General features: G+C 44.4%; 1 protein-coding gene across 1 annotated transcript; it reads right to left on the bottom strand.

Annotated features, from left to right (window-relative positions):
* Positions 1–2,698: 2,698 nt before the first annotated feature.
* On the bottom strand, positions 2,699–32,181 carry HRH3 (histamine receptor H3). Its single transcript, XM_040438338.1, has 3 exons — positions 31,938–32,181; positions 31,538–31,704; positions 2,699–4,098 (listed from the first exon to the last, which is right to left on the bottom strand). The coding sequence occupies exons 1-3, from the start codon at positions 32,179–32,181 to the stop codon at positions 3,199–3,201; spliced, it is 1,311 nt and encodes a 436-aa protein (XP_040294272.1). The 3' UTR covers positions 2,699–3,198.
* Positions 32,182–60,948: the final 28,767 nt, after the last annotated feature.

Below are 60,948 nucleotides of genomic sequence, written 5' to 3'. Positions count from 1 at the left end.
CTTATTATGAAATCTTTCTCATTAGGAGAAAACACATCAACTCCACCGAGCCCCCGGCCAAAGTGTGGAAGTGGCGTCCAGGATCCCCAAGGGCCAAGTCAAGTAATTGTAAGTTTTCATGTGAAATATGTTTGTTATACACATATAGCATACACTGTGCCACATAATATACAGTATACCTCTACACTGTGCCACACAATGTACAGTATACCTCTACACTGTGCCACATAATATACAGTATACCTCTACACTGTGCCACACAATGTACAGTATACCTCTACACTGTGTCACACAATGTACAGTATACCTCTACACTGTGCCACACAGTATACAGTATACCTCTACACTGTGCCACACAGTATACAGTCTACCTCTACACTGTGTAGTCTGTTCTATAAGCACCATTGTTTTGTGGCGGCGGACAGAAAAAAATCTGAAAGTGCCCCTCCCGAGACCAGGCTCTGGATCCGCCACTGAAGGGGATAGGACCAACCAGGGTTTGGCACCTTTCTCCAGGTATCCTATTGCCCCTTTTTTTGCTGCCACTGTGTTAGACAATGGGTCATTTCACATTATAAAAGAATCTGATAGTTCTGGCTAATATTCTCAATAGCGATGAAAAGCTAATGCAATTACTGACATTTTATTTAATCAGCAGAATCTACCGCTTCCCTGGAATTTGCAGATATAAAGGTTAGTCCCACTGGTCGATTTAGAAATCTCCTCACACTTCCAGGTGAACGCTGTAAAAGGTTCCTGGTGGGAAGCTACAGAGGGTGCAGAGGAGTCCCTTTTAGTATAAGAAAATATCCTTTATTGTATTAGAGACATTAAGCACAGAGACACAACACATGACGTCCAGATGTCAAACCCCCCCCCCTCCCCTTCAATCTGGGTTGTGCCTCCTAACATGCAGAGAAGACGGATATGACACTCACAACTTTCAATATGAAACACAACATGGTGAGTTGTCAGAGCCTGGTGCATTTTACTGGAAGCAGTGGGGCGTTTAGGTAGCCCATCCATGACGTGGTAAGATTGGTGTAGTAGGTGGATCTTAATAATTCTCAATGATGTCGACTTTTTTGTGTTCCTTCATCAAAGGCATTGAACTAAACAGTAGAAGGGTCTGTTAGAAGGTGCAGATGTTGGCTATGACTGACTACTATTGATGCAAAGTGTAAAGGGGCTCTCCATCTCCCATTCCATTCCAGAATAGGAAGACCCAAATCTTTTAGGCCTGCCATGTCCCCTTCTAGGAAAGGCATTTCTGGGCTCACTATTGTAATTTCCTAATATATCTTTATAGTGGTTGGAGTTTAGTTTACCTTAGGCCTCCTGCACACGACCGTATCCGTTTTATGGTCCGCAAATACTGATGCGGTCTACAAAATCCGGACCGTGGACCCATTGAAGTCAATGGGTCTGCAAAAAATAAACACAGACTGCATCCTCAGGTCATGACATGAGGCCTTATACAGAGCTCCAAATGCCCTGCATAGAAATACATTTAAATAGGACCTGTCTCAATTCCGGACATGTCTGTTGTAGCGATTGCTTGTATTCCCCATCATATAGCAATTGTGGATCATCCTTTTTTAGAACGTTGTGTTGTTCCGTTCTTCTGTTATTGCTCCTAGAAAATTATGAATAGATTGCCAACTGGATGTTACCAGGTAGGGTTGCCGCTGACAGTGCTGTGCAGGGACACAAGCCTTTAGCAAGGGAAATAGCAATCCCCAGCACAACACAGATTTATAAGAAAAGATGCTCCAGAATTGTTAAACTGGGTAATATGAGTATTTACTAAATTAGATTTGTCAGGAGTGGTGACAGGTCATCTTAGAAACACAACATGCTGGTTACTGCAGTCCCCACTAGGGGGGGCTAACTGCATACTGTTCATACATTGAATGCAATAATAACACATTATGCACAAAGTCGGATTGTTATCTTTTAACGTGGACCTCTCACCTCTCCTGACATGCCTGTTTCATTAATTACTTTCATTCCGCATATAACAATCCTGAAACATCTTTTGATATAACTCTACGTTGTGCCCTTCCTCTGCTATTTCTCCTAGAAGTTTAAAAAGTAATTGTCAGACGTCTGCAAAAAATGTACATCTGGGTGTTGGGCCCCTGCACAGTCCGACACTATACAATCAGTGCTGCCAGTGGCAGACTGCAGGGGCACACCCCCAACTCGAAACATCCAGCTGGACCATTATTCCATTTTGGAGACGTGGTTTGCTTGTCCTTCTTGTACTCACTGTAAATGCTTTACTCCATTTACTATGGTCTTTCTAGTCCAAAGACATAAGCTATCTATGGTGTTTGTACAGGCAAAGTAGACCGTGAGTACCATGTGAACAAGGCCCATATGAGTAGATTATGTGTACAGCTCTGCAGAATATGTTGGCACATTGTAAGTAACTAGTTTTTAAAGCAGTAGATGAAACCACTAGTACTATATCCATGAGTTGGAATGAAAAGGTATCTCCAAATGCATGCTCCTTATACCACGAGTGACACCACATGAAGCAACTTTGAAATGAGATGTTCCTCATAAGGAACAACACGTACTAAATGTGGCTTCCTCTTAAAGGGGTTTGTCTCAGGCATTTATCATGCAGACAGAGTTAATACAAGGCACTTACTAATGTATTGTGATTGTCCATATTGCCTCCTTTGCTGGCTGGTTTCATTTTTCCATCACATCATACACGGCTCTCTTTCAGGAGTTGCGACCATCCTTCAATCCAGCAGCGGTGGTCATGCTTGCGTAATATAGGGGGGGGGGGGGGGGAACAGCCTCCCTGGAACCATGGGAGCGCGCATAGGCACACATATGCAGAGTCTCCCATAACCCCTGGAATTGAGCAGTGTATAATTTGATGGAAAATAAATCTAGCCAGCAAAGGAGGCAATATGGACAATCACAATACATTAGTAAGTGCCTTGTATTAACTTTCTCTACTTTCTCTACTGATAAATGCCATTTGCGGAAGTCAGACAACCCCTTGATGATCTAATTGAATTGAATGGATTTTTGATTGTCTTTAAAAACCTTTGGTCAACCCCATATAGTCTACCAAGACCAACTTCATGAACTGCACAGCCTTGATTTTCTTCTTCTTCTCGTTCTTGTATTTCTCCGCAGCATGTACGAACCGACCTACTTTTATCCTGAGTTCCCTCACTTCCAGCAACGGTGGAATTTGCTACTCGGCTTGATTTTAAACTTTTGGGGACACAAAATCTTCTTAAATGCCCTTTTAAAGCTGTAATGACACAAAGGATACAAAATGGGGTTCACAGCTGAGTTTACCCACAGCAGCCAAAAAGAAGCTTCATACCAATACTCTGGAATACAGTGGCCCCTGCAGGCCGCTCTTATTATCATGAGTAAGGTGTAAGGCGCCCAGCATAGCCCAAATACACAGACAATGACAGCTAAAGACTTAGCAATTTTTTTGTCTCTCGACAACCGAAAACGTTGTGCAATTCCTTGAGAAACCATCCTCATACGTTTTTCCAAGGATGGAGTAGAACCAGATTCTGTAAAACTTCTTCTGCTACTTTTAGATTTTCCATGGACAGTCAATGAACTCCCGTTCAGAGAGGCTCTTTTGACTCCTTTGACCCTTTCCAAGATCTCAGCCTCAGCTGCCTTGATGGTGGCCTTGTCAACATCTCTAGCTTTCGACCCCTTATAGGCTGACTTCCAACATTTTAGAGAATTAGACATGACGGGTTCATCCATAACCTTTGGATTGTCAGTGATACTATGGCTGTGAGCCTCTTGCATAAGGTCCAGCCTTGTTCTTGTCCTCTTTTGAATATTTAGGTAGATACTGACATTGAAGAAAGTTACACTTATAAAAGGTGTGAAGAACTCTATGGTGGACGCAGTCATTAGGAAGTACCAGTTGTAAAAGAATTCAGCAAAGCATTCACCTTCAGGGATGATGGTCTTGCCTGCAATGTATTCCCACGTGATGATGGCTGGTCCATATAGTAGGAAGGCCAGGAGCCAGACCAAGGTCATCTTCATCACTGCATGCCGGCTGTTACCCTGCTGAGCCCTATAGCTAACCTAAACAGAAAGGACAAAGTATTAGCCAGGATCCAAAGATGAACAATGTATAATACTTTATCATGGTATTAAATGCAAAAAAAGCTCAGTTTTTAGTTCCTCCTTCCCGGGTTGCAGAATCTCTGCTCCAAAAATTTTGACTTTTTGCATTTTTACACTACCCTCTCAAGTGGGTGGGAGGAGGCAGGCCATGGGTGGGATCCCCATGGCCCAACTTATTTAACAACGTGTGCCAGAAAACATTAGACCTGATGTGCTGTCTGTCCACAGCCAGATTATGTTAATCTACATTGCTGAATTCTGCTTCCCCTAGTGGACACCTTTAAGACTGCTTTGTTCTTTTCTGTTCTGTCCTGAGGTCATGTGACACTGCAGGAAGTAGACTCTCTGTGATCAGGAAGCAGGTTGTTCTTTATTCCAGCAGCCATATTTCCTAGATTCACACTGTACTGTTGCATCCACATGCATCTATCCTTCATCCACGCCATCCAAGCATCGTTGGTATGTCAAACCTTATCATTTACTTATATCTGCAGTGTAGGATGCATATTTTGTTGTATACATGCATTATGTTAGAGCTTTATAGTTAGGTATTAGCTAATCTATGTTAGTAGATTCCTGTCACATGCTCCTAGATCTGTGTAGTTGCCATGATGCTATAGTTCTCTCATCTGCAGACGCATTTTATGTCAGATGCTCCATAGTGTATTCTTATGCATCACTGTTCTTTGATGTATGCGTTATTGTATTAATCCACACTCCTGCATTGCATGTATGGTCTGATACTATGCTTTGTCTGTATTCACAGTTTTACCTTCTTTTGATCATACACATTAAACAAGTTACCGGAACTTTAACAGTGTGGTGATTGAAGGGCGAGTAAACTACCTGTCGAATTATTCTTCACAATAAGGGGAACAGGACAGTAAAACAACGGCTTTAACGGAGACGGCCCTTGAATGCGATAGAGCAATGCAAGCATGATCAGCGCTTAATCTGTGTACAGCAGCACTACACAGCATCGCAGTGCAGCCACAGCTTCTACTTCAGAGGGACTGAAGTTACTGTCTCACACAGACCCACACCTAGCAACACAAAGATGTCTGAAGTTTCACAGAAGACCAGATCCAGAGTGTCACGCTCATCCAGACTCTCACATCGATCTCGTGCTTCTGAAGCAGCAGCGCTAGCCAGAGCCGAAGCAGAGGCCATGAAAGCACAAATAGTATTTGCAGAAGAAGAAGCAAAGATAAAGCAAGAAAAGGCACGTATAGAAGCTTCACTAGAAGTACTCAGTTTGAAAAAGTCAGCAGCTGCAGCAACTGCAAAAGCACAAGTATTAGAGGCTGCATTAGAAACGGATGATGACATAAGCGACAAACAAGACATCCAGCTTGACTTAAAGCAAGAAACTGCTATACAGCGTACTGAAGAATATGTGAGAGAACATTCACAGATACTCCATCAACCTGATCCAATCTCAGAAGATGGAAACAAGTACCCACACAGCAGCACACGCTTTCCACTTCAGACAAGTTCACAGCAGCAGAACGCCTCTTGTCAAGACCCTCCCTTCACTGCAGACCTATCATTTTATGCCCCTCCAATGAGAAACTCCAGCGGTCAGATCTTCAGGGAAGACCCTGCGATGGACAGCAAGCGACTTGACACTCCACACCACTGCATAGATCCACCTGACTGCTACAGCTATCCTATGCCTCCAGTGGAAAAAGGAACTTATACTTGCTCATCAGATGCAAGAATGATACCACCAGTTAATCGCTACCCAGACTCTCCAGCTCACAACCAAGTCACGTCGGATCTGGTAAGATATATGGCAAGACGAGAAATTATTTCAAAGGGACTTGTGCAGTTTGATGATCTGCCAGAAAACTATAGGGCTTGGCGGGCTTCATTCAGAAATGCTATAACAGATCTTAATCTCTCTTACAAAGAAGAAATAGATCTTCTGGTGAGATGGTTAGGCATTGAGTCATGCAAGCAAGTGAAACGCATACAAGCTGTACATGTGAATGACTCCAGAAAGGGTTTGCAGATGGCATGGCAGAGACTTGATGAGTGCTATGGGGCTCCTGAGATTATAGAGGACTGCCTGTGGAATAGAGTAGACAGCTTTGGGAAAATCTCCAGCAAAGACCATCCCAGGCTTAGAGAGTTAGGAGACCTGTTAATGGAACTGCAAGCTGCAAAGGAAGAAGGTGACTTTCCAGGTCTAGCCATTCTTGATACAGCTAGGGGTATAAGCAACATTGTTCAAAAATTGCCAATTTCCCTACAAGAGAGGTGGATGACTCAGGGCTCCAGATATAAAGAACTGCACCGGGTGTCTTTCCCACCATTCTCTTTCTTTGTGAGTTTTGTCACACAACAAGCAAAGATGCGTAATGATCCAGGGTTCATCCTGTCCCCTCAAAGCTCTGATGGTTGGAGACTAGAGAAACACCATCACAAGAATACTACTCATAGAACCTCTGTCTCAGTGCACAAGACTGAGACTTCTACAGGTACACCATCACAGAAAGAGCCTGCCCGTCCCAAGACTGCGGATCTTACCCAAGGTTGCCCCATTCATCGCAAGCCTCATCCTTTGTATGAATGTCGTAGCTTCAGGGTAAAACCTTTAACTGAAAGAAAGGCCTTCCTGAAGCAAAATAATGTTTGTTATCATTGTTGTGCATCTACTTCACATCTTGCAAAGGACTGTGATAAGACTATCTGTTGTACAGAATGCAATAGCAATAAGCATGTGTCCGCTATGCATCCTGGTCCCGCACCATGGACTGTGAAAGCTGAAACAGGGGTAGAGCATGGCGGGGAGGGACAGGAAAGTAGCTTATCAGCAGATGTGTCAGCTATGTGTACTGAAGTTTGTAGAGAAAATCTTCAGGGCAGGTCATGTTCAAAAATCTGCTTGGTCAATGTGTACCCTACAGGGCATAGGGAAAGAGCTACCAAAGTTTATGCAATCTTAGATGACCAGAGCAATAGATCTTTGGCAAGACCAGAGTTGTTTGAGCTTTTTGGGTCAAAAGGTCACCAATTGCCCTATTCTCTCAAGACATGTGCGGGAGTGATCAACACTACTGGGAGAATGGTACATGGCTTCCAGTTGGAATCCCTTGACAGACAAGTGTCCGTTCCACTACCCACGCTGATAGAATGTGATGAAATCCCAAATGTTCGATCAGAGATCCCTACCCCAGAGGTTGCACTTCATCATACACATCTGAGGCAAATAGCCACTCAGATACCTGAGCTTGATCCTAATGCCTCCATTCTCCTGTTGCTAGGCAGAGATATTATTAGGATCCACAAGGTCAGGGACCAGATTAATGGGCCAAACGACTCTCCTTACGCCCAAAGATTAGACCTAGGGTGGGTAATAGTGGGCAATGTATGTCTAGGTGGTGTCCACAGACCAGACACCGTGCATAGCCTCTATACCAACATCTTAGATAATAGCCGGGGATCGCTGTTCACACCTTGCCCAAACTTCTTTGCTGTGAAGGAAAGCTTCAATACCGGCATTCCCTTGACCCTGCAGGCCTCATCCATCTCGAATTCCTCTTGTATGGAAAACTGTCTTGGCCACAAAGCCTTTGAAATTACCAAAGAAGATGATAAAATGGCTCCTTCTCGCAGTGAGCTTGCTTTCCTGGAGATAATGAAGAGAGGCTTCTACAGGGACGAAGACAACAGCTGGGTTGCTCCGCTACCTTTTAAAACACACAGACAACGCCTTCCAAATAACAAGACACAGGTTTTGCACCGATTCAGGTCTCTTCAAAAATCCTTTAAACAGAAGCCCGACATGAAAAGACATTTCTTTGCTTTCATGGAGAAAGTGATACAGAATGGCCATTGTGAAGTAGCGCCACCCCTTGACATAAAAGAAGAATGCTGGTATCTACCTCTGTTCGGGGTGTATCACCCGAAGAAACCCTTGCAAATCAGAGTAGTCTTTGATTCAAGTGCCCAGTGTGGTGGGATATCCCTGAACGACATCCTTTTGAAGGGTCCAGACCTCAACAACAATCTCTTAGGAGTATTACTTCGCTTTCGAAAGGATGCTATTGCCTTTGTGGCCGACATTGGCCAAATGTTTCATTGTTTCCTGGTTAGACCTGAAGATAGGAACTTTTTAAGATTCTTCTGGCATAAGGATAATAACCCAGCAGAAGACATCATCGAATGGCGGATGAAAGTGCATATTTTTGGCAACAGCCCCTCACCAGCAGTAGCCATTTTTGGCCTAAAACTCGCAGCATACGAAAGAGAAAGACAGTTTGGTGCAGATGCAAGGGAATTTGTAGAAAGAGACTTTTATGTTGATGACGGACTAAAATCTGTGCCAACTGCAACACAAGCCATCAACCTATTGAAGAGAACAAGAGAGATGCTGGCATGTTCCAACCTTCACCTACATAAGCTAGCATCAAACAGCAGAGAAGTCATGATGGCCTTCCCTTCAGAAGATCGGGCAAGTGACTTAAGGGATCTTGATTTTAGTGCTGATGCATTACCCATTCAGAGAAGCCTTGGCATTAGCTGGGACCTCAAAAAAGATGTTTTGACATTCCAAGTATCACAAGAGAAAAGACCTTTCACTCGTCGGGGAGTCCTCTCTACCGTGAACAGTGTATATGATCCTCTAGGTATAGCTTCACCAGTCACCATTAGAGGAAAAGGTCTTCTTCGTAATCTCACTGCAGATGGTCAAGATTGGGATGCACCCCTACCTGAAGAGAAGAAACAGCAGTGGGAAGATTGGAGAGAATCCCTACAGAAGTTGAGACACGTTGAGGTATCCAGACCTTATGTATCAATTTCCTGCTCTAATGCTCAGTATAAAGAGCTCTGTGTATTCTCAGATGCCTCTGTCCAGGCAATAGCAGCAGTAGCCTACTTAAAGGTTGTTGATGCTCAAGGAGGAGCTCACATTGGGTTCGTCTTAGGAAAGGCAAAACTAACTCCACGGCCAGAACTCACGATCCCACGGCTGGAGCTTAGCGCAGCGGTCCTTGCTGTGGACATTGCGGAATTCATTACCACAGAAATTGACTTGAACATTGACACTGTTAGCTATTTCACTGATAGTAAAATCGTTCTGGGCTACATTTACAACGAGGAAAGAAGATTTTATGTGTTCGTCAGTAATCGTGTTCAGAGGATAAGAAGATGTTCAATCCCAAAGCAATGGCATTACGTGCCGACAAAGGATAACCCAGCAGATCTCGCCACCAGATCAGTATCAACAGCACATCTACAAGACTCAATGTGGCTTACAGGGCCAACATTCCTACTTCATTCAAATTCGCCAGCCGAAAAGACTGAGACTGAGGCCTTTGACCTCGTTGATCCAACGACTGATACAGACATCCGTCCTGAGGTGACAACATTAAGCACTGTATATAGAGAGAAGAGACTTGGATCTGAACGTTTTTGCAGATTCTCTACCTGGAATACTTTGACACGAGCTGTCGCACGTCTCATCCACATTACACAACTTTACAAGGTAAAGGCAGAAAAACATCCTGAAAACTGTAATGGTTGGCATCTCTGTACAGGACCGCATCTTATTGAGTTCCTCAAGAAAGCCAGAATAATCGTCCTCCAAAATGTGCAAGGAGAAACATTTCCTAGAGAGATCCTCTGTATTCAAGAGAAAAAGAGTATCCCCAATGACAGTTCGCTTAGAGCTTTAGATCCCTTCATAGATGTAGATGGGCTACTAAGAGTAGGTGGACGTCTACGCAATGTAGATCTTGGGCACGATGAGAAAAGCCCAGTCATTATCCCAGGTCGACACCACATTGCCACCCTCATAACACGTCACTACCATATCCAGTCACAGCACCAAGGACGACACATTACAGAAGGAGCTATTCGTACAGCGGGGTATTGGATTTTGGGAGCTAAGCGGAACGTTTCCAGTCTTATCTTCAAATGTGTTATTTGCCGGAAGCTCAGAAGGACCTGTGAAACACAGAAAATGGCAGACTTACCACCTGACAGACTTAGCACAGATCCTCCATTCACTCACATCGGCCTGGATGTATTTGGTCCTTGGTCGGTTTGCTCCAGACGTACCCGTGGAGGTAAAGCCAACAGCAAGAGGTGGGCAGTTCTTTTCACCTGTCTCAGCATCCGTGCCATCCACATAGAGATTGTAGAATCCATGGATGCCTCAAGTTTCATAAATGCCTTGAGAAGGTTCTTTGCTATTCGTGGCCCAGTCAAAACAATCAGATCAGACAGAGGAACGAACTTCGTAGGTGCTTGCCATGAACTCAAAATCTCCTCTAACCTCAATGATGAAAAGGTAGAGAGTTTTCTTTCAAGGCAAGAAGTATCTTGGATTTTTAACCCCCCTTTTGCTTCCCACATGGGAGGAGTGTGGGAAAGGATGATTGGAATCACCAAGAGGATACTAGACTCCATGTTTTTGCAACAACCTTCAAGGCTTACTCATGAGGTGCTAGTTACTTTGATGGCAGAAGTGACTGCTATTGTAAACTCAAGACCGTTGATACCAGTCTCAACAGATCCTGAAGATCCACAAATCCTTACTCCAGCAACCTTAATAACTCAAAAGATTGCACCTTATCCAGTGTTGTCCGAAACATTTGATAGTAAAGACCTCTACAAACGACAGTGGAGACAGGTCCAGAGCCTGGCTAAAGACTTTTGGCACAAATGGTACAAACAGTATTTGGCTACTCTTCAGGAACGAAAGAAGTGGCAGGCAGACAGGCCTAATGTTCAGCAGGGTGACATCGTGCTTCTGAAAAACCACCAAACCAAGCAGATTAAGTGGCCTATGGGTCGAGTGACAAAGACCTTCCCTCACGATGATGGTAGGGTCCGTAAGGTAGAGGTGAGAGTAAACACAGAAGGAAGTTCAGCTTTGTTCATTAGACCAGTAACAGAACTTGTCTTGCTCTTATCTCCTTCAGAGTAACTTTCGGTGGTCTGGTAAATTGTGGTATCTCTAACAGATACCAGGCGGGGAGTGTGCTGTCTGTCCACAGCCAGATTATGTTAATCTACATTGCTGAATTCTGCTTCCCCTAGTGGACACCTTTAAGACTGCTTTGTTCTTTTCTGTTCTGTCCTGAGGTCATGTGACACTGCAGGAAGTAGACTCTCTGTGATCAGGAAGCAGGTTGTTCTTTATTCCAGCAGCCATATTTCCTAGATTCACACTGTACTGTTGCATCCACATGCATCTATCCTTCATCCACGCCATCCAAGCATCGTTGGTATGTCAAACCTTATCATTTACTTATATCTGCAGTGTAGGATGCATATTTTGTTGTATACATGCATTATGTTAGAGCTTTATAGTTAGGTATTAGCTAATCTATGTTAGTAGATTCCTGTCACATGCTCCTAGATCTGTGTAGTTGCCATGATGCTATAGTTCTCTCATCTGCAGACGCATTTTATGTCAGATGCTCCATAGTGTATTCTTATGCATCACTGTTCTTTGATGTATGCGTTATTGTATTAATCCACACTCCTGCATTGCATGTATGGTCTGATACTATGCTTTGTCTGTATTCACAGTTTTACCTTCTTTTGATCATACACATTAAACAAGTTACCGGAACTTTAACAGTGTGGTGATTGAAGGGCGAGTAAACTACCTGTCGAATTATTCTTCACAATAAGGGGAACAGGACACCTGAAATCTGCCGGCTCCCTTGCCAGGGTAGATTTCTTTTTCCGGCTCACAGAACTCCCACCGATGCTTCAGAATTATTATCTTTTAATAACTCTGGATCATTATACGCCAGCGGGGTTTGCTATTAAGACTGGTGTTATAAATGCCAGTATTAACACTTCCGAGTGTACAACTGCGGTGGAGGAGGGGGTTTCATTCGGATTTTAGTGAAATAGCATAATGAAGGGGAGGGCGGGAACATCTCAGAGTGTACACGATTCTAGCAAAGCAACCCCTGAAACAACCATATAGGCTTATACACCCAGCTTTTTTTTTTTTAACAAACTGATATAACCGAGAAATTGTTCAACAGATTTTGACGACTCCGTTTTGCAACTCTTATTCATGAAATGAGATTCCCTGCTTGGATTCAGACACCATGATGGTGGAGTGACTGCTCACTGCCTGCAAGCTTATGTCACACCCGTGGAGGAACTTTGAGGTGCGGGTTTCAAAGCGAAATTGTGTGCAGATTTTTGTACATCTTTACGTTTCTGCGCCAAATCTGCACATGTTGCAGATTTTTTATACGGTTTTGCCCCAATCTCATCCAAGGGTGAAATCTGCACTAAAAATCAGCAGAGGCAATTGACATGTTGCGGATTCCGAAATCCACATGACAGGTCAATTTCCACGCGGCAATAAAAAGCAAAGTTTACATGAGATTTGTCAGACCTCATTCACTTTGCTGGTACTGTATTATGCGGTGGTTGTTCCACACGAAAATACTTGCAGAAAAACTGCATGCAATGTGTCCAGGTTCCCTTAAAAACATCGATGCAAATAGCATCATAGTGTAGCAGGCATTGCTGGAAAAGTGACCCTGTTAGAGAACCTGTTACCATGAAAAAACATTGCAAGCTACATGCACTAGGTTATAGAGCAGGAGGAGCTGAGCAGACTGATATATAGTTTTATGGGAAAAGATTCAGTAAAACTTGTAATTTATTCATTTAAATTCCTACTCTTTCTGAGCTTTGAAGTCCAGGAGTCGGTCCTATCAGTGATTGACAATCTTCCCTCTATGACAGTGTATACAGAGACAGCTGTCAATCACTGATAGCAAGAGCACCTTTCCCATTGCCGCATAGAAGATGAGCCACTATATTCCTCTTTGCCAAAATCACCCTATTATAGTCGAGCTCCCTTCTCTGTGTCAGTGTGGACATCTGGAATTATATAGAGGATCAACGTCAGAAAATGGAAATTTTTTCCTTTGAAGATCAAACAACCAATGCAGGAAAATTTTTAGATAGATCCGTGACGGAGGTATTTAGAGATCTTGAGACCTTACTAATTAAACAACTGAAACAAAGGTGGGAGATAAAATCACTCAATCGCCACCTAGAACAGGATATATTACCGGAGCTCTCTAAGACCCCAGCACATTTATTGTCAGTACAGTCTATAGCTCTTGAACAATTAATTATTAAAAGGAGGACACAAATTTTTAGAGAAAACAACTGTAAAAATTAACCAAATAAGGCCTCATGCACACGACCGTTGTTTTATTCGTGTCCGTCGAGCCGTTGTTCGTGATTTTCTGCGGACCCAATGATTTTCAATGGGTCCGTTGAAAACTCGGCTAATGCACTGTTTGCCATCCGCGTCCATGATCCGTGGTTCCAGTCCGTCCAAAAAATATAACCTGTCCTATTATTTCTGCGGAAAACGGTTCGCGGACCCATTCAAGTCAATGGGACCGCTAAAAAACACGGAGGCACACAAGATTGTCATCCGCGTCCGTTTTTTTCCTATCATTTGCATGGCAAACCTGTCTTAGACTTTTTTTACTTTCCTTTATGTCTGGTGGTCCTCCAAAAATAAAGGAAGACACACGGAAACGGATCACGGAACAACGGAACCCCATTTTGCGGAACGGAACACAACAACGGTCGTTTGCATGAGGCCTTAGGGAGATGATAGACAAATTCCCCAAAAAATGAAGAATGCACTAGTTGGCATAAGAGAATTTGCAAAAAAACTGGGAATAGTAGAACAGGAAATTATAGCTAAAAAAAAGTAAGAAAATTTGCAATCTTGTGAAAAATGGTACACAAATAGCACAAAAAGATGGAAAATATAAAGATCAGCCTGGTAATACCTGTACTCAAAAAGATAAGGATGAACAGGCACTAATACAATACAACATTTCAACAACAAGCAGATATGAAACACTGACAAATCCTCCTTTTTTAGACCAACCCCCCCCCCCCACACCACAGAATACGAACGAGATCAACACGACAACCATCACAAGAATTAAGACATCACCAGTCCCCACCTGTAGGACACAAGTACAATTTAAGACACAAGGAGGAAACCCAAAGATGGAATCAGAACCAACACACACAGAGAACACACTATGTGAGGAATCAATATCAAAATTACACGAATGGGGAAGCACATTCAGGGAATCACTATCATCACTCACGCAACCAGAGCTTAGAAGACAGAAAACATGAAGGGGGAAGGGAAAGGAGAGAAAGAAATCACAGAAGATAGTAATAGAGAACGAGAATTCCATAGTTAATTTAAGTTCTATTGTTTTGACACTTGCCCAATCAAGTCTGCTTAACAAAGGGTTGAAATTCGCACCTACGGCACATTTAATTAAATTCGACACATTTATCGGAATAGAAAAATTTATAAGGAAGTTATGTTTAAGGGTCCATTCACACGTTCATATGTGTTTTGCAGATCCGCAAAACATGGACACCGGCAATGTGCGTTCTGCATTTTGCGGACCGCACATTGCCGGCACTCTGATAGAAAATGCCTTTTCTTGTCCGCAATTGCGGACAAGAATAGGACATGTTCTATTTTTTTGCGGAACGGAAGCGCGGATACGGAAGTGCGAATTCGCGGATGCGGACAGCACATTCCAGCCCCATTGAAAATTAATAGGTCCGCACCTGTTCCGCAAAATTGCGTAACGGATGCGGACCCATTTTGCAGACGTGTGAATGGACCATAAAGAAGTATTTAAAAAAAAATCCAATTCATCATATTGATGATAAGCAGGAGAAGTATTACCATACTGATCTTAAATTGAAAACCAAAATGTACCCTAAACAAGAAATGGGACAGGAAATCATTACCTTTAAAAAAAATGTATAAGCCGACATAAGGAAAATAAAGGGAGGGTCTAAAAAGCTGAATAACCTCACTTCATGGGAGATTCAGGCCATCAAATAATTACAGCAGGAAGATAATATTACAATTCGTCTGGCAGATAAGGGAGGTGCAATCGTAATCTAAGATACACAACAATATGATATGGAGTGCAAAAAACAACTGTCAGACACTACAACATATAGACGATTGCAAAATGATCCTATTAGGGAATTTAGCCAATCACTAGATAAATACGCTGAAAGGGGATTAAACAAGGGATTTTTAAATGAACAGGAGTATAACTTAATTGTAGGTAATCAACAGCGGCTACCGTTCTTTTACTGTATACCGAAAATTCATAAAGACCCAGTAAATCCCCCGGGCAGACTGATCATTTACGGTATAGGATCTTTCACATCCAATTTATCTCAATATTTGGATAGACAATTACAACCAGTAGTAAAGAATACCTTCTCATATATTAAGGATACCACCCAAATAATCCAGAGTATCGAGAGTCTACAATAAAAACATCAGTGGATCTTAGGTACTCTGGATGTAAATTCACTTTATACCATAATTACTCATGAACAGGGCATACATGCTCTAAAACAACAACTGGAACTACACGGACAATTCCAATTAGAACAAATAGAGTATATAGCCGAGGGAGTTGAGTATATCCTGTCTCACAATTATTTTGCATATGATTCCGATTTTTACCTCCAGGTGAGGGGGACCGCCATGGGCACTAGGTTCGCCCCCAGTTATGTTAATTTATTCATGGCCCAATGGGAGGATCAGCATATTGTGCCAAGACTGGGGGAGGACCTAGCGCTCTGGCGGAGATTTATAGAGGATATAGTTTTTATTTGGCAAAAAACGGAAAGTGAGTTGGAGACTTGTCTAGAGGGGATAAAATAAAATCAGAACAATCTAAAATTCACTTCCAATATCAGTACAAAACAAATAGAATTTTAGGATTTGATTATTAAAACACAAGAAAACCAGTTGTTATGCCAAACTTATCAAAAACCGGTAGCAAGAAACAGCTATATCCTTTACTCCAGTTGCAATATCACGAAAGGACAATTTAGACGGCTAAAAAGAAATTGTACGGTTGCGGAAGACTTTGAAAAGGAAGCAGCCCGTATGAATGAACAATTTCTCACCAGAAATTACCCTGCTCATCTTGTCGAATCATCTGTGACAGAGGTGAGGAACATGCAAAGAAAGTCCTTCTTTGAATCAGAAGATAATGAGATAGAGATTAAACACCAAGAAAAAGAAGAACAGATCAGAATGATCTTACCCTATAATGCTCAGCATAGAAAAATAGAAACCATTGTGAGAAAACACTGGCATCACATCTTAAAGGACAAATTGATAGGCCCACTATTAACTAAATTGTATACTAAAATATATACTAAATTGTATACACTAGGGCACCAAATTTATCACTTAAAGTAGCACCGACTGTTAAAATAAAAAAGAAACAAAAAGAAGGGCTCTCACAGAATCTGTTCAGCCTCAAAGGCTTCTATAGATGCAACGCATGTAACAAAAACAATTAGGGTTTCCTCGACAAGTAATGCCTTCACTTATGAAATTGATACCTTCCTATCATGTAATACAGCGAATGTCCTCTATTTAATCGAGTGCCCCTGTAAAAAACAATATATAGGTAGAACAAAAAGGTTATTAAAATCAATGAAAAACATTCATCTAAACATTTCAAATACTGCCATAACAAAGACGCAAGTCGACTAACATTCATTGCATTTGAAAAGGTAGAGGTGGGGGGTAGATCACATTGCAAACATGTCGAGACAAGAAGCCAGACGCATCTATGACTTCAATACTCTACTACCAGATGGCTTGAATTCAGACTTTGAACTGTTCGGTTTCCTATAAGACTATGGGGTGGGTGCCCTTCGTGGATGGGACATCGGAGTCAGGCTGTTTTACCAGCACTCCGATCTCCACTTGGTGGGGAGCCACCACCCTATTTTGCATCTCTCCAGTTCCTTTTGTTTTCTCTACCCTTCTATATATAGATTAAGATAAAGATGGCAATCTATATATATAAAAAAAGGGGCGGGCACCTTGGGAGTCACTGCTAAAGGGGCGGTCACTGTTAAAGGGGTGGCCACTGTGAAAGTCTCTGTTAAAGGGGCGGTCACTGTTAAAGGGGCGGTCACTGTGAAAGGAGCGGTCACTGTGAAAGGAGCGGTCACTGTGAAAGGGGCGGTCACTGTGAAAGTCACTGTTAAAGGGGTGGTCACTGTTAAAGGGACGGTCACTGTGAAAGGAGCGGTCACTGTGAAAGTCACTGTTAAAGGGGCGGTCACCGTTAAAGGGGCGGTCACTGTGAAAGTTACTGTTAAAGGGGCGGTCACTGTGAAAGTCACTGTTAAAGAGGCGGCCACTGTGAAAGTCACTGTTAAAGGGGCGGTCACCGTTAAAGGGGCGGCCATTGTGAAAGTCACTGTTATTTAATATAAAATTGCAATAAATAAATACCCGAGCAACGCCAGGTCATCAGCTAGTAAATAAATAACAAAAAAATTAAAAATAAATATCAAAAAGCAACTGTAGGAAGGCGCAAGGGTCCGTCATTGATAGAAGGTTTGTGTCACAGAGATTCCTGGCCTCGATGAGGTAAGAGCCGGTAATTTCATGTGTCAGCAGCAGCTAGTGCTGGCTGACATGGTTTCGCTATTTAGTATGGCTGTAAAGCCGAACCGGGCCGGCTCTTACTGGGAGCAGCCAAAGTGCAGGGTGCGTGGCTACTCCCCACGTTCCAGGCCGGGTCTTGTTTTGGGCTATAAAACACAGGCAGCACTGTCATGTGGTGGGAATTTACTTCTCTCTGATAGTGAAGCTCTGTCAGACTCTGTGTTGGGACCTGGGAGTTTGGGCCTGGGTAAAGGCCTGCTACCTTGTTGGCGTGAAAGCAGGTGGTTTCTGCTATGTCCAAGGACTTCTGCATTGCTGCATGGTGGGAACAAACACCAGACTCAAGGTGACTGTTTTCCTTGAAACTGACTTTTTGTTTTGCTTATCCTTATGTGTGAATAAACACCGAACTGTTTAAGTTAAAGACGTTGTCGTTGCTTCTATACTGCGTCCGTAAGCCTCTCTACCCAGGGTCGGCGCTTCCATAGAGGCAAGGGGGGCAATTGCCCCCGGGCCCCCGAGTCCTTAGGGGCCCCCCCGCGCCAGCCGGCAACTAACTATAGGCAGGACAGTGACAGTCACATGGAGATGAGCGCTTCCATTGTGGAAGCGCTCATCTCCAGTCATCTGTATCGCCGTCCTCAGAACAGCGATACAGATGGCTGTGCAGCAGGGCAGGGGAGGGAGAGGTGTGTCCCTTCCCCTTCCTCTGATAGGCTGCAGGCTGCCTGAGCCCTAAGCCCTGAGCCGTACAGTGCGGGACACAGGCCGGAAGAGGTCTGCATCACATCGCTGCCAAGGAGGTAAGTATAAGTGTTTTTTTTGTTTTGTTGTCAATACTGGTGGCTACTGGCACATGATGGGGGGCCTATGGCTACTGGGACATGATAGGGGGGCCCTATGGCTACTGGCACATTATAGGGGGGGCCTATGGCTACTGGCACATGTTGATGGGGGGCTCAGGCTACTGGCACATGATAAGGGGGGGCTATGGCTATTGGCACATGATATGGGGGGCTCTGGCTACTGGCACATGATAGGGGGGGGGCTCTGGCTACTGGCACATTATAGGGGGGCCCTATGGCTACTGGCACATGATAGGGGGGCCTATGGCTACTGGCACATGTTGATGGGGGGGCTATGGCTACTGGCACATGATGGGGGGGCTCTGGCTACTGGCACATGATAGGGGGGCCTATGGCTACTGGCACATGATGGGGGGGGCTCAGGCTACTGGCACATGATGGGGGGGCTCTGGCTACTGGCACATGATAGGGGGGGCTCTGGCTACTGGCACATGATATAGCGGGGGCTCTGGCTACTGGCACATGATATAGCGGGGGCTCTGGCTACTGGCACATGATATAGTGGGGGGCTCTGGCTACTGGCACATGATATAGTGGGGGGCTCTGGCTACTGGCACATGATATAGGGGGGGGCTCTGGCTACTGGCACATGATATAGGGGGGGCTCTGGCTACTGGCACATGATATAGGGGGGGCTCTGGCTACTGGCACATGATATAGGGGGGCTCTGGCTACTGGCACATGATATAGGGGGGCTCTGGCTACTGGCACATGATATAGGGGGGCTCTGGCTACCGGCACATGATATAGGGGGGGGGGGGGCTCTGGCTACTGGCACATGATATAGGGGGGGCTCTGGCTACTGGCACATTATTGGGGGACATCTATGGGGGCACTTATTACTGGCACATTGGGGGCACTTCTTACTGGCACAATATTGGTGGGCACTATAGGGGCATCTACTGAAGCCACAAAGAATGGTTATTTTATATGGGGGCTCTGTATAGGGGCATTTTATACTGGGACACATTATGGTGGGTACTATAGGGAAGGTGGGAGAGGAGTACTATGGGGTCATCTACGGGGGCACTGAGAAGGGGTATTTTATACTTACAAATTATGGGGGACACTGAGGGCATCTACTGGGGCAATGGGGCATTTTATACTGGTTTATTATGGGGGGCACTAGGAGGGAGGGGGGAGAGGAGCACTATGGGGGCATTTACTGGGGGCACTATATAGGGGTATTTTATACTGGCACATTATGGGGGCACTATGGGGACATTAGCTCAACTGGGGGCATTACAAGGGGGTATTTTTTGCGCTGTCACATTATAAGGAGAATTATTTCTACCTGGGGGGGGGGCATTATGGTGGGCTTTATTACTCCCCCATGGTATGAGCCCCCTAATAGCAGTACCAGCCTCTCCCTGCTCTGCTATTCCTCTGCCCCTTCTCCAAATCCTTATTATGAAATCTTTCTCATTAGGATAAAACACATCAGCTACGCCGAGCCCCCCGCCAAAGTGTGGAAGTGGCGTCCGAGATCCCCAAGGGTCAAGCCAAGTAATTGTAAGTTTTCATATGAAATATGTTTGTTATACACATATAGCATACACTGTGCCCCACAATATACAGTTTCTTCTGTAAAAGTCATCAAGTGTCATGAGGGGGGGGGGGGGGGGCCCTTATTGTTTTTCGCCCCAGGGCCCCATTTCACCTAGAACCGGCCCTGTGTCTACCAGAGCAAATCCCCACACAACATAAAATTTCATGTTTACCATTGCAAAGAGTTTCTTACATTCATATACCAGATTTGTGCAATATCATTGAGTACTTTCACTCAATCTATGTGCATAAGGGTATAATATGAGTAATAATCTTTTAAAATCAACAAAAAACGCATATATCAAGAAAAACGCATATAAATCGCATATGCGTTTTCATGCAAAATATGGAGATAGTTATATGATAAATAACACTATAGATAAGAAGTAATCACTTTATGTGGATTTTTTATTTTTTTATTCTGTTTTAATAAAACATTACAACTATGAAGAATGAGGAACTGCTTCCTGCCGGGTCTTTAAAGTAATCTATAGCTGGATCCGGGTTTTCCAAGTAACTTGTAATAGGTATAAAAGGAAAGACCTTATGGTGTTTCAAACATGGCTACTGAGGAAGAGGTATGGAAACCTCGAAACGCGTTATCAGGCTTATTGAAACACCGATCGAAAAATGCAAGATACTATACTCTAAATAGTAATGCAAGGATTGTGGATATAATTAACAGTGACACAAGCGGTCGGCTTGTCAAGAAAGAAACAAGCAACCGATCTGCTGAAGGATAAGAATCACGTGATATCTCCTTAACCACGTGAGACGCCAAGCGTAACCTACGGCGGACATAGGAAACCAAGACCTTGTGAGACGCTGAGTTTGGGCGGCAGCAAGTACACAGTGATCAAGCGGGGTGAGGGCACTGACGATCGAGTGGGACGCCACCGAAATCAGTCAGACACAATAGAGCAGCTAACAGTGAGTACAAAACGGATATAGAGTCACTTTTATTGCTGCAACTAATACTGCTGTTACCAGCGAGTTATCAGTCAAGTAAGCACCAATAGCTGTAATCGAGAAGTCTGCACTACTGATCAGTGCTATTACTCCTATTATTATCACCAACTGTTACTGTCATGACTGCTCAATAAGTGATATATAAAACGCTATTTGACTGACGTTAGTGCTTAAAGGATTTATCATTTGCCTGAGCAAAAGCTTAGAAGAACTATTACTATTATTGGTGCCACTAACCATTGCTGTTGTCACTGTTACTAACTGTCACCGATTGGTACCATTGGTTCTTAAGGGACATACCAATCAAGCCCCACCATTTCTGGACTACTGCTACTAATTTAGGATTCATCATCTGAAAACGCTTTTGTTAATTGTCTGCATGGTATCTTTGTATATTACCCCCAACCACAATTTTTTACGGTGAACTTCTATTTTATCTTATTATAGGTTTTATTTAAATTTTTAAATTTTTTTTTTTTTTATATATGTATTTTAGAGTGATGTGAATAAATGATATACCTGCTTATTGATTTACAGTCATTGTTCTATATGTAACTAGATGGTGAGTGCCTGCTTACTTCACTTGGGTGAATCACTTTTTGAGCAAGAGCACCTTTCCCATTGCCACATAGAAGGTGAGCCACTATATTACTTAAATCACCGATAGGAACGCCTCCTGGACTTCAAAGCCCAAAATGAGCAGGAATTGAAATGAATGAAATACAGGTTATACTGAATCTTTTCCTACAACATTTAATATCAATCTGCTCAGCTCCTCCTGCTCTATGACATGATGCCTGTAGCTCAGACACCATGTTCAAGACGACAGATTCCCTTTAAGAAAAGTATCTGCAAACCTACTGTAAATTATAAGAACGTTAGAAGTCACCAAAGGGGCTGTGTACTTTCATTCTGAGTTAATTAAGGGCCTCCTCTGTTCCTGATCCCTTGGCCATGGTTGAGAGTGTGGAGGTTACAAAGAACGTCTCCAGTGTTGCCAAATAGATTTTCTCTTTTCTGGATAACTTATTTAAAAATCATGGACAGACAATATTTTTTACATACACATTGGAAACCTATAATAAACCCTGAGGGTATGTTCACGCAAATAAAATCCACTGCGGATTTTATCATGGAAAACGTCAGTTTTTCCCCTGTGAAATCAGCCATCAAAATGCCATCAGTAGCTTTTCTTTGCATCGCACGTGGTGGCATTTTGTCCTGCTGCTAAATTGAGATCGGCTTTTGAAGTAAGAAGTTACTTCAGAAACAGATCGAAAGGGGGTTTTGTATTGAAGTCAATGTGGAAGCAGGAAAAAACAGTAGCGGATTCAGAAGTGGTTTTAGCAGCGTTTCCGCCATGAAAAACGCTTCTGGATTATATCCCAACCAAGGACTGGATAAGAAAAATGCTGCCAAAACCTCTTCATACTCCTTAGGCCTCTTTCACACGACAGTATGGCTTTTTCAGTGTTTTGCGGTCCGTTTTAAACGGATCCGTTGTGCCGTTTTTTGTTTCCGTTGTGTTTCCGTTTCCGTTCCGTTTTTCCGTTCCGTTTTTCCGTATGGCATATACAGTATACAGTAATTTCATAGAAAAAATTGGGCTGGGCATAACATTTTCAATAGATGGTTCCGCAAAAAACGGAACGGATACGGAAGACATACGGATGCATTTCCGTATGCATTCCGTTTTTTGCGGACCCATAGACTTTAATGGAGCCACGGAACGTGATTTGCGGGCAATAATAGGACATGTTCTATCTTTAAACGGAACGGAAAAACGGAAATACGGAAACGGAATGCATACGGAGTACATTCTGTTTTTTTTGTGGAACCATTGAAATGAATGGTTCCGTATACGGACCGTATACGGAACGCAAAAAACGGCCCGCAAGACGAAAAAAAAAAAAAACGGTCGTGTGAAAGAGGCCTTAACCAGATACTCTTCAAAATCCGCCATCAAATTAGAAATCTGCCACTAAAAACAACCTGTTTTCAGCTAGTAATCTGCTACAGATTTTTCTGCTGCGGATTTTTACATGTCTACAGCCCAGCAGCCCAGAATACTGATCTGAAGACTCTAAAATGAGGATGATGATTACAATAACCTGCACAACTTATTCCAGATTGAAAAAAAATAATAATCATGGTCACATCAAATTTTTTATGGCGCCTGTAAAAAGCGCCCTATTTTTACAGACTGTCCAAGAATTTACAGTTGGCAACCCTGAGTGATTCTCGCTTTGGAGAACCAGTCCTTACCTGCATTACATAGACGAACCATTGATTCGAAAGATCATTGTGTAAGGCTACATGCACGCGAACGTTGTTTGTTTCCGTGTCTGTTCCGTGTTTTTTTTGCGGATAGGATGTGGACGCATTCATTTCAATGGGTCCGCAAAAAATGCGGGCAGCACACCATGTGCTGTCCGCATCAGTATGTCCGTTCCGTAGCCCCGAAAAAAAATAGAACATGTCCTATTCTTGTCCGTTTAGGCAATAAGATAATGGGTTGCATCAGAAGGGGCATAGATGCCCGTGATAAGAACATAGTCCTACCACTTTACAAATCACTAGTCAGACCACACATGGAGTACTGTGTACAGTTCTGGGCTCCTGTGAACAAGGCAGACATAGCAGAACTGGAGAGGGTCCAGAGGAGGGCAACTAAAGTAATAACTGGAATGGGGCAACTACAGTACCCTGAAAGATTATCAAAATTAGGGTTATTCACTTTAGAAAAAAGACGACTGAGGGGAGATCTAATTAATATGTATAAATATATCAGGGGTCAGTACAGAGATCTATCCCATCAGCTATTTATCCCCAGGACTGTGACTGTGACGAGGGGACATCCTCTGCGTCTGGAGGAAAGAAGGTTTGTACACAAACATAGAAAAGGGTTCTTTACGGTAAGAGCAGTGAGACTATGGAACTCTCTGCCTGAGGAGGTGGTGATGGGGAGTACAATAAAGGAATTCAAGAGGGGCCTGGATGTATTTCTGGAGCGTAATAATATTACAGGCTATAGCTACTACAGAGGGGTCGCTGATCCAGGGAGTTATTCTGATTGCCTGATTGGAGTCGGGAAGGAATTTTTTATTCCCCTAAAGTGGGGAAAATTGGCTTCTACCTCACAGGTTTTTTTTTTGCCTTCCTCTGGATCAACTTGCAGGATAACAGGCCGAACTGGATGGACAAATGTCTTTTTTCGGCCTTATGTACTATGTTACTATGTCACTATGTTACATTGGATTCGCAAAAAAAAAGGATGGCATCCGTGCCATGGCATCATGTAGCCTAATGCTTATTTTTTCCTGCAGTTGAGCTGCATTGAAGCTCAAGACTGTAAAAGCAGGAGCTTGCAGACAAAATACTTTATATTTCATACAGGTCCCCGAACTCCAAGGAGACTCTGAGAGGAATACATTATTCAGAACAAGACACACCTCACCTGCTGGAAAAACTTTTTGAAGGGTAAGGGTGAGCTTGTTTTTAAGTCTGCAGCAGCTGAAGTGTTTCTGATGTTCTGCAGTTTCTGAGGTTTACATTATGAGGGTCTGTGGTAGCTAAGTTGTGTATTATGAGGTTCTGCAGCAGCTTTAGTTTGTATTATAATAAACTGTGACAGCTGAGATATGCATTATGATGATCTGCAGCAGCTAAGGTGAGCATTACGATGTTTTGCAGCAGCTGAGGTGTGTATTAGGGTGTTCTGTGGCAGCTGAGGTATGTTTTATGTTCTATGACAGCTGAAGTGTGTATTATAATGTTCTGCAGCAGCTGAGGTGTATACCATGATGCGCTGAAGCATCTTAAGTGTGTATTATCATGTTCTACAGCAGCTAAGGTGAGCATTATAATGTTCTGCAGCAGGTGAGGTGTGTGTTTTGCAACAGCTGAGCTGTATACCATGATGCTCTACAGCAGCTGAGGTGTAAATCATGATGTTTTGCAACAGCTGAGGTGTGTATTATGATGCTCTGCAGCAGATGAAGTGTGTGTTTTGCAACAGCTGAGGTGTATATCATGATGCTCTGCAGCAGCTGAGGTGTATATCATGATGCTCTGCAGCAGCTGAGGTGTGTATTATGATGCTCTACAGCGGCTGAGGTGTGTATTATGATGCTCCACAGCAGCTAAGGTGTATATCATGATGCTCTGCAGCAGCTGAGGTGTATATCATGATGCTCTGCAGCAGCTGAGGTGTATATCATGATGCTCTGCAGCAGCTGAGGTGTATATCATGATGCTCTGCAGCAGCTGAGGTGTATATCATGATGCTCTACAGCAGATGAGGTGTGTATTATGATGCTCTACAGCAGCTGAAGTGTATATCATGGTGCTCTACAGCAGATGAGGTGCGTATTATGATTTTCTGCAGCAGCTGAGGTCTGTATTATGATGTTCTGAAGCAGCTGAGGTGTGTATTATGATGCTCTGCAGCAGCTGAGGTGTGTATTATGATGCTCTACAGCAGCTGAGGTGTGTATTATGATGCTCCACAGCAGCTAAGGTGTATATCATGATGCTCCGCAGCACTTAAGGTGTATATTATGATGCTCTGCAGCAGCTGAGGTGTGTATTATGATGCTCTGCAGCAGCTGAGGTGTGTATTATGATGCTCTACAGCAGCTGAGGTGTATATCATGATGCTCCGCAGCACTTAAGGTGTATATCATGATGCTCTGCAGCAGCTGAGGTGTATATCATGATGCTCTGCAGCAGCTGAGGTGTATATCATGATGCTCTGCAGCAGCTGAGGTGTATATCATGATGCTCTGCAGCAGCTGAGGTGTATATCATGATGCTCTACAGCAGATGAGGTGTGTATTATGATGCTCTACAGCAGCTGAGGTGTATATCATGATGCTCTACAGCAGATGAGGTGCGTATTATGATTTTCTGCAGCAGCTGAGGTCTGTATTATGATGTTCTGAAGCAGCTGAGGTGTGTATTATGATGTTCTGCAGCAGCAGGTTCACAGTACTGTACAGGCAATACAGCTGTTATAAAACCTATTTTTTTACATCACTACATGTCTATTGATCAGCTTTTGGCTCAGGACAAAGAACTTCCTACAGAATTGATTTGTGAAAGACATTCTGCAGGAAGAGATAAGCAGCGCCTGTGCAACACCACTCATCTCTGTATAGTTCCCTGGTAATGATAACAGAATGTGAGGATTATTATATAAGTATTATTTACGGCCATGTAAAGGCATATTTTACAGGCATCTACTTATTCCTGCAGGTTTACACTGTCGCCGTGATCACCAGCGAGTGCCTGTGTTTTGGAGGTCTGGACCCTGTATAACAGGTCACTCTGTGGCTTATTATGTGTTTCCTATCCGGCAGCCGAAGGACAGAAATATTAAAGAGATTTTTTTGGCATGACTGCCGTGGTAATTATACTGCCTTGCCAAGCTTTTCGTATGATGTGTAGAAATCCGATAAGAATTCCCTAGATAGTAAGGATTACCTGCTGAACACAGCCCTGATCACTGCTCAGCCTGACACGGACCAATTGCCTGCAGGATATGTCATCTTTCTGTACCATCCACGCCCCGATCAATAGACACAAGCAGAGATCTGGGATCAATCCACTACATATAAATCCAGTATATATACTGGCTGTCCACCTGGCCCCACCTACCAACCGTTAATGGTTTTTAAAGAGGTCCTCTGTTTATAGCAAATACATTTAAATGGATTTTTCAGGTTTCTTTGGCCAGTTCACCTAACCTGGAGTTGTTACTAACCTGTGGAAGGAAGATCTTAACAGTCCCCGCTGTGTCCCCTGAGCTCGTGCTGCGTGACTTTCTGCAGGAGTCCGGATTGGATGTGGCCACTTGTTTTCATGTTCAGCTGCATTTACTCTAATCCGGTCGGAACCTGGATGGAAGAGTGCACAGCCGGTGAGAGCACGGTGGAGACAGTGGCATCAGGGGAGCCAGGATCTGGTAAGTACTGTCTAAAAGATCTTCCTTTCACAGGTTAGTAACAACTCCAGGTTAGGTAAAATGTCTGGAGAAAATGGGGTTGTCCAAGATTTTAAAATAGATGGCCTATCCTCAGATTGGCACTGGAACTACACAACTCCATCCATTGTGCAGGCCACAGAACAGGTACCAGTAGCACATCTCCTATTGACTTCAGTGGGAGCTGTGTAGTTCTAGCACCAAATTCTGGCACTGGAACTACCCTGTGACGATGCAAGGATGCAGGGTGTTTGACAACAGCCGATTAGAGACTGGTGACCTATCTTAAGGATAACCCTTAGTATTAAAATCCTGGACAACCACTTTAACTCCTTAAAGACCGGACCTATTTTCATTTTTGCATTTTTTTATTTTTCCTCCCCCACGTTCCAGTAGCCATAGCTTTTTTATTTTTCCGTTCACATAGCCATATGAGGGCTTATTTTTTGCCGGACAAGATGCATTTTTTAATGCCACCAATTCATTTATCATTTCTTGTATTGGAAAAAAAAAAAAAAAAAATCTTTGTGGGGTAAAATTGAAAAATAAATAAAATTCTGCCACGGTTGACTGCGTTCACTGTGCGCTAAAGATGACATGAAGTCCTTATTCTGCACCTCAATACGATTATAGTGATACCAAACTTGTTTAATTATTTTTTTAAAAAATCAAAATTTTCTTTGCATCTCCATTTTCTGATAGCCATAACTTTTTTTATGTTTCAGTCTACAGAGCTGTATGAGGGCTTGTTTGTGTAATGGATCATGTGACGGACCGTGTGATGAACGCAGTGACGTCATCAAAGGTCCTATTCCTCACAGATGAAGACAGAAGAGATGCCGGCTGCGCAAACAAGTGGATTAAGGTGAGTTAAATAATTTTTTATTTTTTTTTAACCCCTCCAGCCCTATTGTACTATGCATTCTGTATTCAGAATGCTATTATTTTGCCTTATAACCATGTTATAAGGGAATACAATACAATCTACACAACCTTGAACCCAAACCTAAGCTTCTGTGAAGAAGTTCGGGTCTGGGTACCACATTCAGTTTTTTATGACACGTGTGCAAAACGAATTGCACCCGCACGATAAAAACGGAACAACGGAAAGCAATCACAGTCAAAACTGACTGCAATTGCGTGCCTACTCGCGCGGGTTTGCCGAAACGCATCCGGACCTTATCCTGACACGCTCGTGTGAAAGAGGCCTTAGGATTCGTTCACACGAACGATACGAATTTGGTCCGGATGCGTTCAGTGAAATTCGCACCATTTTGCAAGCAAGTTCAGTCAGTTTTGTCTGCGATTGCGTTCAGTTTTTTCCGCGCGGGTGCAATGCGTTTTGATGCGTTTTTCACGCGTGTGATAAAAAATTTATAAAGGTTTAGAAACAACATCTCCCAGCAACCATCAGTGAAAAACTCATTGCGTCCGCAAGCAGGATGCAATGCGGATGCAATGCGTTTTTCACTGAAGCCCCATTCACTTCTATGGGGCCAGGGCTGTGTGAAGAACGCAGAATATAGAACATGCTGCGTTTTTCACACAATGCAGAACTGATGCTTGAAACACGGACCCATTGAAATTAATGGGTCAGGATTTAGTGCGGGTGCTATGCGTTCACGTCACGCATTGCACCCGCGCGGAAAACTCGCTGGTGTGAAAGGGGCCTTAAAGGCTATGTACACCTTCGGAGGCAATTTTTGTTTAGGATTGTATTTTACTCATGTTTGGCTAAAAATCATATTTTCAATTGGCCTTTATTAAAAATATTGAGCCGTTTTGTCACAAAGGTTTAACTGGTTTTCTAACTGTGTGACTGGTATTTTCACTTTGTGCCAGTCATCTAATAACCCTTATCGCTAAACTACTGAGAGATCATAAACACTTATTTAAGCCACATTCTTATCAGTCATAGAGCAGAGATAAGGAGCCATCAGCTCTGACAAGGTCTACGCCTCATCATAAATTAAGTGCATCCTCCAGCAGTCCGTGCACCTAGATTGAAATCTAGATTTTAATCCTCATTGGCCCATTACCAACTGTCGAGGTAAAAATGCCCTGTGCGACAAAATTTTGACATATTTGCATTTAAAATGTAACAAAATGCGGTCTTGCAACTTTGTTACCACCAAAAAGTTCTGCTACGCGTGATCCTGCGAGACCCGCCACGGGAGGTCACAGGTCTCGTGGGATCACGCGCCGCAGAACAGATTTGCGGACTGAAGTGACTGAAGTTCTGAACCCATGCCCGCGCAGCCTGCAAGTATTGGAACAATTTCAAGGGGGATTGATGGGTTCCAACTTCTGTGATTAGTTTATAGTTGGGGGGTTTGTGTAATTTTAAATTAGGATGATCTGTGGGGTTGCCCAGACGGCTAGGCTCTTCACTGTAGTTATTAACCCCTTTCAGCAGTCCCCCATTCACTGTAGGGGGGCTGCTGAAAGGGGTTAATAACTACTGTGAAGGCCGCCCCTCCAGTGACGATGAGGGTGTGGCTTCATGGGGTGGGGGCGTGGCCTCACGTGGGCTCATGCCCCGGATGTCTTCAGACCCTAGCAACACCCCTGTTCATCAGAGAATGCCGGGAATCGGGCGGACACAAACTGTAGCATGTAGCTGTTTGTGTCCGTCCGATTCTCTGCTTGTCTGCTGGTATGGGGCCGGATCCCCACTGGACACCATTATATTTAATGTCGCCGGCGGACATTCTGTCTGCATCTGGCAGTGCCAATGTGTTGAATTCCGGCAGGTTGGAACAGTGGGGCACATTTACAAATACCAATATTTGTTTCCCCTTGCGCCGCTGGAGGGTTAGCCTACTTTATGACAAGGCATGTGCCTGGCCCCGACATGCCCCCACTCTGCTCCCGTCCTACCCAAATGTCGTAAACTTTTCAACACCAGCCATGCGACTTAATATTGTCGCACAGCTGGTCAAAGAGGGGATTTGCAGCAATTTTTATGTCCAAAAGTCCCTTGATAAGTAACCCCCAGTATATGTAGGTTCACTTGTCAGTCCCATGGACTGAATTGCAGAATTGGCCACAGAGAACAGCTCAGCAGTGTAAAGAATGGGGGTATCATACAGTAGTGACAGCAGAATTCTACAGTATGTAACTGCAGAGGATTTGTATCATATGCTGCTGTATTTATTCAGTGATCAGTGCCAGCACTTTTCTTCCAGGTCAGACATAGTAAGTAATGTACTGAAAGGTAAACCCCTTCAAATGTCGGTGGCTGACCCCAAGCAGAAATCAATTTTTTGAGGGGTATTAAATAGGGTTCAAGAGACTAGAAAAAAAAAAAAAGGGTCTCCTGTTCCTTTCTAGAAACAGCGCCACTGTTGTCCATAGGCTGCGTTTGGTATTGCAAGTCAGACGTATTGGATTGAATAGAACTGACTGCAATACCAGACACAGCTCATGGGTAAGAGTGGCGCTGTAAAAAGCAGTGTATACAGGGCTGTGGAAAGTGTATGATTTATTATACTCACTTATATAACGCTGACATATTGGACCAGTGGAGCTCACAATCTAAGTTTCCTATCAGTATGTCTTTGGAGTGTGGAAGGAAACTGGAGAACCCGGAGGAAACCCACGGGGAGAACATACAAAGTCCATGCAGATGTTGTCCCTGGTCGGATTCAAACCCAGGACCCCAGTGTTATACAATTATTATAATAGATGTTTAAATCACATACTGCTTGTCCTGACCAGTGCCATGCAATTGGATCTGATTGGATGGTATAAAATTAAAAATAATTTTCTGGATCTCTCTATGCTGTGTCTGGTTGCAGCCAAACTAAAGGGGATGAATTGTAGTCACAGCCTTTGGCCAAGAGTGGCGCTGTTTCTGAAAAGAGATGTGAACCCCTGATTTTTCTCACCCCATCCTTCTAACTTCCAATACAAGATGAGCAATTCTAAGTGCACCCAGATGACTACTATGCCTAGAAATGAGCGTCCCTTGCATGGTGCCTCTTGATTGAGCCACTTTCTGGACGATCACCGCGTTACTGCTGTCAGCTGCTAATGGGAAGTTTTTCTCGTAAGCTTTTGCGTTATCCCCTTCATATGTAATCACTGCAATTGCCTCTGCACAGATTGGCGTAAAATCGATGTTCAGATCATTCAGTCATCCCTATGGGAATTTATTCTCCTACACGTTTCCTATAATTGACCTAACAATATTACAAAGGTTCAGTGGAATAACCAGAAATCAGTGGATGTGTATTACCCTCCTTTTTTTAATATATATATTGCAGTGGGTCTGTATTACCCTCCTTTTTTTTTTTTTTTTTTTTTTTTTTTTTATATTGCCTGCCTTTTGATAGTGAAGGAGTTAACCACATGCGATGCCTGGCACTAGAAATGCGTGGATTTATCTCAGCCTTCTGCATTACCTATACATGAAGCATGGTACGGTATTGTCCTCGTCGTTTGCATTGAAATGCTTATATTTTCATCCGAAGAAGTGCGCACACGTAATATTAACCCATTCAGTCCCAGTGGTGGGGAGATACTCACAGCTCTGGTGACGGAGATGAACCTGTCGTAGCTAATGAGGACGATATTGAACACTGATGAGGTGCACAGTAAGTAGTCGAGTACCAACCACAGTTTGCAGACACTTCTGCCAAAGCTCCATCTTCCTGTCAGCACATAGGGCACGTAGAGGGGGATGCACAGAGCCCCTGTAGGAAGCAATAGACAAATCCTATTACTGGTTCTGACAGAGCGGGCACTGCCTGCTACAGCAACTTTCATGTATATTTATTGCTGAAATCTGGATCCAATGCTCCTTACAAAACTCTTGTATCCAGAGCAAAGTGCACTGCTGTGGTTACCAATGGCATTGCCCATCAACCCCAGCCTATGCCAGGCGTACCCACATTAATAGAACTAGGGAAGAAGATGGATACTTTACCTACTAAAAAGTCAGAGATGGCCAGGTTGAGGAGGAAGTAGTTGTTCTGGGTACGAAGACTGGAATCCACCACAAATGCCAACATGACCAGTGCATTGCCCAACACAGTGGTCACTATCAAGATCCCCATGAGTACAGCCAAAACCACCGTCCAGGTGAAGGTAAAGCTGCCTGGTAAGGCTGTGCTACCTCCATTGCTCCTCCAGGAGTCATTCATATGCCAAGTCTGCTGGGTGCTGGCCATTTCAGCCCTACAGCCGTCTCTAGGTTGACAGCATAGTATCCAATAGTGCAGTCAGTATATTGGGCATCTCTCTATAGAAGACGGCGACTGCCAAGGACCAAGGGTAGAAGAGGCTAGTGTGATATCCAGAGGCATCTGTCTCCTCATAGTCCACGCAAGTCAACTTTACAATGTGCAGAACTGCATGCCCCCTCCAGTGCCTGTGTGTGAGTGCCTAGTTATATCATCTGGCTGAAGCCATCTGCTGCCTCCACCACCTGAATCTCTACCCCTACTTCAGTAATATAGAGACACCACCTCCTGATATCTCCAATGCTGAACCGCACCTCCTCCATGCCTCCCTCCTATCCACCCCCAGCCAAAGAGCCTCACACACAATTCACACACTCCACAGCCTCTCGGGCAGAGAGAGGGGAGCTCAGTTATGAATACCAGACACAATCAGCTGGAAATCAGCTTTCGAAGAAAAAAAAAAACATCTACTTTAACCCTATCTTTTTGGGGTAGCCAACGGCAGTTCAATTATAATGATTTAATTATCTTAATATTTTTTAATATCGTGATAGATTGCAGCTTAATAATATCACCCTCCTAGTGCTGATATACAACACAATATACAGTCATGATATATTACCGATACCTTGGTGTTATTTCAGCAGAATATTCTGGTTTTGCCTCAGACCCCATGACATGTGGCCTATGATACCACAGCCCCCATGCCCTCTTTTAGAAACTCATTAACATAACAATTACCCCAGGATTTTGAGGATACTATTTGATTAGTGTTATTGAGGCAGCCGATAGGCGGGCTCATACAGAAGGTTCCTTGGCAGATATACACTACCCTGCTGTTCATTAGGCTGGGATTGGCTTGGATATTGCACCTTCAGACAACAGCAATATGTGCGTTACCTCAGATGCTCATGAGGTAACAGATATAGTGGCGGCCGCTGATGGCACGTAGGGATGGCGTTTATTATTTATCCATTGTATTGGTTTTATATGAGCGTGGAAAGGGAAGGTAGAGGAGCACAAGAGTGTTCATACCATAGAGAAAGCCAAAGGACTGCTGTGAGGCCCATGATGGAAGAGGGGACATAAATGACATTTTCCTATCCATCTTCTACTTGGGTGGTTTGCGAAGGGGAACTTGAAGTTCCAGGGCCCCATTGCAACCTCAATAACAGTCCACCCCCTACCATATGCTATTTATAACACTGATGGTTTGGGGCCCCTTTTGGCATTAGGGTCCAGTTGATATGGTTGTCCACTGCAACCCTTAAGCATCATTCACACGTCCGTGTTTAAATCCGTGAAAAGGTGGTCAGTGATACCTCCGTGAAGATGTCCGTGTTTGCTCCATGTGTCCGTTTTTTGCTGTCCGTGTGTCATCCGTGTTTCAATGACACTGCCTAGCTGAACAATAAATTACAAATCATCTCTTCCTAATGATCCGTGAAACACGGATGGAATCCGTGTTGCATCTGTGGTTTTCACGGACCCATAGACTATAATGGGCGTGATGGAACACGGACAAAATAGAGCATGCGTTCGTGCTAAAAACACGGAACCATGGACCGTGGTAAAAAAAAAACTGATATGTGAATACAAACATTAAAATGAATGGGTACATGTGCTGCACGTGGAGAATACGTATGGCTCACGTGTGTGGAACACTGATTTGTGAATGAAGCTTTATAGCTATGTCCCAGATTATTTTAACCTCCACAAGGCTCCTTCTTCACAGTGACCTCTACATTATCAAGTAAGGGAAAAGGAAAGTTACCCTAGGGCCACAAGTCTCAACAAGTACCAGACTGTCCAGTTACCAGTATAGCACGGTGACATGAACCACCACCAGGAGGGAGCGACATTCTACTTTTGCTGAGGGGATCCACTTTCTTCTATATCCGCACCCAATAAATGCATCTTTGTCATAAAGGGGTAGTTCAATATTATAAAACAATGGGTTGAGTCTGGTATTGCAGCTTGGCTCCTGTTCCATTCACAGTGCTAGCTGACGCATCGGAGGCTGCAGGAAACAGCTGATCATTGGGGTGCGGGGTGTCGGACCCTAACCGATAAGATATTAATGACCTGGAGTCTGGAAAACCACCCAGGCCTGACCAGTGACACCCACATTGTGCTCCATTTGCAAAGCCTAGCCCTTTCTGAGGTGCATTGTGAGGTGCAATACTGCTTCAGGTCGAAAGGTTGAAAGGTTTGTCACCTTGACTATTGTGTCCATGATAGACATGTTACACAGACTACAGCTAAACTCAGAAGTCTTGCACCCCTGCGTACAAGGCCGGGTCAGTCATCTAATAGTTCTGTCTTCCATGTACTCTCTTTCTTTTGACTGTAGGCTATGTACAGCTAATTCCCATTTAAATGAATGAGGCTGAGCTGCAATACCCAACACAGCCTATAGACAAGGGTGGCGATGTTTCATCATGTACAGCAGCGGGGGCTGTCAGGGCATGGTGGGAGGTTGGACACCACGGCCCAGTCGTTAAAGCCTTCAATGACTGACATACCACACCACAGGTCACCACCGCCAGCTCTTCGAAGATAACTGGAAGATGTCAGCCTCTCATAAAGTGATTTTCAATGGGTTTTCTTTTCTGCCGTGTTTACATTTAATAAGGATGGCGGTCTGAAGTGATGTCTCGCTGACAAGGTAATTTCTCAGCCTTCAATACAACCTTTTATTGTCGGGGCACATCTACCGTCATCTCTTCCATTAGACGGGGAAATAAATACTTCCTCATAACAAAGACAAGGCAGTAGTCACCTCCTTATGGTACTTTCACACTAGCGTTTTTCTTTTCCGGCGCTGAGTTCCATCCTAGGGGCTCAAATCCGGAAAAGAACTGATCAGTTTTATCCCCATGCATTCTGAATGGAGAGTAATCCGTTCAGGATGCATCAGGATGTCTTCAGTTCAGTCTTTTTGACTGATCAGGCTTTTCTGAAAACCGTAGCATGTTGTATTTTTACCTCCGGCCAAAAATCCGGAACACTTTGACTGAACGCCGGATCCGGTCTTTTTCCCATTGACTTGCATTAACGGCGGATCCGGCGCTGTGTGTTCAGTCAAACCGGATCCGGCTTTTGCATGTTAAACCCGAAAAATGTGAAAAAAAAGTTAAAGTCCATAAATGGCGGATCCGTTTTTTCCAATGCATTTTTTTCATTGTGATCAAAATCCTGATCAGGATTCAAATGTAATCCGTTTTCACACGTTTTTTCCGGATCCGGCGGGCAGTTCCGGTGTCGGAATTGAACGCCGGATTAAAACAACGCTAGTGTGAAAGTAGCCTTAAAGATGTCTGCAAACAAACACAAGAGATGTGTCTGATGTCTTCTCAGACAGGGTACAATTGACAAGGGTACTTTCACACTAGCGTTAAAGTTTTCCGGTATTGAGTTCCGTCATAGGGGGTCAATACCAGAAAAAACGCATCAGTTTTATCCTAATGCATTCTGAATGGAAAGCAATCCGTTCAGTACGCATCAGGATGTCTTCCGTTCCGTCCCTTTTACGGTATTTGGACAAAATTCCGGAACACTTGACACATATGAGTGACTTGGGGGTAAGTTACAGAAATTGCGCTTCAATTAAAATAATCTAGAGTGCTGTATTTTTGCTGCACAAAATGGTGTCGGCATTATATATTACAAATAGTACAGGCACCATTTTGACTTCACATAGCTGTCTAATATTTAAGTTGAGAATGTTATGTATTTAGTTCTTTACTTCTTTATTTGGCATTAATAGCAGCCAAGCTCATCCCAGAGGGGTCCAGAGAGGGGTTCACCCAGCTTTCACTCTCCCTGCCTCTTTCTTCACAACTGTCCATACCTTTGTCCCTTTCTCTGCATCATTTCTGTCCCCCACCTCCATCAGCCTCCTATCAGACCCCCCAGCCTACATCAGCCTTAGATCAGACCCTCCCTAGCCTTAGATCAGACACCATCAGACAGGGCCGATCCTACACGGGGTGCAGTGGGTGCCCCGCACCCCAGCGCTGTCACCCGAAAGGCGCCGAGCGCAGGGCCGGACTGGCCTGCCGGGATAGCGGGAAATTTCCCGGTGGGCCGGCAAGCCTGAGTGCCGCAAGGCCGCGGCCCTGGTGACAAGTGGGGGCGGCCGCGGCCGGCGGCAGGGCAGAGCAGGAGATGAGCGCCTCCATTGCGGAAGCGCTCATCTCCATAGTCATCTGTATTGCCGTCCTCAGGACGGCAATACAGATGCCTGTGCTGCGGCAGAGGAGGGAGAGGTGTGTCCCCTCCTGTTCCTCTAATAGGCTGCCGGCTTAGTGCTGGCAGCCTATCAGAGGCCGGTGCAGGCGGCGCGATGACGTCATCGCGTCGCCTGAGCCGTATAGCGAGGGACACAGACGGAAGAGGCGGCCTGCATCGCATCGCATTGCTGGAGGTAAGTATAAGTGTATTATTTTTTTATATTTTTTTATATAGGTACAATACTGGGCTGGCACATGATAAGGGGGGCTACTGGGCTGGCACATAAGGGGGGCTACTGGGCTGGCACATAAGGGGGGACTACTGGGCTGGGCTGGCACATGATAAGGGGGGCTACTGGGCTGGCACATGATAAGGGGGGACTACTGGGCTGGCACATGATAAGGGGGGCTACTGGGCTGGCACATGATAAGGGGGGACTACTGGGCTGGCACATGATAAGGGGGGACTACTGGGCTGGCACATGATAAGGGGGGACTACTGGGCTGGCACATGATAAGGGGGGCTACTGGCACATGATATGGGGGGCTACTGGCACATGATATGGGGGCACTCTGGCTACTGGCACATGATATGGGGGCACTCTGGCTACTGGCACATGATAATGGGGGGGATCTGGCTACTGGCACATGATATGGGGGGGGGGCTCTGGCTACTGGCACATGATAAGGGGGGGGGGCTCTGGCTACTGGCACATGATATGGGGGGCTACTGGCACATGATAAGGGGGGCTACTGGCACATGATAAGGGGGCTACTGGCACATGATAAGGGGGTCTACTGGCACATGATAAGGGGGGCTACTGGCACATAGGGGGGCTACTGGCACATAAGGGGGGCTACTGGCACATGATATGGGGGGCTCTGGCTACTGGCACATGATATGGGGGGGCTCTGGCTACTGGCACATGACATTTATTTTGACTTGTCAAAGCCGTTGACTAAGTTATTGTCAAAGCAAATTGGTGGGGCTGAAGTTGGGGGCTGAAGTTGTTGCCATAGAAACATTGTAAAGGGGAGGAGTTAGTAAGATAACCACGCCCATGTGGGGGCGCCAGAAATATTTCTGCACCCAGGCGCCTGTGACCCTAGGATCGGCCCTGCCATCAGACATCCAGCCTCAGATCACACATCCAGCCTCAGATCACACCCCTATCAGACCTCTCAACCTCAGATCAGACCATCCCTAGCCTCAGATCAGACCCTCATCAGCCTCAGATCACACCACCATCAGACCTCCCAACCTCAGATCAGACCCCAATAGGCCCCCAGCCTCAGATCAGACCCCCCAGCCTCAGATCAGACCCCCCAGCCTCAGATCAGCCCCAATCAGACCTCAGATCAGACATCGAAAATAACTAAAAAATAAACTTACCTCTCCAGCTCCGGACGGCGCTGCCTCTTGGCAGATTCACTTATCCTCCTTGGTTTTCCTGCCGCGCTGTACTATGACCTGCCAGTGTACAGAGTCATGTCATTGTGCACGTCTACGTGCACTACGTCCTAACACTGTACGTGTCAGGACACAGCGTGGGAACAAGGAAGGTGAGTACAGCTAACTACTTTCACACTTGCGTTCGGGGCTCCGCTTGTGAGTTCCGTTTGAAGGCTCTCACAAGCGGCCCCGAACGGATCCGTACTGTCCCAATGCATTCTGAGTCAATGCGGATCCGCTCAGAATGCATCAGTTTGGCACCGTTTGGCCTCCGCTCAGCAGGCGGACACCCGAACGCAGCTTGCAGCGTTTTCGTGTCCGCCTGGCTGTGCGGAGCCAAACGGATCCGTCCAGACTTACAATGCAAGTCAATGGGGACGGATCCGTTTGACGTTGACACAATATGGTGCAATTTCAAACGGATCCGTCCCCCATTGACTTTCAATGTAAAGTCAGGAGTCCCTATTAATATACCATCAGATCGGAGTTTTCTCCAATCCGATGGTATATTTTAACTTAAAGCATCCCCATCACCATGGGAACGCCTCTATGTTAGAATATACCATCGGATTTGAGTTACATCGTGAAACTCAGATCCGACAGTATATTCTAACACAGAGGCGTTCCCATGGTGATGGGGACGCTTCAAGTTAGAATATACTGAGAACTGTGTACATGGCAGATGCTGCCAGGCAGCAGGGGGCCCCCCCCCCTCCTGTATTTAACTTATTGGTGGCCAGTGCGGCCCCCCCTCCCTCCCCAGTATTAATTGTAACCAGTGCGGCCCCCCTCCCTCTATATTCATCGGTGGCCAGTGCAGATTCCCAGTATTAAATATGACCAGTGCAGCCTCCCCCTCCCTCTATATTCATTGGTAGCCAGTGCGGATTCCAAGTATTGTGACCAGTGCGGCCTCCCCTCTTCCTTCCCCCCCTAATTAAAATCACCCCCCCATCATTGGTGGCAGCGGAGAGTACCGATCGGAGTCCCAGTTTAAATCGCTGGGGCTCCGATCGGTTACCATGGCAGCCAAGACGCTATTGCAGTCTTGGCTGCCATGGTTACTTAGCAACAAATACAAGCATTATACTTACCTGAAGAGCTGCGATGTCTGTGTCCGGCTGGGAGCTCCTCCTACTGGTAAGTGAAAGGTCTGTGCTATAGGCAATGCGCAGCCAAGACTGCCATGGTCCAAGACTGCAATAGCGTCTTGGCTGCCATGGTAACCGATCGGAGCCCCAGCGATTTAAACTGGGACTCCGATCGGTACTCTCCGCTGCCACCAATGATGGGGGGGGGGGGGGGTTTTAATTAGGGGGGGAAGGAAGAGGGGAGGCCGCACTGGTCACAATACTTGGAATCCGCACTGGCCACCAATGAATATAGAGGGAGGGGGAGGCCGCACTGGTCATATTTAATACTGGGGAGGGGGAGGCCGCACTGGTCATATTTAATACTGGGGAGGGAGGGAGGGGGAGGCCGCACTGGTCATATTTAATACTGGGCATCCGCACTGGCCACCGATGAATATAGAGGGAGGGGGGCTGCACTGGTTACAATTAATACTGGGGAGGGAGGGGGGGCCCGCACTGGCCACCAATAAGTTAAATACAGGGGGGGGGGGTCTGCCCCCTGCTGCCTGGCAGCATCTGCCAGGCAGCAGGGGGCAGTCATGTACACAGTTCTCAGTATATTCTAACTTGAAGCGTCCCCATCACCATGGGAACGCCTCTGTGTTAGAATATACTGTCGGATCTGAGTTTTCCGAAGTGAAAAATCAGATCCGAAATAAACAGTTATGCAAACGGATCCGTTCTGAACAGATGCAAGCGTTTGCATTATAGGAGCGGATCCGTCTGTGCAGACACCAGACGGATCCGCTCCTAACGCAAGTGTGAAAGTAGCCTTACTGGAAGCGGTCATTAGCATTTTCTGGCCGGGGGCCACATGAAATGGTCCTGCGGGCCGTATGCCGGAGGTTCCCCACCCCTGCTGTAACCTGTTGTCAAGGGTGGATGTATAAGGCCTCTTTCACACGAGAGAGTTTTCCATCCAGGTGCAATGTGTGAAGCAAACGCATAGCATGCGGACTGAATCCTGACCCATTCATTTCAATGAGTCAGTGCATCATTTGCCTGTTTAGGAAAAAAACGCAGCATGTCCCCGGCTCCATAGAATTGAATGGTGCTTGTGTAAAAAAAACAGAAAGAGATCGCCGCATGTAATAGAAGAGGTCTCTTCCGCTAGTGAGCAGGAGATTGCTGGGAAGGAACACTTCCCTCCCGACATGCAAAATCCGCAGGTCTAATACAGCCTTAGGGCTCGTTCACACGAATGTATGATGCCCGTTGCCGTATTGCGGACCTCATTTGCGGTCCCGCAATACACGGGCACCGTTTCGTGGCCATTCCGCATTACGGATGCAGACCTATTCATTTCAGAGGGTCCGCAAATCCGGAGATGCGGAACGGAAGAACATAACGGAACACTACGGAAGCACTACGGAGTGCTTTCTGGGTTTCCGCTCCGTGCTTCTGCACCGCAAAAAGATAGAACTTGCTCTATCTTTTTGTGGAACGGAATGGGTCTGCGATCCCCATGTGCCTGCCCCACGGATGGTGCCCGTGCATTGCGTACCGCAATTTGCGGTCCACAGCACGGGCTTCATACGTTCGTGTGAACGAGCCCTTAAAGGGGTTGTCTCACTTCAGTCAAAAATTAAAAATGGAAATCAAATTTTTCAACCCATGGAGGTCTGGATTTGGAGTCACACTCAAAATTAAAGTGGAAAAACACACTACAGGCTGATCCAACTTTGATGTAATGTCCTTAAAACAAGTCAAAATGAGGCTCAGTAGTGTGTGTGGCCTCCACTTGCCTGTATGACCTCCCTACAACGCCTGTGCATGCTCCTGATGAGGTGGCGGACAGTCTCCTGAGGGATCTCCTCCCAGACCTGGACTAAAGCATCTGCCAACTCCTGGACAGTCTGTGGTGCAACGTGACGTTGGTGGATAGAGCGAGACATGATGTCCCAGATGTGCTCAATTGGATTCAGGTCTGGGGAAGGGGCGGGCCAGTCCATAGCATCAATGCCTTCGTCTTGCAGGAACTGCTAACACACTTCAACCACATGAGGTCTAGCATTGTCTTGCATTAGGAGGAACCCAGGGCCAACCGCACCAGCATATGGTCTCACAAGGGGTCTGAGGATCTCATCTCGGTACCTAATGGCAGTCAGGATACCTCTGGCGAGCACATGGAGGGCTGTGCGGCCCTCCAAAGAAATGCCACCCCACACCATTACTGACCCAATGCCAAACCGGTCATGCTGGAGGATGTTGCAGGCAGCAGAACGTTCTCCACGGCGTCTCCAGACTCTGTCACGTCTGTCACATGTGCTCAGTGTGAACCTGCTTTCATCTGTGAAGAGCACAGGGCGCCAGTGGCGAATTTGCCAATCTTGGTGTTCTCTGGCAAATGCCAAACGTCTTGCACGGTGTTGGGCTGTAAGCACAACCCCCACCTGTGGACGTCGGGCCCTCATATCACCCTCATGGAGTCTGTTTCTGACCATTTGAGCAGACACATGCACATTTGTGGCCTGCTGGAGGTCATTTTGCAGGGCTCTGGCAGTGCTCCTCCTGTTCCTCCTTGCACAAAGGCGGAGGTAGCGGTCCTGCAGCTGGGTTGTTGCCCTCCAACGGCCTCCTCCACGTCTCCTGATGTACTGGCCTGTCTCCTGGTAGCGCCTCCATGCTCTGGACACTACGCTGACAGACACAGCAAACCTTCTTGCCACAGCTCGCATTGATGTGCTATCCTGGATAAGCTGCACTACCTGAGCCACTTGTGTGGGTTGTAGACTCCGTCTCATGCTACCACTAGAGTGAAAGCACCGCTAGCATTCAAAAGTGACCAAAACATCAGACAGGAAGCATAGGAACTGAGAAGTGGTCTGTGATCACCACCTGCAGAACCACTCCTTTATTGGGAGTGTCTTGCTAATTGCCTATAATTTCCACCTGTATCCCATTTTCACAACAGCATGTGAAATTGATTGTCACTCAGTGTTGCTTCCTAAGTGGACAGTTTGATTTCACAGAAGTGTGATTGACTTGGAGTTACATTGTGTTGTTTAAGTGTTCCCTTTATTTTTTTCAGCAGTGTATATTGTTATTATCCATATTGCTTCCTTTGCTGGCTGGATTAATTTTTCCATCACATTATACACTGCTCATTTCCATGGTTACAGACCACCCTGCAATCCATCAGTGGTGGTCATGCTTGCACACTATAGGAAAAAGCATCAGCCTCTCTGGTGGCCGGGACCATGGGCGCTCACATAGGCTAGTGCTTTTTACTATATTGTGCAAGCACGACCACCACTGATAGATTTCAGGGTGGTCTGTAACCATGGAAACGAGCAGTGTATAATGTAATAGATAAATGAATACAGCCAGCAAAGGAAGCAATATGAATAATCACAATACATTGTTAAGTGCCTTGTATTAACTTTCTCTACATGATAAATGCCACTTTCTGAAGTGAGACAACCCCTTTAGGCTCTATTCACACATCCGCAATTCTATTCTGCATTTTGCGGAACGGAATTGCGGACCCATACATTTCTATGGAGCCGCACGAGGTGCGGCCCCGATCCGGAATTGTGGACCCGCACTTCTGGGTCCGCAATTCCGATCCTGAAAAAAATAGAACATGTCCTATTCTTGTCCGCAATAGCGGACAAGAATAGGCATATTCTCTTAGTGCCGTCAATGTGCGGTCCCCAAAATGCGGAACGCACATTGCCGCTGTCTGTGTTTTGCGGATACACGGATCCGTGGATCCGCAAAACACACACGGATGTGTGAATGGACTCTTAACCTGTTGCGGACATAGGGCGTACAGGTACGCCCTGATGTCCTGGTACTTAAGGACACAGGGCGTACCTGTACGTCCTGTGTATTTCCGATCACCGCCGCGCGGCGGGTGGTGATCGGCACAAGGTGCCTGCAAATCATTGAGCAGGCACCTTGGGTCAATGCGCGGGGAGGTCCCGTCACCCCCCGTGTCGGCGATCGCCGCAAACCGCAGGTCAATTCAGACCTGTAGTTTGCGGCTTTTACATGTTGCGGCGGCGTGCGGAGGTGCCATCGGGTCCCCATGCGGCTGTAGGGGGGACCTGATGGCATGGAAGGCAGCGGACAAACAACAGTGGCCTATATAAATCATCAGGGCGGAACAAAAGTACCATCCCTAATCTTCCTCTGCCAGGAAATTTTCAAAATAGCGGAAGACAGAAACCTGGTCTTATCCGCAATACATTTGAAAGGGAAAGAGAACACGGTGGCCGATTTTCTAAGTCGAGTAGAGCTCAGTCAGGCAAAGTGGAGTCTGAACGAGGAGATTTTTTCCCAGATTGTAACAATGTTTGGGACCCCAACTATAGATCTCTTTGCCACCCGGAAAAACAGGAAGACAAACAGATTCTTCTCCCTAAATTACACAGAGAATCCGACAGCGGTAGACAGTCTGGCTCAGGATTGGAGCCAGGAATTCGGCTATGCCTTCCCACCTATTTCCCTAATCCCGCAGGTTCTGAAAAAAGTGCGGAGGGAGGGAGCCACCATAATCATGATAGCCCCGAAGTGGCCCAAGAGAATCTGGTACCCCACCCTCTTAAGTCTAGCCAGAGGCCCTCCCTGGGTGATTCCTCCGAGGGAGGATCTACTCTCCCAGGGGCCCGTATGGCATCCCAATCCGGGGATTCTTCAATTGGCAGTATGGAGATTGACAGGGACATCTGGTTGAAGAGAGGGCTTTCCAGCAAAGTTGTTTCCACCCTTCTAGGTAGCAAAAAAGCGTCAACAGCTAGGAAGTATAATAGGGTGTGGAATGTCTTTTCTTCCTTTTTAGGTTCTAGCCCTGATCCATTTAGTCCTCCAGAAATCCCTAAGGTTTTAGACTTTCTACAAGCAGGGTTAGTGTCACGGTGTTTCCGAGGGTGCACTCGGTCCCCCATTGCCCGCAGAACTGTTGCTTAGCTTTCTGAATGAGGTTCTGTGTTTGACCTCATTCCCAGGGCGGCTTTACTAGCTGGGTGGCTCCCTGCTCCTAGTCTGCCTTGATCACTCGGTGCTCGACTGGTTGGTCTGTCGGTCATGTGACGCTGGCCACGTCACATGACCCTCACTCCCCACTATAAATACAGGCAGCCTGCTGGCTACAGGTTGCCTGTTAATTTCTAGGTTCCTGGCTATTTGTTGGACTGCTGAATACTTACCTGATCCTGTTCCCTGACCATCCTTTTGTCTGCTCCTCCTGTACTGCGCTTCCGTCCTGGTATTGTGACCTCGGCTCCCACCTGACTACTCTCTTAGGACTCCTCTTGTACTTCTCTGCTCTCCTGGTATTTATGACCCCGGCTTCTCCTGACAATTCTCTGCTTGCTCCATTTGTACTTTGCTGCTTTCCTGGTATTGACTCGGTCCGTTCACGTCCTGTTGTTTGTCTGTCTGTCATCCCTGCACTTACTCCAAGTTAGGGATTGCCGTCCAGTTGTCCCCTGTCATTAGGACTCGCGAGGCAAGTAGGCAGGGCCAGGGGTAAGAGTGGAGCGCAGTGGTCACTTCCCTCCCCCCTGTGTGTGTGTGTACGCGACCGTTACAGATTAACAGGCCCAATAACCACTGTATTATGAATCCTCTGGTGACCCTGACTGACCATGTCTCTAATCTGACGCAGAGGGTGCAGGAGTTAGGGGAAAAACTCAGTTCTTTTGAGTTAGGGCAAGGTTCTTCCACTCCTCAGGCCTCCAGTCCGCATTTTGAGCCCCAGATTAAGCGCCCAGAACCCTTTTCTGGAGACCAGAGGAAGTTTCTCTCTTTTAAGGAGAGTTGCAAACTTTACTTCCGTTTGCGCCCCGTGTCCTCTGGCCCCGAGAGTCAACGCGTGGGCATTATCATTTCCCCATTACAGGGTGATCCCCAGGACTGGGCGTTCTCTTTACCTGCTGGCACCAGTTGTTTATATTCTGTGGAGGGGTTCTTTCAGGCCTTGGGTACCCTCTATGATGAACCAGACAGGGCTCTAGTAGCCGAGACGGCTCTAAAGGCACTGGTTCAGGGCAATTTACCAGCGGAGGATTATTGCACCCAATTCAGAAGGTGGTGTGTCCCCTCTGGATGGAACGAACCAGCCCTGAAGAGTCAGTTCAGGTCAGGTCTGTCTGATAAATTAAAGGATCTTCTGGTCAGTTATCAACTTCCAGAGACCTTAGAGGAGATGATGACCCTTGTTGTCCGACTTGACCGAAGGGTTAGAGAGAGACGACAGGAACAACAGTTCTCTTTCCAGATGGTGGTCCAGCCAAAGGCCTATCCCAGAGACAATGCTGAGGTCTCCACCGAGGAACCCATGCAGGTTGGCATGACCCGAGGGAATCTTCGCCGCAGACGTGGAGAATGCTTTTACTGTGGAGATCCTGACCATTGGATCAACCAGTGTCCTAAGAAGGTCCTCTCTGTCAAGTCTCCTAAGACAAGGCAACCTAAAGACCAGGTACACCCTGAATCTTCTAAATGTAAGCTTTCGGTACCCATTACGATTTCTCTGGGAGTAGATAAATGGCCGGGTAAGGCCTTTATTGATTCTGGCTCAGCGGCTAGCTTTATTGACTCTGAGTATGCTGTAAGATTGGGTATTCCTATGTTTGCCTTACCAACTCCTATCCATGTCATGGCTATTGATGCTACTCCTCTTATTGGTGGTACGGTGAGCTTATGTACCTCGGAGATTTCTCTAACCGTGGGTGTGTGCCACTCAGAGAGATGTTCGCTTCTAGTCCTGGAGAACCTACCTGCTGAGGTGGTACTAGGGTTGCCTTGGCTCCGACTACATAACCCCACTATAGATTGGTCCAATGGGGAGTTGGTGAGATGGGGGCCTAAGTGTGACTCCTGCTTGTCCGTGGTACAGGCTGGGGTCTCAGTAAAGTCTGATACTTTACCCTCTGTTGTTAGAGAATATTCTGATGTATTCTCATCACCAACCCCGGAGGTTCTACCCCCCAATAGACCTTATGATTGTACCATAGAGCTAGTAGAGGGGGCCAAGTTTCCTAAAGGACGAATTTATAATCTTTCTATGCCCGAACGCAAGGCCATGGAAGATTATATTAAGGAGAGCCTTGGTAAAGGGCATATTAGACCTTCTGTCTCTCCTATGGGGGCGGGGTTTTTCTTCGTTAAGAAAAAAGATGGTGGTCTTAGGCCATGTATCGATTACCGGAGATTAAATAAAATCACTGTCCAGAATAGATACTCCCTCCCATTGATTCCGGATTTATTTAACCAGGTTCTGGGGGCAACCTGGTTTTCCAAAATTGACCTGAAAGGGGCATACAATCTAATCCAAATCAAGGAGGGAGACGAATGGAAGACGGCGTTCAATACTTCGGTAGGACACTTTGAATATCAAGTGATGCCTTTTGGACTCAGCAATGCCCCAGCTGTGTTCCAAAACTTCATGAATGACATTCTTAGGGAGTACTTAGGTAAATTTGTTATTGTCTATCTTGACGACATTTTGATATTCTCTCCTGACTTCGAATCCCATGTGTCTCATGTTAAACAAGTATTAGAGGTGTTGAGGGAGAATCAGCTATCCGCTAAACAAGAGAAATGTGTCTTTGGTGTACAGGAGATTCTGTTTCTAGGGCATATTCTGACTCCTCACGCCTTCAAGATGGATCCTGGTAAGGTACTAGCAATTAAGTCTTGGGTAAGACCTTCATCCTTAAAGGCCTTACAACGGTTCTTAGGTTTCGCCAATTACTATCGTAAATTTATTATGAATTTTTCCGTAATTGCTAAACCGTTGACCGACCTTACTAAGAAAGGAGCGGATTTGGAGAATTGGTCTACTGAGGCCATTTCTTCATTTGAAAAATTAAAAAAGGCATTTAGTAGCGCTCCCATTCTGATCCAGCCTTATCAGGAGAAACCTTTTATTGTGGAGGTGGATGCGTCAGAGGACGGCGTAGGAGCAGTCCTTTCACAAGGTCCTGCTAGCCTCACTAATCTGAGACCATGTGCCTTCTTCTCCAGGAAATTCTCTCCCACGGAGAGAAACTACGACATAGGGAATAGGGAGCTGCTGGCCATTAAATGGGCATTTGAGGAGTGGAGGCATTTCCTGGAGGGGGCAAGACATTGTGTAACTGTTGTCACTGACCATAAAAACCTTATGTTTCTCGAGTCTGCTAAGAGGTTGAATCCCCGTCAAGCCAGATGGGCTCTGTTTTTTACTCGTTTTGATTTTTCCATCACGTTCAGGCCGGGAAGTAAAAATGTGAAGGCGGACGCATTATCTCGGAGCTTCCAGGCTTTTCAACCTACTGAGGTACCACCTGAATCCATCCTACCAGCAAAAATCTTCTTAGCAGCTCTTACCCAGGATATCTCGGCTCGCATTAGGTCTGAACAACATCTGGCACCGGTATCCACCCCAACAGATAAGTTGTTTGTTCCTGTACAATTTCGTCTCCATCTGTTGGGTGAGTGTCACGATTCTGCCTTTTGTGGACATCCGGGTGTTGAGGGCACTAAGGATCTGGTTTCTAGATCTTATTGGTGGCCCACTCTAACTAGGGATGTCAAGTCCTACGTGTCAGCCTGTGAGGTTTGTGCCAGGTCCAAGACACCTAGGACTCGCCCTGCTGGTAACCTACGACCCCTACCCATTCCCAGTAGACCCTGGTCCCATATCTCGATGGACTTTATAACTGACCTACCGCTGGCGGAGGGTAAGACTGTGGTTTGGGTAGTGGTCGATAGGTTTAGCAAGATGGTTCATTTCATTCCCCTGTCTAAACTTCCGAATGCTAAAACCCTGGCGTCTATTTTTGTGAGAGAGATTGTTCGTTTACATGGCATCCCGGAAAATATTGTTTCTGACAGGGGTGTGCAGTTTGTGTCCAAATTCTGGAGGGCCTTCTGTCAAAGATGTAAAATTTCATTGTCTTTTTCTTCCGCCTACCATCCTGAGAGTAATGGGCAGACTGAACGCCTTAATCAGTCTGTGGAACAATTCTTGAGGTTGTATGTTGCTGATGACCAGCAATTATGGGTCAAATTCCTTCCGTTGGCTGAATTTGCTTTGAATAACCGTGTCAATTCTTCTGCTGGGGTCTCCCCTTTCTTTTGTAACCATGGTTTTCATCCCCGTTTTCATTCTGGGTCGTCCGTCTCCTCCTCTAACCCTGAAGCGGATAAACTCTCCTCCGAACTGTGCACAGTTTGGGCCCGGGTTCAATCGAACCTAGAAAAGGCTCAATGTTCTCAAAAACTCAAGGCCGATAGGAGACGTTCAAGGGGGGTAAACTTTCAGGTTCGGGATAAAGTATGGTTGTCCTCCAAGAATCTATCTCTCAAGGTAACTTCTAAAAAATTTGCTCCTCGTTTTATTGGACCATATAAGATCACGGAAGTGATTAACCCGGTATCTTTTAGGTTGGAGCTGCCTGAGTCATTCCACATTCATAATGTGTTCCATAAATCTCTGCTTAAAAAATATTTTGAACCGGTAGTACCATCAAAAGCCTCGCCTGTGCCGGTTCTTGTTAATGATGCTGTCGAGTATGTGGTGTCTAAAATAGTGGATGTCAGGAAGGTGCGTAATTCCTTGCAGTACCTGATTCACTGGAAGGGGTATGGACCTGAAGAGAGATCTTGGGTACCTGCCAGGGAGGTTCATGCTCGTAGACTTGTTCGTAAATTTCATTTAGAACACCCTGAAAAGCCATCGCCTGAAGTCTTGGGTCCGGTGGCCCCTCGTAAAAGGGGGGTACTGTCACGGGGTTCCGAGGGTGCACTCGGTCCCCCATTGCCCGCAGAACTGTTGCTTAGCTTTCTGAATGAGGTTCTGTGTTTGACCTCATTCCCAGGGCGGCTTTACTAGCTGGGTGGCTCCCTGCTCCTAGTCTGCCTTGAGCGCCGAGCTGATCACTCGGTGCTCGACTGGTTGGTCTGTCGGTCATGTGACGCTCCCCACTATAAATACAGGCAGCCTGCTGGCTACAGGTTGCCTGTTAATTTCTAGGTTCCTGGCTATTTGTTGGACTGCTGAATACTTACCTGATCCTGTTCCCTGACCATCCTTTTGTCTGCTCCTCCTGTACTGCGCTTCCGTCCTGGTATTGTGACCTCGGCTCCCACCTGACTACTCTCTTAGGACTCCTCTTGTACTTCTCTGCTCTCCTGGTATTTATGACCCCGGCTTCTCCTGACAATTCTCTGCTTGCTCCATTTGTACTTTGCAGCTTTCCTGGTATTGACTCGGTCCATTCACGTCCTGTTATTTGTCTGTCTGTCATCCCTGCACTTACTCCAAGTTAGGGATTGCCGTCCAGTTGTCCCCTGTCATTAGGACTCGCGAGGCAAGTAGGCAGGGCCAGGGGTAAGGGTGGAGCGCAGTGGTCACTTCCCTCCCCCCTGTGTGTGTGTGTACGCGACCGTTACAGTTAGACAAAGGGCTTAAGGCCTCCACCTTAAAAGTTCAGGTGTCGGCCTTGAGCTACTTTTTTGACTTCCAATTAGCAATCCACCCGTGGGTCAAGCGTTTCCTTTCTGCCGCTGCCAGAATCTGTCCTTCCGTTAGACCTCTTTCCCCTCCTTGGGACCTAAATAGGGTCTTGATGGCCCTAACCGATAGACCCTTTGAGCCCTTACTAGAGGTTCCAATTGACATCTTATCCATTAAAATGGCTTTCCTCCTGGCTGTTACCTCTGCTAGGAGGATCTCGGAGATCCAGGCCTTCTCGGCATATCCGCCCTATACGATCATCCAGGATGACCAGATAGTTATCAGGCCCCTGCCTTCTTTTCTTCCCAAGGTTGTCTCTGATTTTCATAGGAGCCAAGACGATGTGTTGCCTTCCTTTTTTCCTAACCCCTCCAATAGCGTGGAGGAAAAGTTTCATTGCTTGGATGTCAAGAGATGCTTGTTAGTCTACTTAGATGTTACGGCTCCTTGGAGAAAGGACGAGAACCTCCTGGTTCAATTTTTAGGAGGAAATAGGGGGAAAAAAGCATCCCGAGGGGTTATTGCTAGATGGGTGAAGAAGGCCATAGCTAGAGCTTATATTTCCCTGGGTCTCCCCCCTCCTTCAGGTTTTGGGGCCCATTCGACTAGGGCGGTGTCTACTTCGTGGGCTGAGAAAGCTGATGTATCTTTAGCCCAGATTTGCAGGGCGGCTACCTGGAGCTCCCCGCATACTTTTCTTAAACATTACAGATTACAGCTCCATTCTGATGCTTCTTTTGGGGAGAAAGTCCTTCAGGCTGTGGCCCCCCCTAGGTTCTACTTATAGTTTATCTCGCACAGGGTGCCATCATGGGTGAGGGGAAAACAACATTGCTTACCGGTAATCGTTTTTCTCGATACCCATGACGGCACCCGATATTTCCCTCCCCAAGCATATATATATATATATATATATATATGTTTATGGCTTTTTGCCAGGTCTATATGAAGTAATATAGATATACAAAAAAAAAAAAAAGAGGGTCTTTAACCCTTTGTCACTTCTCTCCGGAGAACAATTTATTTCTTCTACTGGTGTTGTGTGGAGGTGTGTCCTTTTTATCTTCTCAGGTTTCCTGTCCTGATGGGAGGTCCTGAGTCGCACAGGGTGCCGTCATGGGTATCGAGAAAAACGATTACCGGTAAGCAATGTTGTTTTTTGTCACCTTACATTACAAAAAGTACAACAGCAAGCGATCAAAAAGGCCTATGCCCACCAAAATAGTACCAACCTAACAGTCACCTCATTCGCAAAAAATGAGCCTCTACCTAAGACAATCGCCCAAAAAAAAAAAACTATGGCTCAGAATATGGAGACACTAAAACATAATTTTTTTTGTTTTAAAAAAGCTGTTATTGTGTAAAACGTAAGAATATTAACATATTAGGTATCGCTGCATCCGTAATAAACTGCTCTATAAAAATATCACATGACCTAACCCCTCATATGAACACCGTAAAAAAAATAAAAAAAAAAAACGGTGTGAAAAAAGCCATTGTTTGTCACCTTACATCACAAAAAGTGTAATAGCAAGCGATCAAAAAGTCATACGCACCCAAAAATAGTGCCAATCATACCCTACTCAAGATAATCGCCCAAAAACAGAAAAAACTATGGCTCTCAGACTATGGAAACACTAAAACATGATTTTTTTTGTTTCAAAAATGAAATCATTGTGTAAAACTTACATAAATAAATAAATAGTATACATATTAGGTATTGCCACGTCCGTGACAACCTGCTCTCCAAAAATTCCACATGATCTAACCTGTCAGATGAATGTTGTAAATAACAACAAAAAAAACGGTGCCAAAACAGCTATTTCTTGTTACCTTGCCTCACAAAAAGTGTAATATAGAGCAACCAAAAATCATATGTACCCTAAACTAGTACCAAGAAAACTGCCACCCTATTCTGTAGTTTCTAAAATGGGGTCACTTTTTGGAGTTTCTACTCTAGGGGGGCATCAGGGGGGCTTCAAATGGGACATGGTGTAAAAAAACCAGTCCAGCAAAATCTGCCTTCCAAAAACCGTATGGCCTTCCTTTCCTTCTGCGCCCTGCCGTGTGCCCGTACAGCAGTTTACGACCACATATGGGGTGTTTCTGTAAACTACAGAATCAGGGCCATAAATATTGATTTTTGTTTGGCTGTTAACCCTTGCTTTGGAACTGGAAAAAAATTATTAAAATGGAAAATCTGCCAAAAAAGTGAAATTTTGAAATTGTATCTCTATTTTCCATTAATTCTTGTGGAACACCTAAAGGGTTAACAAAGTTTTTAAAATCAGTTTTGAATACCTTGAGGGGTGTAGTTTCTAAAATGGGGTCACTTTTTTGGAGTTTCTACTCTAGGGGTGCATCAGGGGGGCTTTAAATGGGACATGGTGTCAAAAAACCAGTCCAGCAAAATCTGCCTTCCAAAAACCGTATGGCATTCCTTTTCTTCTGTGCCCTGCCATGTGCCCGTACAGCAGTTTACGACCACATATGGGGTGTTTCTGTAAACTACAGAATCAGGGCCATAAATATTGAGTTTTGTTTGACTGTTAACCCTTGCTTTGTCATAACGAAAAAACTGCCAGTGGAGATAATATATCCAAATTCGTATCAATTTTATTATATATTAAAATATGTAGAAAAAGGCAAGATGGAAAAAAGTATACAGAGAAGCGAAGGGCATATATTCTACTGGACTGTCATGTATCCCCACAAGGCTGATAAGCACTCGCCAGGTACCAGGTCAAATGCTGTGTCTCACAGACTCCCATATATGTACCACAGATGGTATATAATATAGACACTCCAATGGGGGAATATGTAACGTGATACAATAATATAAGGGAAATTCCCAGGATGTTAGTGAGATCCACAGCCTGCGTCCTTGGTAACCATAGACAACAATTGTATCCACAGCCTAGTCTATAGCACAACACAATGATGGTATATATACGGCCTGAACAATAACATAGGCCTAATATGGATGTGATATATAACAGTGATTATAGTAGTGTCTTAATAGACACACCTGACACAGGACGTACCTGAAGACATGACAGAGTCCAAAGAGATACGGTAACCCTAAGCTCAGGACCTCGACGCGCGTTTCACCTCAGCGGCTTCGTCAGAAGGTATGGAAATGTGAAATAGCAGGGTATATATACTGGTGACATTAGTGGATAAAGTACCAGGATTGCGGACACCTGTGCTCCAACCCAGCGGGTGCGAAACCACCATGATGTACAGCGCCATCTCCCAGCACGTCCACGCCATCGCACTGCGCATGCGCAGCGCGTGATGACGTATTGGAGCACGTCGAGATGGAGCCGGGCAGCGCATGCGTGGAATCGCGACCCAGTGGAACGCATGTGACCCGCAAGCTCCTACCCGTTTGTAGAGCGGCTCCTTTTGGGGTAACGGCTGTGGCTACATCTCGGGGGTTGCCAATACAATTCGGGGGTAGCTCAATATCACTGTATAACAGTAATCCATATTAGGCCCACATTTTACACTATTGAATAAGGCCAACTAGCCAGACCGTATTGGAATAACCATACTTATCAGTATATAATGGGATAAAAAATAAGAACAACACTTATTATACAATCTATCCATATGAGAAATTATCTAAAAGTGATAGTGCCTATATCCACATGATTGCTATGTCCAATCAAATCATAACGAGTGTATTAAAAGAATTATGATTAATTAATTATTGCACATGATTGAATTATACAATTGTTTTACATGATGTTGTTATACTAATCAGCACTTAAGATATCTTAGTGATAGTGTAACATATAATCGGAATTAAATAAAAATAATAATAAATATAAATAATAATAAATATAAAAATAAAAGAAAATGAAAAATAGAATAAAGAAAGAACAATAATACATAAAAATTGTGATTTACAGCATGATCCATATTAACATTACATAATTCATAATATAATTCATAATGTGCTCTCATGGACCCAAACAAGTGAACTCAGTGCATAGTACTATAAAGTGCATACAGTGTCAATAAAAAGATACCGGTACCAAAGATAAGCTCAGTACATAGTAATATAAAGTGCATGCAATTTCAATAATAAGATACCAGTGGCTCAGAATATGGAGACACTAAAACATAATTTTTTTTGTTTTAAAAAAGCTGTTATTGTGTAAAACTTAAGTAAATTAACATATTAGGTATCTCTGCATCCGTAATAAACTGCTCTATAAAAATATCACATGACCTAACCCCTCAGATGAACACCGTAAAAAAAAAAAAAAAAACTGTGTGAAAAAAGCCAATTTTTTGTCACCTTACATCACAAAAAGTGTAATAGCAAGCGATCAAAAAGTCATACGCACCCAAAAATAGTGCCAATCAAACCGGCATCTCATCCCGCAAAAATCATACCCTACCCAAGATAATCGCCCAAAAACTGAAAAAACTATGGCTCTCAGACTATGGAAACCCTAAAACATGATTTTTTTTGTTTCAAAAATGAAATCATTGTGTAAAACTTACATAAATAAAAAAAATAGTATACATATTAGGTATTGCCACGTCCGTGACAACCTGCTCTCCAAAAATTCCACATGATCTAACCTGTCAGATGAATGTTGTAAATAACAAAAAAAAAAACTGTGGCAAAACAGCTATTTCTTGTTACCTTGCCTCACAAAAAGTGTAATATAGAGCAACCAAAAATCATATGTACCCTAAACTAGTACCAACAAAACTGCCACCCTATCCTGTAGTTTCTAAAATGGGGTCACTTTTTGGAGTTTCTACTCTAGGGGTGCATCAGGGGGGCTTCAAATGGTACATGGTGTCAAAAAACCAGTCCAGCAAAATCTGCCTTCCAAAAACCGTATGGCCTTCCTTTCATTCTGCGCACTGCCGTGTGCCCGTACAGCAGTTTATGACCACATATGGGGTGTTTCTGTAAACTACAGAATCAGGGCCATAAATATCGAGTTTTGTTTGGCTGTTAACCCTTGCTTTGGAACTGGAAAAAATTATTAAAATGGAAAATCTGCCAAAAAAGTGAAATTTTGAAATTGTATCTCTATTTTCCATAAATTCTTGTGGAACATCTAAAGGGTTAACAAAATTAGTAAAATCAGTTTTGAATACCTTGAGGGGTGTAGTTTCTAAAATGAGGTCACTTTTTTGGAGTTTCTACTCTAGGGGTGCATCAGGGGGGCTTCAAATGGGACATGGTGTCAAAAAACCAGTCCAGCAACATCTGCCTTCCAAAAACCGTATGGCATTCCTTTCCTTCTGCGCCCTGCCGTGTGCCCGTACAGCAGTTTACGACCACATATGGGGTGTTTCTGTAAACTACAGAATCAGGGCCATAAATATTGAGTTTTGTTTGGCTATTAACCCTTGCTTTGTCATAACGAAAAAAAAGCCAGTGGAGATAATATATCCAAATTCGTATCAATTTTATTATATATTAAAATATGTAGAAAAAGGCAAGATGGAAAAAAGTATACAGAGAAGCGAAGGGCATATATTCTACTGGACTGTCATGTATCCCCACAAGGCTGATAAGCACTCGCCCGGTACCAGGTCAAATGCTGTGTCTCACAGACTCCCATATATGTACCACAGATGGTATATAATATAGACACTCCAATGGGGGAATATGTAACGTGATACATTAATATAAGGGAAATATTGATATTAGTGAGATCCACAGCCTGCGTCCTTGGTAACCATAGACAACAATTGCATCCACAGCCTAGTCTATAGCACAACACAATGATGGTATATATACGGCCTGAACAATAACATAGGCCTAATATGGATGTGATATATAACAGTGAATATAGTAGTGTCTTAATAGACACAACTGACACAGGACGTACCTGAAGACATGACAGAGCCCAAAGAGATACGGTAACCCTAAGCTCAGGACCTCAACGTGCGTTTCACCTCAGCGGCTTCATCAGGAGGTATGGAAATGTGAAATAGCAGGGTATATATACTGGTGACATTAGTGGATAAAGTACCTGGATTGCGGACACCTTTGCTCCAACCCAGTGGGCGCGAAACCACCATGATGTACAGCGCCATCTCCCAGCACGTCCACGCCATCGCACTGCGCATGCGCAGCGCGTGATGACGTATTGGAGCACGTTGAGATCGAGCCGGTATATAATGGGATAAAAAATAAGAAGAACACTTATTATACAATCTATCCATATGAGAAATTATCTAAAAGTGACAGTGCCTATATCCACATGATTGCTATGTCCAATCAAATCATAACAAGTGTATTAAAAGAATTATGATTAATTAATTATTGCACATGATTGAATTATACAATTGTTTTACATGATGTTGTTATACTAATCAGCACTTAAGATATCTTAGTGATAGTGTAACATCTAATCGGAATTAAATAAAAATAATAATAAATATAAATAATAATAAATATAAAAATAAAAGAAAATGAAAAATAGAATAAAGAAAGAACAATAATACATAAAATTTGTGATTTACAGCATGATCCATATTAACATTACATAATTCATACTATAATTCATAATGTGCTGGGTCTCATGGACCCAAACAAGTGAACTCAGTGCATAGTACTATAAAGTGCATACAGTGTCAATAATAAGATACCAGTACCAAGATAAGCTTAGTACATAGTAATATAAAGTGCATGCAATTTCAATAATAAGATACCAGTGCCAAAAATGAGCTCAGTACATAATAGTATAAAGTGCATACAGTGTCAAAAGTGGAACACGAGTGCCAGAGGTGATCCTGCACGTGTCAAGATATCTCTTTAAACAGTTGGGGAAGTGGCCAGTCCAGGTGGGGACTAGGACAAAACCACAACCAAATATACACTCATGCAGTCAACTGTGGCACTCATGACCCATCACCTATAAAGGTCAAATCATTGACATACAAGTCACTATCCATCATGTCTATATGACGGTGACCTACTAATATATACAGATGGTTTCCCCCTAAATGATTCTATATCCAAAGGTAAGCTACAATCCCCTAAAGACAAATAAGGGAAGAGACTCGTCCAATCTAGGCAATCATTAGTATAATACGTCCACATGTATATGTGTTCTTATCGATTCCAGATCTTCTTTGATTTGTTCAAGAGTCATCTTCCCATGGCCACTTATTGAATCCATTTCCACCTTATCCCACGTAAAGAAGTAGAATAATAGTCTCAAAAAAGGAAAAGAAGCAAAATTATAATAAAGAATAAAGAGTAATACATCTTAAAAATACTATACCCTGCAGTTAAAATTTGCGCTATTCTTATATAAAGGAGGAGAAGCTGTTGGACTCATTGAGACCATACGGGGCTACGGTGTCCAGGATAACTATCCATCTAGTTTCTCTACGGAGCAGGACTTGTTTAATATTCCCGCCCCTGGACCCCAAGTTAATTTTGTCTATGCCTCTAACTTTCAGGCCCCGTGGGTCCGATGCATGATACCTACGGAAATGCAATGTATCAAGGTCTTTCTCAAGTACCTCAGAGGCTGCATGGATCTTACTTATATGTTACAACACCCGGACCTTAAGGGCTCTAGTGGTCATCCCAATATAAATAAGGTTACATGGGCATGTAATCATTCCAATACGGTCTGGCTAGTTGGCATTATTCAATAGTGTAAAATGTGGGCCTAATATGGATTACTGTTATACAGTGATATTGAGCTACCCCCGAATTGTATTGGCAACCCCCCGAGATGTAGCCACAGCCGTTACCCCAACGGGTAGGAGCTTGCGGGTCACATGCGTTCCACTGGGTCGCAGTGCGATGGCGTGGACGCGCTGGGAGATGGCGCCGTACATCATGGTGGTTTCGCGCCCGCTAGGTTGGAGCACAGGTGTCCGCAATCCAGGTACTTTATCCACTAATGTCACCAGTATATATACCCTGCTATTTCACATTTCCATACCTCCTGACGTAGCTGCTGAGGTGAAACGCACATCGAGGTCCTGCGCTTAGGTTTACCGTATCTCTTTGGGCTTTGTCATGTCTTCAGGTACGTCCTGTGTCAGGTGTGTCTATTAAGACACTACTATAATCACTGTTATATATCACATCCATATTAGGCCTATGTTATTGTTCAGGCCGTATATATACCATCATTGTGTTGTGCTATAAACTAGGCTGTGGATACAATTGTTGTCTATGGTTACCAAGGACGCAGGCTGTGGATCTCACTAACATCCTGGTAATTTCCCTTATATTATTGTATCACGTTACATATTCCCCCATTGGGGTGTCTATATTATATACCATCTGTGGTACATATATGGGAGTCTGTGAGACACAGCATTTGAGCTGGTACCCGGCGAGTCCATATCAGCCTTGTGGGGATACATGACAGTCCAGTAGAATATATGCCCTTCGCTTCTCTGTATACTTTTTTCCATCTTGCCTTTTTCTACATATTTTAATATATAATAAAATTGATACGAATTTGGATATATTATCTCCACTGGCTTTTTTTTTGTTTTGACAAAGCAAGGGTTAACAGTCAAACAAAACTCAATATTTATGGCCCTGATTCTGTAGTTTACAGAAACACCCCATATGTGGTCGTAAACTGCTGTACGGGAACACGGCAGGGCGCAGAAGGAAAGGAATGCCATGTGGTTTTTGGAAGGCAGATTTTGCTGGACTGGTTTTTTGACACCATGTTCCATTTGAAGCCCCCCTGATGCACCCCTAGAGTATAAACACCAAAAAAGTGACCCCATTTTAGAAACTACACCCCTCAAGGTATTCAAAACTGATTTTATAAACTTTGTTAACCCTTTAGGTGTTCCACAAGAATTAATGGAAAATAGAGATACAATTTCAAAATTTCACTTTTTTTGGCAGATTTTCCATTTTAATATTTTTTTTCCAGTTCCAAAGCAAGGGTTAACAGCCAAACAAAACTCAATATTTATGGCCCTGATTCTGTAGTTTACAGAAACACCCCATATGTAGTCGTAAACTGCTGTACGGGCACACGGCAGGGCGCAGAAGGAAAGGAATGCCATACGGTTTTTGGAAGGCAGATTTTGCTGGACTGGTTTTTTGACACCATGTTCCATTTAAAGCCCCCCTGATGCACCCCTAGAGTAGAAACTCCAAAAAAGTGACCCCATTTTAGAAACTACGGGATAGGGTGGCAGTTTTATTGGTACTAGTTTAGGGTACGTATGATTTTTGGTTGCTCTGTATTACACTTTTTGTGAGGCAAGGTAACAAGAAATAGCTGTTTTGGCACTTTTTTTTTTGTTATTTACAACATTCATATGACAGGTTAGATCATGTGGTATTTTTGGAGAGCAGGTTGTCACGTACGCGGCAATACCTAATATGTATACTATTTTTTATTTATGTAAGTTTTACACAATGATTTCATTTTTGAAACAAAAAAAATCATGTTTTAGTGTTTCCATAGTCTGAGAGCCATAGTTTTTTCAGTTTTTGGGCGATTATCTTGGGTAGGGTATAATTTTTGCGGGATGAGATGACGGTTTGATCGGCACTATTTTGGGGTGCGTATGACTTTTTGATCGCTTGCTAATACACTTTTTGTGATGTAAGGTGACAAAAAATAGCTTTTTTCACACCGTTTTTTTTTTTGTTTTTTTTACGGTGTTCACCTGAGGGGTTAGGTCATGTGATTTTTTTATAGAGCAGGTTATTACGAACGCAGTGATACCTAATATGTATACTTTTTTTATTTATGTAAGTTTTACACAATAATATAATTTTTGAAAAAAAAAAAAATCATGTTTTAGTGTCTCCATAGTCTGAGAGCCATAGTTTTTCAGTTTTTGGGCGATTATCTTAGGTAGGGTCTCATTTTTTGCGGGATGAGATGACGGTTTGATTGGCACTATTTTGGGGTGCATATGACTTTTTGATCGCTTGTTGTTACACTTTTTGTGATGTAAGATGACAAAAAATAGCTTTTTTTACGGACATTTTTTTACGGGCATGGGGGGGGGGGAGAGGGGAGGTCGCACACTGGCCACCAATGAAATTACAATAGAGGGGGGGAGGGGGGCCGACGGATTTTCTGACTGGATCTGAGGTGGCCACGGTTCCCTCCATATACTGAGTAGGGCACCGGTGGCCGTGCCCCTTCCACTATTGTAGGGGTTACAGTGGTCATCAGTCTTAGGCACGTGGGCATGCCTCGTTCCGCCATTTGGATCCGGGCATGTGCTTTAGCAGAATAGGGAGAGCTTTGAGGGTCTGACAGGGGTCACCCTTTATCCTCCCTAGTTTGGGTCCGGTCAGTAGCTCTTTTACTGTGTATACTATTGTTGCTCACATACAGCCGTGACAACAGCAGGGGGCAGTCATGTACACAATTCGTAGTATATTCTAACTAGAAGCGTCCCCATCACTATGGGAACGCCTCTGTGTTAGAATATACTGTCGGATCTGAGTTTCACGATGTAACTCAAATCCGATGGTATATTCTAACATAGAGGCGTTCCCATGGTGATGGGGACGCTTCAAGTTAAAATATACCATCGGATTGGAGAAAACTCCGATCCTATGGTATATTAACTCCTGACTTTACATTGAAAGTCAATGGGGGACGGATCCGTTTGAAATTGCACCATATTGTGTCAACGTCAAACGGATCCGTCCCCATTGACTTGCATTGTAATTCAGGACAGATCCGTTTGGCTCCGCACGGCCAGGCGGACACCAAAACGACTTTTTTTTCATGCCGTGGATCCTCCAAAAATCAAGGAAGACCCACGGACGAAAAAACGGTCAACGATCACGGAAAAACTGAATTAGTTTTTGCGGACCGCAAAAAAAAAAAAACGCTCGTGTGCATGAGGCCTTACACAATTATTTCATTTTTGAAACAAAAAAAAATCATGTTTTAGTGTCTCCATAGTCTGAGAGCCATAGTTTTTTCAGTTTTTGGGCGATTATCTTAGGTAAGGTCTCATTTTTTGCGGGATGAGATGACGGTTTGATTGGCACTATTTTGGCGTGCATATGACTTTTTGATCGCTTGCTATTACACTTTTTGTGATGTAAGGTGACAAAAAATGGCTTTTTTTACACTTTTTTTAAATTTATTTTTTACGGTGTTCCCCTGAAGGGTTAGGTCATGTGATATTTTTATAGAGCAGGTTATTACGGACGCGGCTATACCTAATATGTATACTTTTTTTAAATTTATGTATGATTTACACAATAACAGCTTTTTTAAAACAAAAAAAATTGTGTTTTAGTGTCTCCATATTCTGAGCCGTAGTTTTTTGGGCGATTGTCTTAGCTAATTTTTTGCAGGATGAGGTGACGGTTAGATTGGCACTATTTTGGTGGGCAAACGCCTTTTTGATAACTTGCTGTTGTACTTTTTGTGATGTAAGGTGACAAAAAAATTGTTTATTTAGCACAGTTTTTATTTTTTACGGTGTTCATCTGAGGGGTTAGGTCATGTGATATGTTTA

Source organism: Bufo bufo, chromosome 6 (assembly GCF_905171765.1).
Source record: "Bufo bufo chromosome 6, aBufBuf1.1, whole genome shotgun sequence".
Lineage (NCBI taxonomy): Eukaryota > Metazoa > Chordata > Amphibia > Anura > Bufonidae > Bufo > Bufo bufo.
The sequence above is the reverse complement of the archived record's forward strand: the minus strand, read 5'-3'. Positions and strand labels throughout refer to the sequence as shown.

What these genes read in the sequence shown, in the direction of transcription:
- HRH3 (XM_040438338.1), bottom strand. Translation starts at nt 32,181, where the DNA reads ATGGCCAGCACCCAGCAGACTTGGCATATGAATGACTCCTGGAGGAGC. An exon ending in CATCTCTGACTTTTTAGTAG is followed by an intron (nt 31,705 to 31,937) that starts GTAAAGTATCCA and finishes TGCTTCCTACAG; the next exon opens with GGGCTCTGTGCATCCCCCTC. An exon ending in TCATCTCCGTCACCAGAGCT is followed by an intron (nt 4,099 to 31,537) that starts GTGAGTATCTCC and finishes CTTTCTGTTTAG; the next exon opens with GTTAGCTATAGGGCTCAGCA.